The following is a 72,089-nucleotide window of genomic DNA, read 5'->3' as shown; positions in this document are numbered from 1 at the left end:
CAACGGGCTGATAATGTAAGGTATTATACAAAATGGGTTAATAAATACGGATTTGATGGTAAATTAAACAAGATCTCATTAGTTAAACTTTTAAAACAGCTTAAATCTGACGCAGAAGGTCAGGCAAAAAAGCAACGACGATTAGGCATTCCTCAAGCACACAGGTGGATTGAGGAAGTAAACCGAAGGGAACAGAAAGCTAAAAATACAAAAACGTTATTTTTAGATAAAGAGGATAATAATACAGTAATAGCAACGGCCCCTCCCCCTCCGCCCCCTCCAATGCCTTTTTTAGGATATGAAGCAGGAGAACAAGCTGGTCCACCTCCACGTTATCCTGAAGTTACAAGAGTACTAAAACCATTTGTTAGAGATCCTATTGAAACTAGGTCCCGGACACGTAAAACACTAGGGGACACAGATTTATATCAAATAGGGAAAAATACACTAGAAGAAAGTGAGGAAGAAATCTGTCCACTAATCGAGGTACCAAATCCTCAGGCAGGACAGGAAGGGCAGGACCCAACTCTTCTAGTGTATAGACCATGGACACCGGAAGATATTCGCAAGGCTACAGAGGGAATCCCTCATCCAAAAGTTAATTACACAAAGTTTTACAAGATTTACAAGGTATGAGATTAAGTTACCACTTAAATGGGGAAGAAGTAGAAAAGGTAGTCAGACAGATTGTGGGTCCAGACTGGCACATGATTTGTGGTACCTGGAATCCTCGTAATGCAGAGCTTAAACCACTCCCACATAGTGACGCAGAATTAGACAACAGAGTGAAAGGTCTTACAGACCGAATTTCTGACAAATGGAAACCTAGGGCAGATTGGACTTGCATTAATCAATGCATACAGCAAGAGAATGAAACTGTAGATGGGTACTATGGTAGATTATTGGAATGTTTCAATAACCATAGTGGTATGGCTATTCCTGAAAATCAGACACATGATACTTCGTATGAACAGCAACTGAAAAATGCATTTTTGAAAGGTTGCATTGCACCTATCAGTAGCTTTATTACAAAGCATATGATAGATCATCGAACAAGTAGGCTACAAGCCTTACTTGAATATGCCAGACATGCTGAAAGACACTTTAATAGTAAAAAGAAAAAGAAGACACAGGTCTTCACAGCTGAAGACGGAGCAGAAGTCTTTGTAGTACAGTCAGGTAAGAAGGGTAAGAAAAATACCCAGGGAAATAGACAATCTGACAAAAGGTCAGAGGATTTTGAAGAAAGGAAAAAGAAAGGTGAGTGCTTTAAGTGCGGGAAGAAAGGACATTTAGCAAGGGATTGCAGGCTAAATAAAAAGGTGACTACAGAAAATAAAGATGATGAGGACTGACTATATGATAGTGATGAAAATCAAAAATCATCAGGGAAGAAAAACAAACAAAGGGCAAACGTGAATGTAGTGGAAGGGACAGAGGAAGTGCAGGTAGATGTAGAGAATGAAGAAAGTGAAATTTTAGATTTAGCATTACTGAGCTTAGAGCTCTATTTGGCAGACACAAAACCGGAAGTTACACTTCTGGTGGAAGGAAGGGAAGTGAAATTCCTGTGTGACTCAGGAGCATCACGAACTTTGATACACCCTTCAAAGTTACCAGAATATTCTGAATCACCTGACTATATATTAGTGAAAGCAGCAAATGGACAGCTATATAGGGAACCACTCTCCCATGATATAGCAATAACTGACCCTGTTTCAGGCATGACTCAGAAAAGTAAAATTGTAGTTTCTGCAAAATGTCCAGTAAACCTACTGGGAAGAGATCTTATGCAGATATTTGGCATAGCGGTAGTTCCCACTATGCAGGGTATGAAAGCACAAAGACAAATGAATACTTTTGTGGTGCAACCGGAGGGTGAAACCTTTTACTGGTACAGCCAGGACCTAGTTATGACTGGTCCAGGGGCAGTAACCGGAGAACTGATGAATGTAGCCATCAGTAAGGCCCCCTCCCTTGACACTGATCAACAGCATTTGTTACATTGTACTCTATACTACTGTAGCATGCCAGGACCTGATAAAGAATATGAGCAAGAATTGTTCAAAAATCCTGCTAACAGATTAGTATTATGAAACTTGTATTGGGATACTGAGGGAAACAGTGTGGTAAGCTGTTCACTACCTCAGGAATTCATGACACTGTACAGATCTAATAGACTACCACATGTCAGCTTGACAAAGAAGAAGGATGTAAAATGGGCAGACTTAGGAGAAAAAGTAACAAGGTGGGAAAAACAAACTGATTTAGAATTATCAGAACAGGGGATACAAAAACAGAAATTGAATTGGCTAACACAGACACATCCAGCTGTACACTCACAAACTAGTGAAGACAGCTGATTAGCATTCTTATTAGAAGAAGAAGAAAAAGCCTTGTGTGATATACCAAACACTCTTTGGTCAACAGGTAAATCAGATGTAGGACTTATTCAAACAGCAGGACCAGTAACTATTACACCAAAATCAGCATTTAGACCACAAAAAAGACAATACCCCTTGAGGAAAGATGCAGAGCAAGGAATCAAACCTATAATAGCAGCATTACTCAAGGAAGGCGTACTGGTAGAATCTCTTGATTCACCATGTAACACACCTCTATTTCCTGTTAAAAAAGCAAACGGGGAATGGCGGATGGTACAAGATTTACAAGCCGTAAACAATGCAATAATACCCAGGGCACCTACGGTGCCAGACCCACACCTTGTTGAATGACTTGAAACCACAACAAAAATACTTTACTGTGGTAGATATAAGCAATGCTTTCTTTTCAATACCTATACATCCAGATAGCCAGTATTGGTTTGCATTTACATTTCAGGGTAAAAGATATACCTATACTCGGCTACCGCAGGGATATTGTGAAAGTCCAACGATATTTGCACAAGAAATGGCAAGCAACCTGGCGGGGTTTACTCCACCAGGAGGTAGTCAGATTCTACTTTATGTAGATGACATCTTGCTAGCAGCCCCTACCCAACACCAATGCAGGGAAGATACAATAGCATTATTGAAATTTTTAGCAGCACAAGGACACAAAGTAAACAAAAGTAAGTTACAACTTTGGAGAAAACAAGTTAGATACCTGGGATATGTGATATCCAATGAAGGTAGAATATTAGATGAAGACAGAAAAACAGCAATTTTACAGGCACCCAAACCAGCAACCAAGAAGGAAATGATGTCCTTCTTGGGGACGACTAATTTTTGTCGAAGCTGGATATCAAACTATGCTTTAGAAACTGCTCCACTGGCTGATTTAATATATAAAGCACCAATGGCAGCACAAGAGGTATTACAATGGACACCTGAAGCAGAAACAGCTTTCTGCAGACTAAAACAACTGATAGCTTCATCACAAGTTTTAGGACTTCCAAATTATCACAAAAGATTTTTTCAGACCGTAGATTGTAAGCAGGGATATATGACGTCAGTTTTGACGCAACAGCATGGGGATAAGCAACGCCCCATAGCTTACTATTCATCACAGTTAGATCCAGTGGCACGATCATTGCCTCACTGTGTGCAAGCAGTAGTCGCAGCTGCAATGGCAGTACAGGCTTCGCCTCAGTAGTGTTGTTCCACCCTCTCACATTGAGAGTGCCTCATGCAGTCGCGATAATTTTACTACAAGAAAAAATAGCATATCTATCTCCTGCTAGACATCTTTCATGTATGACCATACTGCTGAGCCAACCTCATATGGTAATTGAACGTTGTACAACATTAAATCCATCAACGTTACTTCCAACTCCTGTGGATGGCACACGCACAGTTGCCTGCAGGAAATTGAGCAAATAACTTTGCCCAGACAGGACCTCACTGATATGCCCTTAGATGATGCTGAGGTGACATTTTATGTGGACGGTTCATGCAGAAAGGGTCCTACAGGGAAAAATCTAGTAGGATATGCAGTAACCACAGATACAGAGATTTTAGAAGCCCAACCCTTACAGCATAACCTGTCTGCTCAAGCAGCAGAACTGATAGCCTTGACACGGGCTTGTACTCTAGCGAAGATAAAAAGTGAACATATATACTGACAGTCAGTATGCTTTTTTCTACAGTGCATGTTTTGCACAACAATGGAAAAATAGGGAATGATAACATCTACTGGCAAACCGATTAATCATGCAACTTGTTTTGAACTTGTTAGATTCCATTCAGTTACCTACTAAGGTAGCTATTTGCAAATGTTTAGCTCATACAAAACAACAGGATGCAATTTCAAAGGAAATGCAAAAGCTGATGCAGCTGCAAAGCAAGCAGCCTCAGACTCAAAAATTTTACTTTTAACCGAGAAATTACAACCCTCTGAGATTTTAAATTTAAAAATGTTAAAAACAATGCAGACATTAACTACAAAAGCTGAGAAACAAAAATGGGAGAAACAAGGTGCAATCCTCGAAAATGGACTGTATATCTCCAAAGAAAAAAAAACAATATTGCCGTCTAATTTATTTAAATATGCAGCTTTGTTGAGCCATGGGCAGTGCCATGTCTCAACAGGGGGGATGGTACAGTTAGTAAATCGAATATTCCAAACATATAGATTCACAAATTACACACAAAAATTTTGTGCAGCATGCCATGTCTGTAATAAACATCATGCACAAGGAGCATTCAAACCCAAGCAAGGGAGTTTTCCTGTACCACCATATCCGTTCCATACTATCTGTATGGATTTCATAGAACTGAACAAATGTGAAGGGAAAAAATACTGTTTAGTAATTATAGACATGTTTTCCAAATGGGTAGAAGCTTTTCCAACTAAAAATCCGGATGCAGCGACAGTGGCAAAGGCCCTAATAAAAGAAATAATTCCCAGATTTGGCATACCGAAAAAGATCTATAGTGATAATGGGACACATTTTGTGAATCAGACGATTCACCAACTTGGGAGATACTTTGGGATCTCCTTAAAAAATCATTGTGCCTACCACCCACAGTCTGCAGGACTGGTGGAAAGGTACAATGGAATTCTGAAAAATAAGTTAAGGAAGTTGGTGGGGGAAACACAGAAGAATTGGATTTGCTGTTTGCCTTTGGCACTGCTGAGCATGAGAACAGTTCCAAATGTAAAGGGTTTAACCCCCTTTGAAGTGATATTTGGAAGGGCATACTATGTGCCACAATGGAAGGCTCTCATGCCTGCAGAATTAGAGGCTGATAGCTCATTAGCTAGTTATGTTAGGAAAATGTTAACTAATAAAACTGTTTTGCAGTTGAACTCTTTTTCAGATAAAAGACAGACCAGACCGTTGGAAGCAGTGCTGACTCCTGGGTCCTGGGTTTGGCTGAAGGTCACGAAGAGAAAGAACTGGGCGAGTCCAAAGTGGGAAGGACCATACCAGGTACTATTGGCGACGCCTACTGCAGTCAAAGTTGCGGAGAGGTCGTCCTGGGTCCACCTGACGACTGTAAACTGGTAAAGAATTTTCAGCTTGATAAACATTTTGTGACTGACACACAATTAAGGCAGGATGACCAAGAGCAAAATGAGTAAAAACACAGACCAACCTCGAAGATATTGTTTAATCATCTTGCTAACTATGCATCTATTGACTATGATTGTGTTGACTTTCCTTTTGTTGTGGTTCTTCCTACATATAACCACACAGGTGAAAGTAGAAACGTGATGAACTATCTATAGACTGGCATCCAAACTTTAACACATACCTAGCTATGAAGCGTGTATATGTAGAGACTATGAACGTTTCAAATTGCTGGGTTTGTACTGCCATACCAACAGCATATGGAGGATTGTTGATGTCCGCTGTCCCCTTGGGGATAAATGAGACTTGGGAAAATTTACTTTTTGATACAGGTTCTGTAAGATCACAGGACAAAATTGCATTGTATTTGCCTATTACACAGAGGGGAATTGTATGTTTTTATAAGAATAACACACTCCAAGTGGGTTGGAGTAACTGTAACGTAACTATATCTTATAAATGCTATATTAAAGCCAAAGATAAAGGCACTGTTTGTAGTACAAATTATGATTCATATTTGAGCTTAATGAAAACAACATTAAGTGAAGTGCAGAAAAATCCTGTCTTGCATAAACAATTATCTGTTATAGACAAAAAAATGTTTCATTCAGAGCTAACCCGCATCAGTACCAAAGTAGAAAACTGTTATTTTATTTGTGGGAAAAAAGCATACAAATGGCTACCTGAGAATTGGTCCGGCAGTTGTTTTTTGGGTTATCTGGTTCCAGCTATAAGGCATACTGCAGAATTACCTCTAGGTAAGATACGAAATGTAAGAGATGTAGCCCGAAAACCTGAAGATCCTATCGGAAAACCTGTAAATCCAGTGGGAAAAATCGAGGCTGGTTGGAAGAACCATCATTCCGTGAAAAATAAAGAAAAATTGACTCATATGGACTTCAGTGACAGTGTTATATCCTGGGCTGGGATACTTCCAGCATACGGAGCAGTCAAATCGATCTGGGAGTTGAGAAAACTGTCGAAGCTTCTCGAAGTAATGAGTAACGCAACTTTTTCTGCTCTTGAACTAGTGACTGATGAACTGAATGCAATGAGAACTGTTGTACTACAAAATCGAATGGCTCTCGACTTCACCCTGGCGGCGAGAGGTGGTACTTGCGCGCTTATCAAAGAAGAATGCTGTGCATATATACCAGACAATCGACATGAAATTAACGACCACCTAGAGGTAATACAGCAGGTATCGGCCATGACTGAACCAGGCCCAAACCCACTGACAAACTTTTTCCAGAGTCTATTTGGTGGGTGGGGTTCTATCCTAATGAATATTTTGATTGCTATTTGTGTTGGTCTGCTCCTATTGGGAGCATGTGTCTGTTGCGGGATTCCCTGTATGAAAAGATTAGTCAAAGATTTTGTTGATATATCTGTAACTAAAACTTTGTACCAAGACATTGAATTGAAACTATTAATTCCAGATGAAACTTGTTCCGAAATATAAACTAAATGACTTGCCTAGTTAAAAATCCTTAAAGGAAAAAGGCTAGGAGACGATATAACATTGTTTATGTTTCTGAATAGAATAAAAGGTATTAAAAGGAGGGAAATGTTAGAAAAATATGTATTTAAACATGTATAAAGTGCTAGTTTAAAAGCAAGTAGTATATAATGCATTTTATTCTATTTACAATATGGCAATAAGAATGATTTTACATGTAGTTGCTTGAAGCTTGGAACTGCAGTGTGTTTGAACTCTGACCCTGGCAGTAGCTAGCCCAGCAAGCTTATGTTTCTCACTAATGATTATCTGCTGGGTCAGCAAAATTGAATGTATAAAGCATTAAATATTCTTATTCCTTCCTCTGAGATAATTGACCTTGTGAATGTATCAGAGATAAGACACAGCTGCTACAAGGGAAAATTGCAAGAAGAACAGAGAAGAGTATTGCCAGAATGAACCAACCATTGTATTCGAGCTTGCCTGAATCCTTGAAAGAAGCAACATTTACAGAAAGACATTATAATGAACCAGGTGCTTTGCAAGGCTGTATTATTCTCATGGGAAAACTTTTAAAATGTATAACATCAGCTTTTTCTTATGAATAGAATATTGTAGACCATAGTGATGTAGGTGCCCTGTGACTAATCACGTCAGTAAGGTGGGCACAGCTCAAATGTAAGACTATATAAAATTGTGTACTTCCTGCATCATGTCAGACAAAACTCTGTACTTGTATGGTTTTTTGCCTCCTGGTGTACACTAGTAAACTTTTGCATCTGAGCCTCCTGTGTTGTTATCATTTGTTTTTATCTAACAAGTCCATAAACGTATAAAGAGAGGGAAGGAGATGACATTTTCTCATTAGTAATTTAGTAGATAGGTAAAGAGATACAGGTATTAATAGGGAGAATAAAAGTATGTGAGAAATTAGTTGCGCCTATCAGCTAACAGTATGTCAGTTTGGACATGGTAGAAGGGTGGTAGGGCAGAAAGTTGAATCAAGTGTTTTACATACTTATTGCATATTCCATTAAGATTTTTGTGTCAGAAGCTCAGAAGACTGTGTCACATTTTTTAAATCTGTGAAATGTAATTCTTTCTTTGGCGGGGGGGGGGGGGGGGGGTTGGCTGTAGCCTGTAGCCTGTAGATAATTTAATGCAGCAGCATACAACTGTAACATTATCTAGTTTATTTGGGAGGGGGGGCTGTATCCTGTACATACAACTTAACATCATCTAGCTTATTTGGGGAGGGGGTTGGCTGTAGCCTGTACATACAACTTAACATTATCTAGTTTATTTGGGGAGGGGGTTGGTTGTAGCCTGTACATACAACTTAACATTATGTAGTTTATTTGGGGAGGGGGTTGGCTGTAGCCCATACATACAACTGTAACATTATCCAGTTTATTTGGGGAGGGGGTTGGCTGTAGCCCGTACATACAACTTAACATTTTCTAGTTTATTTGGGGAGGGGGTTGGCTGTAGCCTGTACATACAACTTAACATTATCTAGTTTATTTGGGGGGGTGGCTGTAGCCTGTACATACAACTTAACATTATCTGGTTTATTTGGGGGGGGGCTGTAGCCCGTACATACAACTTAACATTATCTAGTTTATTGGGGGGGGGGGTGGCTGTAGCCCGTACATACAACTTAACATTATCTAGTTTATTTGGGGAGGGGGTGGGCTGTAGCCCGTACATATAACTTAACATTATCTAGTTTATTTGGGGAGGGGGTTGGCTGTAGCTCGTGCATACAACTGTAACATTATCTAGTTTATTTCTAAAATTTCATCCCCTGTTTCTTTAGATTCTTCAGCAAAAAGGGGTTATTATGAATGTTCCGAGATCCAACTTCTAAAACAGATGTTTGGAATATTATAAATCATCAAAATAAATATAATTTATGTAAGCAGCTGTATAACTGTATTGTGGATAGAGTGCCTAATGTTTACAGCTCCTGTACTATGAAGGTCAGTACTTCTCATTCTGCCCGTACAGCAGTGTTACTGATTAGGCTGCATTTGACGACAGTGTGTGTCAGTACTCGTACCTCTCAAGCAGTACAATTTTGGTAGAGCACTGATTGCATTTAATAGCTTCTTCATTGTCAAAAGAGTTTGTTGTCATTTGTTTGAAGTTAGGAATATACTTCAGTGAGTCACTGTGCATTCTACGCAAACATATAAGCAAGTTGCCAATACTAGACCATTTACCCTTTAGTGATGGCCTAAATTACTAGTTACTTTTCTGGGACAGGATGCCTTATAAATAAATCATTGCGACTGAGTGAGGATGATCCAAATCTCACAGTTTGTAGTGATGCTATGAGGATGGTGTCTACACTGTCTACACCATATGTTGCTTGTGCTTCAAGCAGTAATGTTGCAGATGAGCCAGATGGTGCTATGGAAGTGGAATCCTTACAAAGTATTGCTTCTGCTTCATGTAGTAATGCCATTCATGAGACTGCTGGACTTTGGACCAGAAAAATGACTACTGCAGTAAGTACAGCTGGCTGTCGTTTCGCAATAAGAAACTTGGATGTAAAATATGCCATAGTGTGGGGGTCTTGGTGTAGAGACTAAGAAGAGTCTCAAAATTGCAAAGGAATGGACCAATGAGTTGATAACGTCCTTTGGTGAAAGTCAACAGCAACAGTTAACATCCCTCTAAAAAAATATTCAACCACAAGGAATCTGTGAATCACAAAGCTACCACAAAGCTTCTTGAAGAAGCAGACAAACAGATTCTAGAGCATATGGTTTTGAAGGCCCAGGCAAAATAAAAAACTGTCATGATGAACATTTTTTGTACTACCTATAAAGTGGTGAAAGAAAACCAAAGCTTTCATAATTTTGAGTCTAAAATTCATTTACAACAACTAAATGGAGTTGATATGGGATGCATTCTTCATTCTAGTAATGCATGCATCAACATCGTTAATCACATAAGCGATGAAATGAGAAAAATTCTTACAAAATAGATTGTCACATCCAGTAGCAAAATATCATTAATTATTGATGAGTCAACGATGTTGAACAACAAATCGACGCTCATTGTTTATGTTCGTACCTGTCTTGCTGACAGCATAATGAACTCAGCAGTAAATTTATTTTTGCACTTAATTGAACTGGAAAACACAACAGAGAAAGGGATTTTTAATTCTTTGCTTGAGTGCCTTAAATCTTATGGTTTAATAGAGGATTACTTGAAATGTAACGGTTTGTGTTGCATGTGATGGTGCAGCCATTATGCTAGGATGAAAAAGTGGTGTTAAGAAGCTAATGACAAGAAAATTTTCATCAGTTATCTTTTGGCACTCTGTGAATCACAGACTGGAATACTCTGTCGGGGATGTAATCAAACAAGTTTTGGGCATTAACAGATTTAAGGCATTCCTTGATAAACTGTATGTGCTATACCATTCCTCAACAAAAATAGCAGAGAATCACAGATGTGTGCAAAACAGCTGGACACTCATATGCTAAAAATTGGTCAAATTCTTAGCACATGATGGGTGGCATCAAGTTACCGTACGGTGGCTGCAGTTTGGGAAAAGTACAAAGTTCTGGTTAAACATTTTGAGGAAGCCAAACAATGTCCAACGGAGTGGTGTATGTATGAGGGTTTGCAAAGAAAAATCACTTCAACAGAGTTTGTGCTAGATCTTGGCTTAATGTGCCTTCAAGAACTGTTAGAATTAAGCTTGGAATTGCAAGATCACAACATTGATTTGTACAAAGCAAATGAAAAGATACAAATGCTCGTTCAATTTTTTAAAGAAGCAAACAAATCAGGTCACTATTACGAGATGGTTGCAATGGCTGTGCAAAATCTCCAGTTCAGCGGCATGTTACTTCACAGCAAGGAATGCAAAAATGATCCTCCAATTGATCCAACTGTGTTTTGCACAAAACTTCATGAATTAATGTTGAGAAGGCTACTTGACTGTGACAATGCCACATTTGCACAACAGGCACACATATTTGATCAAAAGCAATGGCCCAAGGATGTACATAATCATGTAACTTTTGGTGGAAAGGAAATTAGGGGCATCTGTAGAAAACTACAGTTATCAGAAAAAAGACACAATTTGTGGATTCCATCAGTACCTCATTGAAAAGCAGTCCGAAAAACTGCAGCCACTATTGCATGGTCTTAGTTGTATTACAGTTTCATCAAGTGAGTGTGAACGTGGGTTTTCACAAATGAATCCAATTGTTACTCCAATGAGAGCCTCATTACTTACAAGAACTGTTTCCACACTTCCCTTCATACTACTGGTTGGCCTCCAATCATATGCTTCGATCCTGCAAGATATGTTAATTTGTGGCTGTTATGAGGACGAAGATCGGCCATTGACACTCAAAGGAAAGAATGAATTAGGGAGACTTGATTTGATGAAAATATGCAAAAAGTTTGGAATTTTCTTTAAAACTCCATCAGCTTAAGGACTGATTGTTTTATGGGACTACATACCTTTTTTGTAGGATGTACAGGTCATTATTAACTTGCAGTTGATATTCTTCAGTTTTGGAAATTTTATAAAGCACAATATCATGCAGTACTTATCTGCGACATGATGTCTTTAGTAATCGAAAATTAAGTTAGAGCAAGCAGTACTGGATGCATACTGCTTTAAATTTTCTATGTGACTGGGGCTCTTCACATTTCAGATCATTCACTAATCATACTGTATGTTACATATCTCCACCTTTTCATCTGAGATTGTCATCATTTGTGCCATTAATTATACGTCTGTCTCAATGTGAATTATTGTGACTCATTCCTGACAAATATGTGTGCTTTCCACTCCTTAAACTCATTCTGCCCTCTGTTCTCCACTTTCCAGACAACTATAGAATGAATACAGACAGCAGGGACTTATGTACAAGCAGAAGTAATAATTTTCCTGTACTCTAAAGTCTTGAGCACGTGCATTTTTAGTATGAAAAATAGGACATGCATCTTAAATTTCTTTGATCAAGAATTCTGGAGAAAACAAGTAATGAGGGGGCAAAAGCTGAATATCAGGGACAATTTCTTAAATATTATTATAATTTACAAAAATGATTACAACATTGAAGATTATGATCTGGTCTCCAATCATAACCTCTTTATAATATTTTTCAGATATGGAAGTCAAGGAATTCACCTTAAGAGTAAAGCTTGAGAAGTGAATCCTGGCATAAAATTCACATGATGATGACAGTATAACACTAAATATCTGTGATGGGACCACAACCATGTAAAGGGGGGATCCCGACCCTCATCCTTCAGTTTCAGTCTGTGAGTTGGCCACAAATATCCCTGTGTTGGCTTTGTTGAGACACTGCCCAGAAATGATATCAAAGCTTTTCAGTAATCCAGGCATCTAGCTATCTCAGTGAGATCCTTTCTTGGGTTCTGCATAAGGACTAAACAATCATTCATAAGTACAGCCCTTACTATCCCACACATGGATTGCCCATAAATAGACCTAGTCTGCTGAAAGAACCTATTTAGGGGTTATACAGTCAAAAAAAAAAAAGAATGAGAAAATTGACAACCCTGGCAAGTGCCCTTGCACAAACTAAAGGGACTAGATAATAAACCACTACTTAAACATATACTTGAGGAGGGGGGCTGCACTGCAAGATAATCACAGATTAGGAAGCTATCTTCAAAGAACTATCTCTAACCAAGTTGAAAACCTTCTCAAAGTCAACTATAACCACCAGAGCACGCTTAACTATCCCTTGCAGTCTTGACGTAAAGGAGCACTATCCTTAAGAGATCCTCAGTTTTCCAAATTAGTACAAACCCAGCTTGTGTGGGAAAGATACATTTTGACAGAGGAGATTTAATCTGCTGTGCTTGGACTTTAACATATACATAAAGTTCCACATTAATAAAAGAAACCAGGCAATTGTTTGCAACCAGTGACCACTAAGGAATCTTTCCTGGTTTAGAGATAACCACTATTATGCTAGATGTGCAAGAGAAGGTTAATCATCTTGCAAGTTTGGAAAGATCTAAAATATTCAACAACCCACAGAAAATTTGATACAAGGCTTTTATACAGTTCTACATTTACCCCATCCTGGTCACAGGCTTTACAACAAGGCATACCATCTATCACCTTGCACACCTCCCCTTGAGAAATTGTAGAGAGAATTCTACTCCACTTTTTCAATGACAGTTTAAGAGGGTTCACTTTGTCAAAGAATTCACTCATCTTACTCTCCCAATCATCAAGCAAAGGACTACTAAGTAAAGTTGCTCATAGAAGTGATGGGACTCTACATTAATTCATATTTTCCCAGTGAGCATAACCTGCTTGCCAGTCACCTTGACCCCTGCTATGGATATTTGTCGCCTGCAAGCCTTGACCTTTTGTCCAGAAACTTGCCAGGCCTTTTACCATCAGGCCAGGGCCTCATTTCAGTTATTTCTAAATGCAGCTGTAGGATTTTTGCAACACAGTAAATGTACACTTGACAATTTGTCAATTTTAAGTTTTAACCCATTATGTGATATATATTGAATATTGAGATATTTCATTTGGAACTCCATGAATAAAGGATATAACAGGAGCTCTTCAAAACAACATAACTGGGACAGGTGGACCCATCAGCACAATGATAATGCAGGACTGCAGGTAAAATTTAAGATTACTGTCCACTATCTCTATCTATCATGCTTAATAATTTGCTATGAGAAGTGACTTCAATTGTTCCATTATTAAGAGAGAAAATTTTATTTATTGATTTTTTCATGAAGAGGATTTGCAGAAAAAACAAAGTATTTGGGAGGGGGTTGGGATGGGGCATGGCAGATGTGGGACTGGGCAGGGTGGGGGTTGACCCAAATGATGTAACATATGGATACTACCACCTTTCTGCTTACAAAAAAAGCACCGACAGCCCATAGGTCTCAAATACCACTGCTTAATCTTGACAGGGGGTTTCAGCTGGCCACAATCCCTTCTGTTTCCTCTTGCATGCCCTTTTTCTAGGTTCAGAAGATGATGTACCTGACTCCTCCTAGGGCTGTCCCTGTGGAGTCGTAGCTGGTTTGGGGTTTATTGGACAATACTGCCCGGATAACACGTGATGAGAGGGCAAACCCAAAGAGAGGGTGTCATAGGATGGCTCCATGGACAGAAGACCCTGTGCATCCACCTTATGAGGAGAAGTGATTCTCCCCAACACTCAGAATGCCCCTCTAACCTCAGCAGGATCTGAAGAACCCCACCCCCTACCCCCAGGTCAAGTCCAACTCCCTAAAAAGAGAAAGACCCAATGCGCAGGAAGGAATCCATGGATCTGACTGTGTGAAAGGCACCAAGAAGGGGATCAGAGCTGAGGTCTCAAAGGCTGATGACTCTGAAACAGTAAGAGGAGCTGTCTGCCTGATCCCTTGTCTCCAAGACTCCAGTATCTGATCTGGCTGGAATCTAGACAGTAGCACTGAATCCAACTCGTTGGAAGCCAATGAAAGCTGAATCAAGGACTCTCAGGTCACAGGGCCTGAGTGACCAATCAGATCCAGGATAAATGGAGCTGAGACACAGTAAGACAGCATGGATTGGGGTGAAATGTACTGATCCAATCAGCTTTGTATCTGATAAAGTCACAGTGGCCCCAATCTCAATTTGGGTTTTGTGAAACTTCTACAATCCACATCAACTTCATTGGCCTCTCTTATACAACCAAAACAATCTGGTAGACAGACATGACAAAGGTCTAGACAGAAATACTTGTCTACTTTCTTTGCTAAATCATAAATGGTAATGGACATCAAAGGCTCTGGATATGGTGGAGGAGTGTACATAAGAGCACAGGCTGTATGCTCCTCAAGTTTTGGGGTCTTCAGAGTTGAAACTTTGGTCATTTTTTTGACTCCATATCCTCTGTTTTTGAAGATCTGTCTGATGACTTCTTCTGTTTGGACGGCTCCACTTCCTGGGTAAGGAGACCCTTAAGAATAAGCTTGTTCTGCCTGTAGGACAAGGGCATGGGCCTTAAGGGAGAGCAGATGCACAAGAAACATTTAAATGAGCTACACCTAAAAAACACTACACACACGGGGATCTTGTGGGGAAATCTTATGCCTGCATTTTGTAGCTGGTTATTTAATCTATAATCACTGTAGCACACATTGACATAAAAAAATTATCTAAGGATAATCATGGATCCAAAAATACAAATGTAACAGCTACCATCTCTCTCTCTCTCTCTCTAGATATATATATATGTGTGTGTGTGTATGTGCACGTGTGCATGTATAATCTAAATATGTAAATCCCTATATATCTCTCTATATCAAAAATAAGGCAGGATCAAGATGACAAAAGGCTGAAAGGGAAGGACAAGGAAAAACTTCAAATGTTTCTCTCCCAAATTGGATGAGAAAAAATCAGAAATAAGCTAAAAAGACTAGCCAACAACTAACAACAGTCCTAGGACCCAGAAAATGACTGATACCATGGTGGATGGAACACTTATCTGCCAGATCTTTGTTGCTTCCCAAAGAGGTGGCAAATGAGGTCTAAGTATATTCAGGAAGGAACAGAGTATTATGGGAGAAATGTTTAGGAAGGGCATGAGGTTGGAGCACTAAATCAGCCAGATCAGATCCAAGGTCAGATTGTATGGCCTGAATAAATAGGATCTTGCATTTATTTTTCTAGGATTGTGTAGCATAGAGTCGGCATCAGGATTTATTTGTGTGTCATATTCTGCTGTTACTCCCCTTAAGCCTATGAAAATTGAATAATCAAGAAGGATGCCATTGATGTCGCTATGCAGCAGATAGGAATTGTCTCTGCAGCTTTCTGAAAGTTTAAATGCTCTTTTGGTATCAAACTATGAACTTATTTTACCAGATTTAGCTTTTTGAAAAACAGATGAACTACTGAAAGTGCTGGACAGTGAGTGGTTGAGTCTGCTGAAGGTTACATCCCCTGTGGAAGTGGATGATGGTAGACCAAGCATCTCATTCCACAATCACCCCTTAGGCATGCACTCCAGGAGAAGCCTAGCCCAAATTCCCAATTGTCCCAAAGCACTGTCTGGTTAAGAGACATGCCCACGGTCACACAGTAGGCAGATGAAGGCTGAGGGGCTCAAACTTTGTATTACATGAAATAACCTCTTACTGGCTCATAGTTTTAATTTACTATGCTAACTGCCAGACTGAAATCTGCTGAAATTACTGGATAGGAATCAAACCCAGACTGTGGCAGTAAGAGTGCCAAATCTTAACCACTAGTTGGCTAGTGGGACTATGGGCATCAGTACCATAACACAGGCCATAAAAATAAAACCTCAATCCCCAGAAGGATGATGGCCATAGCCAGCCTGAGGCATAGGCCAACTAGGTGGCCACTTAGGGCGCCGCTCTAGCAGGGGTGCTTTTCCAGTATTTATTTGGTGTAGGTAGACCAGGATGGGGGCATCGGATGGTGTGCTGAGGTGCCGTGGAGCCCTTTTGCCTAGGGCACCAGTTGACCTAAGGCCACTCCTGATGACAGCATCTTACTTCCAGCATGTACACCCCTAATGGAATGAATGTATCTCAGGATCTTCCCTTTTGGGAAGTGAATGGATCGATAGAATAGCTGAGGGAAGTTTCAGTGATTGTATAGATAACAGTGCAAAAACAGTGATCATAGGACTTGTCTACTTTCAGTTATGGTATTTCTCTTCTTTATAGTACATTTGCCTCTTGGCTTTCCTTTTCAGATCCGTCAGTATTAGAACACATCCTTTCTTTCTTTTTTTCTTCATTTTAACTGCCGACTTTTTCACGCATGGCTTGTTTTACACACTTCATTTCCTCAAATAATTGATATAGTTCTGTACTAATCTTTTTACTTCCTGGGTTTAGGATTGCCTCTTCTGAATGGATATTTTAGAACTACAGAGTTAAGGCTCATATACATAATACAAGCAGAATGTTATAAATCAAAGTGGAAAGAGATGATTATGAAGTAGGGAAGAGTTCAAGAAATAAGAATAGAGTTGGATTTTGGATACAGATCCTTAAGGAGAATAATAAACACCATAAAGAATATTATAAACATAAAGTTGCAGAAAATATTCTAAGAACTAAGCTAACATATGAATGGCAAAAAGAGACTTTGCAAATAGGGATAACTGTAAGTAGGTTTTCTGCAGAGGGGCTGGAATTTACTGGGGAAAACCATCAAAAGAACTGATATACTGGGAGCAAGTAACTATAGACTGAAAAGTAATAGATTCAGATGAGGCCAAGAAGAAGAAGTTTGGACCACAGTTAAGAGACTGCCTTTCCTATCAGGGATTGATATCAGTGTACAGGCAAATAGAAAGGGGTAGAGAAGCACTAAGTAAAAGTCCTCTTCTGGTAGATGTTTCAGTCAAAGTTAGAAATGAAGTTGCTGTTATAAAGGGACTAATTGGTAGGGCATGATAATGATAGAACCAATCAGAGGAGGTTAGAAAAGTTTGGGAAGAGATACTGGAAAAGCAATTTACAAGGGAACATTGGGAGGAAATATGTACGGCTCATAAATATGCAACAAGGTCCAGAAGGTTTTCAATGTTTGCTTCAACATCTTTGCATAGGTATGTCAATACCCCAAGCAGACTTCAGAGAATTTTTTCTCATGATGCTAGTAAATGTTGGAAGTGTAATGGAGAAGAAAGAGGTAAGTGGGACTGCAATGAGTTGGCAGATTTTAAAAAATTACCTACAGAATACAATATCCGAAAAATTGGGGCAGCAAACGTCTGCAACTATGGAAGTGATTCTTTTGACTGAAATACAGGCTCTGAATTGTCTCAACATAGTAAGGCATTATTAATTTTAATTCTATCAGCTGCCAAAAAAGCAATTACTAGAAAATGGAAATTAAAATCTTAAAAAAAATGTATTTGAAGTACTGAATATTGTAAAAGAGATAAAAGAACTAGAAGTGGGTTATTTAGAAAAGGGAAGGAGCAAACTACTTAGAATTAAACAGAATATGTGGGAATACATGCAGAATAATGTTCAAGAGAAGGAGGAGTGAGGTTTAAGGGAAGGTAGGAAAGGAGTGATTTATGTAATGTTGGACTGAAAGACAGTTTTTATAAATAAATGAAACTTGTAATGAATAATATATGTAAAAGGAAAATGTATTTATTTTCTTTTCTGTTAATGTATGTGCCTATGTCTTAAGTGGTATTTCAACAAGGGTATTTAAAAATAGTTTTATTTCCTGGGCATACATCCCCAGCTTTTAATAGTCACATCTGTTTCGTTTAATAGCTTGTTCATTATTTTATTTCTTATACTACAAACTATTTTGTCTGTTATTACCAAATCATGCAACTCAACAAAATCAGTCTTTAACTCGACTCTTCGGTTAAGTTAGATAAATATATCCTTACAGGACAATAACTGAATGTGATAGGATCAGAGAGATGAGCAGAGATCGTGTCCTATCAAAGCTGGAAGCAAATGGTAAATTGGGTGCTTGGATATCAGCCAGAATTCAAAGCAAAGATTTATCAAGTCGAATAGGCCATTTATGATGTATAACACATAAATGTGAGTTGCATTGCCAGTAATATCAAAATTATATGCCAAAATGTCAGCCACGAGCCTGTGCACAGAATAACTGTGTTCTAACTATGAATGAAACACAAGTCACTGTGCTCTATGAACAGAACATGACATAAATGCATAAAGACAATGCTAACATGGTTGCTCTTATTTAGGATTGAATGGAAGTGATTCTACCATTTTGTCCACCAAGCCACTAGCTGTGGAAAAAAGAGAAAGCATACTTACTTTGCATAGGTTGCTAAAATCCCTAACAAACCACCCAGACATTATTATCTGGACTGAGATGAGTTCCAAATACGCTGTGAATTTCTGCTTAGGAATTTTAGCATAGACCTGCACTGCACAGACTTAGTATTACTTGGCATTTTTACATGTTCATTTAGAAATACAATCCTAAAATTCTGAGTAACAAGGATGTCGTGTACATTTTGATTACCATCTTGTTTATAGACTTTGGATCCATTCACTGCAACCCCTCCCCCAGTCTTAAGCTTTTCATCTGTTTTTTTTTTCTGTCTGTGACATAACTTAGAAAATTAAGAGTGAGAAGCCCCTACTGACTCTTCATGTAAGGGAGTAAATGACTATCAGGTATGAACTTCGGCTAATGTGCTAACAGCCTGATTATTCAGCTGATGCCATACATAGCCAAACTTTATTTATCAAGTTGAATAGGCCATTTATGATGTATAACACATAAATGTGAGTTGCATTGCCAGTAATATCAAAATTATATGCCAGAATGTCAGCCACGAGGCTGTGCACAGAAGCACTGTTTTCTAACTATGAGTGAAACACATACATTTAAAATAACCCCAGGAGACCAAAGCATTCCGTTTCATCAAAATCCATGTTGTACCCCTGGGTATACTTAAAACATCTGGAAATAATCCGGTCTCCAAATAATCGAAATACACCTCTTATACAAATGCACTCTACCTTTTCTCAAAGAAGGAAAGGCAGACATGACTATTCAGACATAATGAAATTAAAGAATATTAGTTTACTGCAGCTGTTCCAATTTCACACTGAAGACATTTATTTCTACAACTCTCATAAGCACCCCTTTTTCCTTCTGCTTTCCTATCTTTCAGTTAACAATAACAGAACCATGTGCTTCCTGGTATCATGTATTAGGTCTAAAGTTCCTAGTCTGGTTACTCAATCATTTCTGGAGTTCCTTCTTCTTTTTGCTTCAGTTATAGCTAAGCTACTGATGTCATAATTGTGTCTGTTGCTATAAACTCAGAAAAGAAACAAGGATCATATATTTAACTTAAGGCAGCCAAGTGACTGTAAAATCTGTGAACTACTAAATAATATCCATAGTCATTTTCTTGGTCAAAGTATCAAAGAAGGGTAATTGATGGTAATTTCCCACCTTCCTATTAAAAAGAGAGGAATTCAAGGAATGGAGAGTGGAATTTATTCAAGACATTTATTTGGAAGGGATAGCTAGTGAGTGGGATAAAATTAACATGGAGTTAAAAAAATAGGGTAGGAATAAAACAGGAAGAGATATGTTTAAGAAGTAAGAGGAATTATTTAGAAGGACCGATAACGGTTAAAGGTTTGCAGAATAAGTAGAATCTTACACAACAAGAAGATAAACAACTGTATAGTACTAAAAAGAAAATAGGAGAGTATTTCGGTAATATGCATGAGTTTAGAAAGATTGCTGTTAAGCAACTACTTTTTATAACAATTCCAAAGCAGAAAAACTTTTAGCAAAATTACTTATGCAACAGAAAGTAGAAAAGGTTGTAGCCAAACTTTGGTAGCTTATGACAAGAAAATAAGTAAAGATCCTATAGCAGAATTAGAGATATTTTAGAAATATTATGAAACTTTATGTAAAGTAAAAGAATGTGGGAACCAAGAAAGAGTATAATTGGAAATAGTTATGGAAGACTTAATTATGCCAAGGTTAGAAGACAATCAGGCTCAACATCTACAAGTTACGACAGGTGGAGGTGTCATAAAAATGGTGATGATTAATAAATCAGCAGGGAAGTCTCCAGGAACAGATGGTATTCCTGTGAATGTTAGGTGGGAAAAACTGATAAAGTTTTGGAAGACTTTGTTTAATATTATTTTAAAAGGAGGGGAAGTACCAGCTTCTTGGAAAAAAGCTGTGATGGCAACCCATCAGACGCAGCTTGTAGACCCATTTCAATTTTAAACCATGATTATAAAGTGTTTATGTCTATACTAGCTAAAGGAATGCAAAGATGTAGCCAAAATTGATAGATATGAATCAATCTGATATTTGGAGGGGAGGCAAACATTTGATAACATTAGCAGAACAAGGATGTTCTAGAGGGAAGCAGAATGTAAGAAAATATTCCTGTTGTTGGGGGTCTTCATACACAGAAATAATTTGACAGAGTAAGCCAGGATTTTATGAGTAGGGCAATAGATGCATTTCCATTCTGTGATACAATAATAAAAGCAAAAATGAAAACTCCAGCAAAACTAGAAATTCCACTGAGTGACCTCCCAAACCTCTTGTATCAGAGGCACATGGGATATATGCAAATGAACCTTATGAATACCAGGTGTTTCAGCTCAATGGCAATTCTGAATACCCATGACTTGTTTCGTCGTTTTAATGGACAATTTCAGGCCAATAAAGCCACACCCCACTAGCTGTGGATATGCATATTTCGGCCTTGTTATGACCTCATCAGCACAGCACAGTATTTGCAGGTGGCATTGCTTTGTACTTGCTAAATCCAGAAAAGGACATTTCAGTTTTGTGGACCCTTTTGAGACAGTTTGTCTTTTCATGATATAAAATTAATGAAGATAAAACAAAGGCTATAGCTGTACATTATATACCCATGCAAGGACTGGTTCAGTAATACCTATATTTATGAGGATAACATAAGATGAAGTATTTATAAGTATTGATCAGTTACGGCAGCTAAGGATATGTAGGAAGAGACTAAACAAAAATAATACAAAAAAACGAGAAACTGGAAGCTCTTGTTTATGGATATGGATAGTAACATGCAAGCAGTAAAATGTTTTAGTCCCATTCATTTTATATAAAGGTCAGACATATTTTTACTTAACATACAAGAAGTTGAGGACAATAATTAATACGGAGGTAAAGGAATTTATCTGGGAGGAGAGAGGGCAAGAGTTAAGTGGGATAAGCTGATCCTCCCAACAGAACAAGGTGCTGCATTTTTTTGAAGTTTATGTGCTTTGTAGCATCCAAAAGTCCCCATTCACCTTGGACTAGAACTCCCCTACACACCATTCCCCATGCAAAATCTGACAGTATGTCTGGACAGATTGAACTTGGATCAGCTGGGAAAAGAGCAGGTTGTGACTGAGAGGCATCTGATCCCTCCACCAGTGTGACTCTCATTTCACAAAATCCAGCACTGGTAACTGGAACTCCAAGGAAGCAGATGCTGGTTCCAACAACTTTTTGAGTACCATGGAATCTTTTCTATGTGCAGTCTAGCCAGTGGTGTCATAAAGATCATTGCTGGCATGAGATTTTTGAGAAACTCTCTTGCAGAGGCGACTTTTTGATGACAGAAATACCTTAAAATGTTCTGAACAGCCAGTACTTTGTGTTCTGGTAGAAAGGCCATACTTTTTTCTGTGTTCATCATACATCCCAGAAAAAACGTTATTTGAGAGGGTGTGAGACAGGACTTTTGTATGTTCAGCTTGAACTTTAGAGCAATTAGAGTATAATGATGGGCACCTCTCAGATGTTAAGTCACCATGAAGCAGTTGTCCAGTTGAAGGGGTAGGACTGTTTGCAGGGTGAGCATTTTGAATTTGGGTATTTTCAGAAAGTAATTAGGTATGACAAATATAACACTGGTATCCACGATAGCTCCTTTTTGGGTACTAAAGAGAGTCTGGTGCAAAATAATTTTCCTTTTTGAGGTGCAGAAGCTAGTTCTGCAACCCTGCTTGTATCTTCTAAAGGAGTATTGGATAGAACAGATGTGTCTGTTCTGGTGGATGCTGGGATTTCCCTGAAGGGAGGATGATTTTCTATCCACTGCTAAGAGTATTCTCACTGAATTATTCTTGCACCTAGCTATCTCAGACTATTTATGGCCATGCTGCTAGGTTGACTGAAAGCCTGGGGAAGGGGAAAGGGGAGGAGTGACAGCAGGAATGGACAGGATGGCATTGTCATTATTTAGAAGGGGAATTATCTTTTTTGGGAAAGGACCCCCTTTTATTTGGTTTGGAAGAATTATCCTCCTGCTGTTTTCTCTTGGCTCCCTGACTCTTGTTAGGCTGAGATTTTTGTTTGTTTTGCCCTTTGAAGTTGGAAGCCTTCTTAGTGGAAATCTTGGGAAAATTAAATATTCTAGATATTCCATTCATCAATTTACCCCTATCATCCCATTGTTTGGGAATCGGGGTAGCAGCAGGACCAAACACAAATTCTGAACTTAAAGATGCATTCAGAATCACATATTTTAAATCCTCAGAAAATGCCTGGTTATGTAACCAAGCACACTTTTGCTATACAACAGAAACAGCTGCATTTCTAGAAATGTTGTCAGCACCTTACAAGACACTCCTCAAAGTACATTCCAAAACCTGAGTCACATTAGAAAAAATCTCATTCATATAACATTTCTGTTCAGCAGGGAAAGAAACAGCAAAAGTCACCTAAACTGAAAACACATTACAAAATAAATTTCCACATGGAATCCTGATATTTTAAAATTCTAAAGACTAAATTACTAGACCGAGCCAACTATTTTCCTTAAGGCTCTAACAACTTGCCAATTATCCAGCAGTGTAGGGTTAGAAGATGGTAAGGCTCTCTTGTTAGAGGTGGCAGATGGAGAAACCACAGATGGGTGACAGTGGAGCAAAGAAAGCTGCAAGATCAGAGTACCCCTTGTATTGCCTCAAAACCTTTTTAGGAACTGGTTCACTAATCAAAGGGGTTTTGCATGCAGTTTTATAGATATCTTCTAAGGCCGATAACAGATGAGGAATCGCCTAAACATTTGTAATCTAATCCTCAGTAAGATCATAATTTTTGCCAATCTCTAGCAAAGTTCCAGATTGTTTCCAGACAAATACATCTCTAAATCTAGCTAGCATCTGTGGAAAGTGAACACTTGCTTAGGATTTGAAACTGTTCACCTTCTGAAGAAACAGACTGGACAGACTTAAGAGTGTTCACTAATGTCTGCATCAGACCCCCCATCAAAATATGAGGTGCTAGACTGATCTCTAGAGAAGGTAGCCCAATAGTCATTCTGAATAGGAGAATAGTCTCTGAGACTAACTGATAGTAAAACACTCTTAGCTAATGAAACCACATCAGCTATCAGCCCTACACAAGGTAATAACCTGATTGTCTGTCATGTGGTGAAGTCTCTGTTTCTTCTTACTATGAACTACACTAGAGGAGACGCCATCTGGGGACAGACTATTATGACTGGCAAAGGGTCTTTTACCCCAGGCAACTCCTGTAGCTAAAGGGTTTGGTTCTCCCACACCTGTGCCAGGCACTGGAACAGCCCCAGAAAATGTATCTGACCTATGTACCATAGAGGGTTGAGGGCTCACACCAGAGGGTGTCAGGAAAAAAGTAAGGGGTCTGTGGGCCAGCTTAAGGTAACAACAGATTCACAAACCATAGGATCAGGCATGTTTTGGGGGAGTTCTTTATTTTAGGTGCAACTGGATTTGATGGGGTGGCAGTCATATCAATATTTATCAAGTCAGGGTAAAAATACCAACCAGAATAATATATTAACACATTTATGGCTGGTAATAACAGAAAATATAAACTATGTCCCCACACAGCAACTAGGACTAAATTGCCTAAAATGTAGCAGAAACAGATTAAGTTATGCTAAGGCTTGCTCTATAACCTGCACAGTATAGTAAACAGCAGCACGCAGTGTACCAAGTAAAATTCACTTGTCCAACAGTAACAAAAATATCAAATATGTGTACTTAAATCAAATAAAAACAGTTTAAAACAGCATAAATGAACATTTATTTGGAGATTCCCTTGTCAGAAATGGAAAAAAAAAAATCCCCACAGAAAATTCAGATAAGGTAATTTACAGTAAAGTTGCAATTTAACAATAAAAGCAGCAATAATAATATTAAATCAGTAGTAAATATCTGGTAAATGAAGAAAAAGTGAAAGAAAATGCAATATTTTTCTGTTAGAACTTCCAAATGAAGCAGATAAACAACAGAAACAATAGGCTTAGTGTTCAGCTGACACTACAAAACTTCATTTTCCTAGTACAAGTTATACAACACTTTAAAAAAGCCACAGAACTGCTTAAAAGCAGTATTAAGCATACAGACAACACAGATGTATGTAAGAGTCCTAATAGAAATTAACAAATAGCATGATATTAAAATAAAAAAGTCAACACACGTAAATATATAAAATAGAAAGAAATCAAAAGTAAAGAGGAAGGGAAGTCCTCAAAGGGATCTTATCAGAATCTGGAAGCTGTACTCCACCAATACAGGCTGAGGCAATGTACTATCACAGAGAGTCAGAGGAGGGGGTTCTGAGCCCTGGAAAGCTGCCTGTGTAGATTTGTGTGCAGTGTGAATGACGAACATATATTATAGTATCTGTCTGATCTTCCCTGCCACCAAAGTAGTAGAAACAGGTACACTAATATTTAAACACACATAAACAGAAATGCTTTCAACTATTCCTATGCAGGAAAGAGAACATCGATTTTGCCTTCTTTCAAGCTGTATCATGAAAGGAGAAAAAAGGCACTTTTGTTATACTGAAAAAAATCACACTTGATTTGTTCATGTTTTATTCGCCAGTCTTTTATAAATTACTAAACATTTACTAAATTACAAACTCGGTCAGTGGTGATGTTTATGGAATGAAAACCCCTTGTATACAAGCCAAAGTAAAATGTCAAATTTTAAGAATTATCTTGATAACTGGATGGGTGAAAAAGTTTCTGCAGTAAATCAGAATTATGCGTTTTAATTTGGCTATTGCCCAAAGCAGTCACAACATGAAATATTAACTATGAACTGAATCTAAGCAGAATCTCATTTCTCTCAGTTACTCGGCACCTTAAATAAATGAAATCTACTTTTTTTTTTACATATTATTTTAAATAATGCTTTGTATATTACCCATTTGTAACTGCTCGGAATGTGTTTTCTACTTTGACCAATTACTAGTCTACAGGTTTACTCAACAAAATTATTGAAGTCAGATCTACCCACCATTTAGGCTTCTGAAGCCAACAATGCTCAGATGTGGTTATTACTGTAGTCATTTTCTCTCAAATACTTTTTAAGAAGTATGTTTCAGTATTATTTGCTACCACAAAGTACAAGCTTAAACAAATCATTCTAATTATGCTTTTTGGATGTAAAGTCATGTGATGTGTGCTACATTTACCTTTCACATCAGGAAAATTTTCTTTTCATTGTATATGGTGCTTATTTTATCTTGGTCTTTCATGAAAAATTAGGCTATGGGCAGAGCAACCTTCACTGGTAACAAATACTAAATAATGCAAGGATGAAGTATATTACTGTTATTATTGGTAAATATTAAGAATTAATAAATTGTCATACTTACTTGTAGTTGGCGTTGTTGTAGCTTGTTGAAAAAAATGGAAAAATTACATTAGACAGTTGATTTTAAATTGTTTCTCTGCAGTGGGATAATTTTGAAATAAAATATATGTAACTGACTCATAACTGTGGGACAAAAGTTCTACGTTAAAAGTAGCAGATAACCTTTTCATGCCCTTGTATATATACACTCTGTTACTTCTACATGCAGATCTCAGACACAGAAAAACTTCTTTGTGAAATTAATTAAGCAGGTTTAATGTAAATGGACTCAGGAAAAATATAATGATAAGCAGTCATGTTCATATCAATGCTAAACTTATTTGCAAATGAACTCATTATTTAAACGTCTTAAATATGCACAGTGATTAATAATGAAGACATTAAATACATGCTGAATTTTATTTGTTGGGAAATGTATGTCTGTATTTATTTATTATTTCATTCACTTATTTCTTGACCAAGGTAGAAAACTAATCCAGACTGACCATTTTCAGGTTTTAGGAAGTTGAGATAAAAAGCATACTAAATATAGTAGACTTTACGATTCTGTTAGAAACACACAGTTCACTCACTTATTCTATTTTCAAACTTAAATGCAAGGAGAATGGATAAGATGAGGGGGTAGAGGGCAGGAAAGCATAGTGATAAGAAAGCAAAGAAAGAAATGTGGAATACTGGATGGAACAGGAAAGAAAGTTGTAGATCTTTTTTTTAAAGAAGTGAAAATAAGATGGAAGGAAAGGAGAAGAAAGTGGGTAGTGAAGGAAAAGATGTTTGAGTAATTATGGTAAGCATAATGAGATGAAACATCACACAGCAGGATTAAGAACTTCTACCTTAATTCTGAATTATTAAAACTTCATTAAAACCAAAATGTAAATACATCTGAAGAAGGCTTTTGTGCACAGAGCTGTAAATGTTTCTGCACAGGCAAACTTACTTGTTGTTGTTGAAGTTGTAGTAGGAAGTACTGTGGCTATATAACAAAAAGAAAATCAAAATACATTATTAATTTCTTAATGAAATATAATTGAACTTTTCTGTGTTAAAGAATGTTATTGTATAAGACCATGGGCATAGATTCTTCTCATGTTCTGCTCTGCTCAGATGACATAACTTCAGAACCCTGCATACATTTTGCCATAACATCAAGGTGGAATTATTTTTCAAAACATTGTAGCTATTTAACTAGAAAGTGCTTTAAGTTTCACTTCAGATACATCACAAACTCCTATTCCTCAGCAGCTAACATATATTTGTGGGAAATTTGAATATAACGTAGCAGATAATTAAATGTTATCCATGTTACTTCTGCTGCATAAATACAGAGGTCCTAAATTACCTATAAACCTGCAGCCACTGTACAAATATTTATCACAAACATCATCTTTCATGCTTAACCATTATCAGTGCCCACACATTCCAATGATCATGCTGAATGTTTATCATCTTAGTTCCTGCTTTGTTAAAAATGACATGCCCTGTTTCTATATCATGTATAAAAAGAGTAGTCCCAAAAATCATGAAGCCTTGTCAGCTACAGCTATCTCTCTTCTGACCTCATTCTGAAATTTCAGGTATCAGTACCTGTAAAAGAAAGCACGTTTGGATGTTGACAGACCTATCCTTGACCCGATGCTTCTACTGGGTAAACTGCAGACATATCCTTGCTCAAAGCTGCAGTGAGTTAGGCCTTCTGCCCTTGCTCTGCTGTTTTCCAAAAAACTTGTGAGAGACAAGAGATAAGTGCTTATTTTTAACAGTTTTCTGCACTTCTGATTAACTAAAACAATATTTGCTGCATATCTGTTTGTTTAAATTGTGCAACTGAATTTTACTGCATTTTTTAGATTGTCTGCTAATAGAATTCCTCTTATAACTGTAATTACTGTTAATCTTTGCTGCACTTGAAAAACAGTAGCACAGACTAGGTTCAGGGTCTGCTAAATATAGTACTGTCTGTGAACTTTGCAGCTTGTAAAACAGTTAATCTTTTGTCTGGAGAGGCCTAGCTGTACCTCGTGGGAGTAGGATACAGTTTTGGTGTGATCTAGCTAGAGTTGAACCAGTTTGTGCTTGTTTGCTCAAAGCTACAGTGAGTTAGGCCTTTTGCCCTTGTCCTGCTTTTTTCCAAAAATCTGCTGTGAGATTACAAAAGATAAGTGCTTATTTTCAACTGTTTTCTGCACATCTGATTAACTAAAACAATATTTGCTGTATATCTGTTTAAACTGTGCAACTGTATTTTAGACTTAGTGAACTGAATCCTTGCCTTTGTTCTGATCTCTGTATCCTTTTTATTTTTCCCACCCACCCAGCTGTTGTAGCTTTAAAGCTTGGTGACTTTTGAGGTGCCTGACTCTACTTAAATTTGATATTGGACACTCCTCCCAATCTCATCGCATTAGCTCATTCTACTGAGTACAATGAGATCATTTGTGAAGGCCCACCCCCTTAGCTTTTTAACCTTGAATTATCTTCTGTCTCCTCCCTTTCTACTAAAATACACTTTATTCAGCTGCTCCTACTGTATTTGTGCCTCTTCCTACTTTATTTTGCTGCTTGTACTTAAAAGTGTTCAACTGCATTTATTCTTCTGCATTCATTACTGTTTGTCAGTAGCCTGATTAAATTGAGGACAGTATTTTACTGAACTGCTGTTTGTTTAAACTGATTTTTTGCTCTTGTGATTGTGATCTTTTGCAATTTGGATTTCTGGTGCTGCTTCATTTTGTAGCATAGGCTGGATTCAGACTTACCAAATCTAGACTGTTTGGTATCACTTGAGCACTAAAACCTGCTCTTCACTGAGATAGTGAAAGATCTGAGGCACCCCCTGCTCCTAACTAACTTTAAGTCCCTGTTTTTGCTCTTGTAAAGCACTTTTAATTGTATTTGCATTCAGCTGTCTGTTTGAATTGTCTGAACTGTTTTTTGCCACATTTTACTGTAAACTGTAATAGTTCAGGTGTAGCCTAGCCCAGTTCCAGGTCTGCTGTTTCTGGGTCTGGTCTGTTTTTTAATGTCTGAGCATCAAATTCAAGTCATTATTGTTGGAGAGGCCCTTCTTCACCCTTGCCAGAAGAGAGTGCTGTCTTGGCCCCATCTAATCAAGGGTGACTGGACTAGACCTCAGAGAGAGCATCCTTATTGGCTAGTTTGAATAAAAAGGGTCATTTCTTGTTTTGTTTAAGCCCTGCATTTGTTCTTGTTGCATGTAGTGCATCATCATGCATTGCTGCATAGTGGTGGTTACTGTTGGTGGTTCTAGATGCAAACGTTTTGCTTTTCACATTTTTCCTAACATTTTGCTTGTGGTCCTCCAGAGGTTTTCTGTGGCCCTACTCTACTATTAGGTGGAACACTAAGGCTAGCCTCAGAGGTACCAACACACCTCTCACACACTAGCCATTCCAAAGTGTGACCTCCTTTCCAGACCATATAATGTTAGCTAACACTATGGATGGACAATTTCCCACAGTTTCTCTAGCTGGCTTGGCTGACATGGGAATTCTGAGTCAGTGTAACAACTGCCTCTTGTTCACCGACAACCCTCTACTCCTAGTCTACACAAACTCAATATGTGAGAGATATAACTATATTAACAACATTGAATCTATGCTCTCTTGCACACCAGTCAGTACATATGACAATGACCAGGTTGTCAGCATGCACACCTCACCTGCTACTCCACCAAAACCCACATCACACAAACCTACACATGCAGAGGTGCTCACCAGAAACATACATAAACACCAGAAACTTCCCAAACACAAGCACAAGCATGCTACACATAATACTTCCTGTGCAGAACACAATACACATAATAGCTCTCGCACTAGTGTCTCACCTGTCAAGCCCTTAAGGCAAAACACAAAACAAAACATATTAGTCATAGGCGATTCATGAGACACACAGATCTTCCCCTCACTATTCTGGATAAGGAGAAGGTCACGGTCAGCTGTCTGTCAGGTGCCAGGATCCGCCATATCACACATGCACTCAAGTCTCTCAAAAACAGGTACTGTTATGACTCTGTCATAGTTAATGTTGGTGTGAATGACTTGAGATGTACCTCTCTGGACTATATGAAGAGAGACATGTCTGAGCTCTCAGTCTGTGTGTCTCAGGCAGGTATGTCCCTAGCCTTAAGCAGCATTTTACCTTCACCTATGATGATGTCTCAGTACAAAGAGAAAATGATTGACTTCAATAACTGGCTTAGTTTCTGGTGTCATTCTAAGGGGATACAGTATATGTCGGCCTGGGATGACATGATTGACAGACCTTGATGCTTTGTCAGAGATGGTCTTCATCTGTCACCCCTGGGATTTTGGCTACTGGCTAAGGCTCTTACCACCTCTATATTGCTTTTTTTAGGCAGTGTCTCAAGCATACCTCTCAATCTCTTACAGAAAGAAATCTGGGCAAAGCCATAAATAAAAGAGGGACAAAGGCCCAAAAATAGGGACAGTTTTTAAATCTGGATTTAAAAAAAAAATAGAATGACAGGATTTGCATTAACATGAATTTTTGAAGGGTAGGAAGTCTGAAACCCAAATGCATGTCATTATTTTCTAACTTCATTCTTTAAGGATTTTGCCAGAAAACCACAATTTTATAAAATAAATGAACAAAAAATATGATGCAGAAATCTGGACATTCTGCGAAAATCTGTACAGTTGGGAGGTATGGTCTCAAGGACAAAATTTCTGACGTAAAAACTGTATCTAAAAATAATCTCAAGGTTATGCTGCTGAATGCTAGGAATCTTAACATGAAACTGCACTCAGTGGAAGCAGTCCTCACCTTGGAAGACTTAGACATTTGTGCAGTCATGGATACCTGGTTCAAGGCTGTGGAGAGCATCTCAACCATGTGGGGCTACATTATTTCCACATGTTCAGACCACAAACTGAAGGCATGAAAACTAACGGAGGTGGTGTATCAATATTCATTAAAGATAAATACACTTCCATATTGGTTAAACAGTATGATTCACTGGAGATATTTCAGGTGCAATTACCTGTTGGTATGACACCTATTAAGGCCATTGCCATCTACTGGACTCCATCCATGAATCAGGACACCAACTCGGCCTATTTGGATCTACTTGAGTCTATCAAGTTACATCCAAACACCCTGGTTTTGGGCAACTTTAACTATCAATCCACTGACTGGGTAAATTACTCATACTCTAACTCACTTGCCCAAAGGTTCGACTTCATTAACACCGATGCACTAGACCAGCTGGTTGACACCCCCACAAGGGGTGCCAACATCCTTGATCTGGTGCTTACCAATATGGGGGACCACTGTAGCACCCCCACTGTGAGGTCTTCCCTAGTGAGATCTGACCACAAATCAGTCTCATTCGAAGTAACTATCACATCTGACCTCTTCCCCAGCAGCAATGGAACTAAAAAACTTCTCCAAAGCAGATTATAATTTCTTTTGGGATGGTGCAAATAGCTTTACTACTGCCTCAGATGGAACTGGCAACTTTGCTGAGTTCTGCACCAATGCTTTATGGAAACACCTGTATAACTGCATTTTATATATAAAAAAATTGCACTTTATGCATCTGCTTGTACTGTATTTGTGTTTCTTCCTACGTTATTACTAGGGGCATTGACTACAACTCTGATCTGAGATATATAACAATAAACATCCTTTTCTGTGCATTTAAAGTGTTTTTTTTTATTGTATCTGCTTTATTTTTTGAAAAAAAAAAACAAAAAACAAAAATACTTGTTTCCTGCCTTTCTAAGCTAGTATAAGTGCTGAATTCAGGGCTGTGTTACGCATCTCTGTGTTTGCCCATACCTTACTTGGATAGAAGGAATATTCTCTGTTCACCTGTGAGAGAGGGGAGCTTTGAGCAGCCTATCTGTCCCTGGAGGAGTGGTTTCAGCCCAGAAATTAGTAGTTTATTGGCCATTTTGGGCTAATTTCTATCTCTTTCATTTCCCTGCTATAAAAAATGCATTTGCCCAGTTTTGTGCACTGGGCAGCGCCGGTTAGCTAGGGTATAACTATTCCCGGCTCCACAAAGTCTCTTCAATTTTTCCCTTAGAACTAGACAAACTTTCAACTTAAGCACTCAAGCCATTCATTTCTCAGCCCGGCACTTGCTCAAAACTCATAGCAAGCACTTATAAACCCTAGCACTAGACCCTCCTATACTGTACAGAAGGACAAGGCTCTCTATTCAACCTTACCAGCCATTCAGTAAAACAGTTCACTGTACCTATCCAGGCATGTCCAAAGGGCAGTTTCAGGCATACTCTCAAGTCCAACTGGTGAAGCTGGGCATTTTGATGCAATGTTACAACTGCCTCATGTACACAGACAACCCTCTCCTCCTACCACCAAACACTAATACATGCAAGAGATGCAATTATACAGCCAAACAGGAGGCTAAGCTCTCTCAACCCAAGACTGGATCAGACAGTCAAGAGGAGAAGGGAAATACTTGCATGACACCACCAGTCTCACCTAGACCCATTAAACCAGCACCGGCAAAAAACACATAAATACACGAAAATATACTCGGAGGCTCTAAATAAAAATCTGCAAAAGCCCCATAAGTTTGACCAGCCTGGTCTGTAAGGCTATGGAAAGAATCATCATGGAACTCATAAATGGCGACATTGGGGATCTGCAGACCCTTGATCCCACACAGTTCGGTTTTGTAAAAGGCAGATCCTGCCTCTTAAACCTGGTTGACTTCTTTGAGACAGTCACTAGTGCCATCGATGAGGGCAAGGCTGTCCACACTGCCTATTTGGACTTGGCTAAGGCCTTTGACACGATACCACACTCTGGCATCATTGACAAGCTCAGCAGCCTAAATGTAAATCCATATGTCACAAGATGGGTAGCAAACTGGCTAAAAACAGAACCCATAAGGTTAAAATTGCTGGAGCCATGTCAGACTCAAAACCAGTCACAAGTGGTGTCCCACAGGGTCAGTCTTGGGTCCACTCCTATTCGGCATTTACTTCTCAGATGTGAAAGCAAATATGGAAGGATTATGGCTGACAAAGTTTGCAGATGACTGCAAACTGGGTGCCATAGTTGATTCACCTGCCGACACACACATCCTACAGAAAGGCCTCACTGAAGCGGACAACTGGTGCGGAATCATGGCCTCAAACTTAACGCCAAAAATGTATAGTCATCCCCTTTGGGAAAAACAAAGTACCCACAAATTATCACGTAGACAATAACCCACTGAATACGGAAGAAGTAATCAGAGACCTGGGGACTCAAGTCGATAGTGACCTCTCCTTTGACAACCATGTTGCCAAAGTGGTCAGAAAGACATTCTACCTTGCCCATCTCATCATGAAGGGATTCTCATCCAGATCAAAGGAGGTCATTGTACCTCTATATTCCTCCCTTGTCAGGCCCATGATTGAATATAATGCTCCATTTGGGATGTATCTCACCCGGCACATGCAACAACTGGAAAGACCCCAGAAGTACCTCACCAAGAGGATCATAGGTTTCAAACATGTGCCTTATCCAGCTAGATTAAAGAAACTCCAGCTCTATTCAGTAGCATACCGCCTGCTCAGAGGTGATTTGTGCCTAACATACAGGGCCATGTCCAACCAGAAATTGATGGACATGCTCCATCTCAAAAAATCCAAATCCACCAGAACCACACGAGCTAAAGATTTCAACCTCTGCACAAATATGAATAGGACATGCTGGAGGGATAGATTCATAACACAGAGGTTACCCATACTCTGGAACAAAATCCCAGTTCATGTGAGACAGAGCCCTTCATTGGCACTGTTCAAGAAAAATCTCGATGCATGGATGGGAGATCGCAAGTTTACCCCGGGTGTCACCTCAGTGTCACTACTAGACAGAGGTATAGTTTACTAAATAATGGGGTCCCACATGTGTCACTACTAGAGAGGCGCAACTATATAGTATGGGGTGGCGTAAAGCCACATCACTGTTGGCTAGGCTTATAAATGCCCCCGGGCAGATAGCCTAGTACACTACTATGAAACTATGAAACTATGAAACAGAGACCTCCAAAGCAGACATCCAAGCAACCTCCACCCCCAACACAAACCATGAAACACATACTTCACAAAACAACTGTGCCACGCAATCACAGCCCTTAAGGCAAAATAAAATACTCAACATACTAGTAATAGGTGACTCGATAGTCAGGCACACTGACATCCCACTCACTAGGCTGAATAAGGAGAAGGTTACTCTTAGATGCCTGTCAGGTGCCAGAATCCAACACATAACACAAGCACTTAGGTCACTCCAGAACAAGTACAAATACAACTTTGTCATTGTCCATGTTGGTGTGAATGACCTGAGCCGTACCTCCCTGGACTACATAAAAAGAGACATGGAAGAGCTCTTTGATCACAAAGCCCAAGCCGGTATGACCCTGAGTAGCATCCTGCCCTCACCAAGAATGATACCACGGTATGAAGAAAAAATTATCAATTTCAGCAATTGGCTATGTTTCTGGTGTCATTCAAAGGGGATCCAGTGTCTGTCCGCCTGGGATGACATGCTTGACAAGCCACGCTGCTTCACTACAGACAGCTTGTACCTGTCACCCTTAGGCTTTTGAATACTGGCCAAGGCTCTTGCCACCCCCATAGTGCCTTTTTTAGGCAAGGTTCAAAAGACAAACCCACCACCGTAAATAGCACAAGTAACAAAAAATAAGGGTAATGCTACTCAATGCCAGAAGTCTAAACCTCAAAATGCACGCACTCGGGGCACTCCTCAGTATGGAGAAAATCAATTTATGTGCAGTAACAGAAACCTGGTTTATGGCTCCAGAGAGCACCCCAGCACCACCAGGCTACAACTCATACCATACATTTCAGCCACAGAACCCAGCCTGAAAAACAAAAGGCGAGGGTGTATCCATATTCATCAAGGATACCCACACCTCCAGGTTAGTGGCACAGCACGATGCTTCAGAGATCATCCATGTGCAACTAACAATGGGCAAAACTGCAATTCAAATTGTAGCTTGCTACAGATCACCCACCATGTCCCAGGACCCCCATTCTGCATTTCTAGAAACACTGGAAAACATAAAGATCCTACCAAACACCCTAATATTGGGTGATTTCAATTACCCAAACATTAACTGGGAGAACTACTCAAGTACTAACTACCTTGCCCAACATGTCCTAAAATTTATAAACTCAAATACCCTGGATCAACTGGTCAGCACCCCCACCAGAGGTGACAACATATTGGACCTGGTCATCACCAACACGGGCGAACGGTGTTCCACACTGGAGGTCAACCTCTCGCTGGTTAGATCTGACCATAAACAAATCACTTTGGATACCCAAATTCCACCCCCACCCCCAGGCAAGGAAAGCGCAGTGAAAAACTTTTCAAAAGCAAACTTCATGTTACTTAAGACTGAGGTGGAAAGTTTCAAAGCCCCCATGCTAAAGGATAACGCTGTCCAACCTGCAAAATTCTTTACTAATGCATTCTACGGGCACCTACAAGACTGCATGGATCATGCTATCCCAAGCAAAACCAAGGCTCACTCCTCCAAGAAAAGGAAACCAGTCTGGTGGACTCCTGCCATAAACAAGCTATACAACAGAAGGAAACTAGTACAGAAAATAGTAAAATCCCAAGAAGGGAAGACATCCCTGATCAGTATCAGCAAGAAACTACGATCCCTAATAAAATCATCCAAGGCTAGCTTCGAAAGAAAAATTGCCAAGGACTCCAAAGATAACCACAAGGCATTCTTTACCTATGTCAAGAATCTAAGTGGCAATGCTCAGATCTGCTCAGAGTTAATGCAGAATGGCACAAAATACACTGAACCGACCGATATCACCAACATCCTGGCAGACAGGTTCAGTGCAAACTTCACCCCCCTCTCACCCCCAAAGGGCCCATAACCATACCAGAAGAATGTAGAGCCCCTGAAATCACAGACACTCAGGTTAAAACAGCCCTCTCCAAAGCCAAAAACACAGCATCAATGGGACCGGATAGTGTCTCAGGCTGGGTCCTACACGAGCCCAAAGATGAACTAACTCCTCACCTAAACATACTGTTCAAACTCAGCCTCTCCACAGGCTACATACCCATAGAGTGGCACACAGCAATGGTTATTTTGCTCCACAAAAGTGGAGCCACAGTAGACCCCGGGAACTATCACCCTATAAGCCCGACTAGCTTGGTCTGTAAGGCTATGGAGCGCATCATCATGGAACTCATTAACAGAGACATTGGGAACCTCCAAACACTGGACACTACCCAGTTCAGCTTTGTTAAGGGCAGATCATGCCTCCTAAACCTGGTGGACTTCTTTGAGACAGTTACCAAGGCTATAAATGAGGGAAAGGTGGTACACACAGCCTACCTAGACCTCACAAAGGCCTTCAACACCATTCCCCATTCTGGTATTATATACAAGCTCACCAGCCTAAACATAAACCCCTACATCACAAGATGGGTTGCCAACTGGCTCATGGACAGAACCCACATGTTGAGAGTTGCGGGAGCTAGGTCTGACTCTAAACTGGTTACAAGTGGCATTCCCCAGGGCTTAGTCCTAGGACCCTTCCTGTTCGGCATATACTTCTCAGAGGTAAAGCAAGCACAGGAGGACTATGGTTGACCAAGTTCGCAGATGACTGCAAACTAGGGGCTGTAACTGATGCTCCGGCTGACACAGACATCCTCCAAAAGGGTCTCACTGAGACGGATACCTGGTCTCAAAATCATGGCCTCAAGCTAAATGTCAAAAAGTGCATAATCATCCCCTTTGGAAAAAACAAAGTACCCACAAACTACCACATAGGTGGTAGTCCCTTAAATTCAGAAAACGTAGTAAGGGATCTGGGGACCCAAGTAGAAAGTAATCTCTCCTTTGATAATCACATTGCCAAAGTGGTTAGAAAATCCTTCAATGTGGCCCACCTAATCACAAAAGGGTTTGCATCCAGATCAAAAGAGGTCATTGTGTCCCTCTACTCATTACTCATCAGACCCATCATAGAGTACAACACCCCATTTGGTATGTACCTTACAAGACACCTGCAACAGCTGGAAAGACCAAAGAAGTACCTCAACAAGAGGATCACTGACCTCAAACAGATGCCCTATGCAGCTCGACTGAAGAAACTCCAGCTGTACTTGTTTGCATACCGCCTACTCAGAGGTGATCTCTGCCTGACATACAAGGCCATGTCCAACCCAGAATTGATGGACATGCTCCACCTAAAGAAAACCTTATCCCCTCGAGCCACACACTCTAGGGATCTAAACCTCACCACAACAATAAACAGGATGTGCTGGAGGGATAGATTCCTGTCCCAGAGACTTCCCATGCTTTGGAACAAGATTCCAATCTATATTAGGCAGAGCTCCTCGCTAACACTCCTTAAGAGAAACCTTGACGAGTGGATGGGAAACAGAAAGTTTACCCCAGGGATCACTTCAGTGGCTCTGCTGGACAGAGGCACATGGAACTAATCTAAGGGGGCAGCAAAAGCCAACACATTCTGGCTAGGCTTATAAATGCCTTCGGGCAGATAGCCTAGTACCTACCTATAAACCTATGAGTCAGCCACACCTGATAGGACTAAAATAAGCTCCTCAAAGATGAGCAAACCTGCTTGGTGGACAACTGCCATTAAGATTAATTAGCTTTACAATAAGAGGTAGAAATTGCTGTCTAAGAGTAAGAGGGAGTGAGCCCTAAACTGGAAACACTTCCTCCCTCAGCTTAAACAAGCAAATAAGACTTCTTTAGAAGTTCTCCAAAGCAAACTACAAATGCAATTTAGCTTCCTCAATTAAGGACATCCATTATGCATTCTTTAGTTACACCCTGGCAACTATAGACCTATTAGCCTGACTATCCTTATATGCAAGGCCATGGAGCGAATCATCATGAACCTTATCAACAAAGATATAGGTAGTCTCCAAACACTTGACCCTACTCAGTTTGGATTTGTTAAAGGGAGATCATGCCTGTTAAACCTGGTGGACCTCTTTGAGACGGTCACCAAGGCCCTGAATGAGGGAAAGTCTGTGCATATAGCCTCCCTAGATTTAGCCAAGGCTTTTGACACTATTCCCAGAAAGGCATCATTGACAAACTCACCAAGCTAGGTATCAACCCATATATCATTAGATGGGTCACTAAATGGCTCACTGATAAAACCCATATAGTCAAAAAAGGGTAATCCACCTCCAACAGCAGACCTGTAACCAGTGGTGTTCCACAGGGATCAGTGCTGGGACCACTACTGTTTGGAGTCCGTTTCTCTGAAGTACAAGCTAAAACTAAAGGTCTGTGGCTGACAAAGTTTGCTGATGACTGCAAACTGGGAGTAGTCATAGAATCTCCAAATTATGTCAACATCCTACAAGAGGTTCTTACACAAACAAATGATTGGTGCCAAAGTCATGGCCTTAAACTCATTGCAAAAAATGTATTATCATCTGTATTTTGGTAAGTGCGATGTTCTTGCTAACTATCACATCAATATCAACACCATAAGTACAGACTCAGTGGTGAGATACCTGGGCACACAAAGCTAGACTTTCCACTGTGTGATACCTTAAACCTCTTGTATCAGAGGCAACATGGGATATATGCAAATTACCCTTTAAGGATATCAGGTGTTTCAGCTAAATGGCAATTCTGAATGTCCATGACTTTTTCTTTTACTTTTAAGTCTATTTATGGGCAATTTCAGGCCAATAAAAGAATAAACTACATGCACTTTATTGATATCTTTGGATGGACTACATTACATTGTGTAAAGACCACTAGCATCACAATATAAGACCAGCTATGGCTAGGCTTATAAATGCCCTTGGGCAGATAGCCTAGTACTTACCTATGAACCTATAATCTAAGGGGGTGGTGAAAGCCAACACATTCTGGCTAGGCTTATAAATGCCCTTGGGCAGATAGCCTAGTACTTACCTATGAACCTATGAACCTAAGAACAGTATGCATGATGAGGACATAGGAAATGTTAACTTCTTGACGTGTTAATATGGATATTCTCTGCAGAAGTAAAAGTACTCTGAATAATCTGACATGAACGAAAACTGTTACTAAATGCAAGTGTTGCTGTTGGCAGACAACTTTGCATTTTAGTGATTTATTCAGAAATGCAGTGCTGCCTTTGAAGAATAAATGGCTAATATTGCATTAAAAGACTGATATACTTATCAGATATGCATCAGAGTATGGCTGGCACAAACAAAACAGCCACACAGCAATAAACATTTAAATACATGCAGAAATCTTTCACAATCCAATCTTGTAGAGAAGACTGCATCACAGCAATATTCAACAATGACTCTATAGTTGGTGCTAAAGATCAAACAGTGAACATCAGCAAGTTCCTTCACAGTTGTGAAGGCTATAAAGAAGGTACTCCAAAAATATATCACTACACTGTAAAATGTTTACGCTATATTGCACAATGCAGGCCTGTGAATGAACTAATTTATTCCTCATTGTAATGAATAAATCAAATAATTAAAAACCCTAAATATGATGTATCGGCACTGATTCATAGATATTCTAAGGCCACTAAGTCTTTCGAATATTCATGCCTTGCCAGTACTTTTCCTCACACTGCATTTCCTTTCTCTAGAAAGGCTATACCAGTCAGTCCCAGAGTAAATCTCTGGCTACCCATCCAGTTGTCGTTGCTTGACAGAGATTTGTGAGATGATGGTTTATAAATTTGTCTGTCCATAATATCATATTCATCTGTCGTTGAAGATTTAAAACCTTGGTTCTATTATAGGTGGAGATATTGGACTTGCAAAGATATATGAAGTTAGGACAACTGGGGCAATAATGGTACTGACAAGTGAGACAGAGCTCTCTACTCAAACGTTGATAAGACATTGAATAATGGGCTGGGGCTTCCACCCTCTCCTGGTAGCTTAATGACTTTAGGTCTGTGATTGTTTTGGTTAGGAACCTTTGGGGTCTTTCTTATTTTTTGACATGTTAACGAGATACATTCCAAAGTGGGACTACTTCATTAAACATCACGACTTCCTCTCTGTCAGTCCAACCCTCCTACCTTAAACACCAAGCATTTCATCAAAAATTTCAAACATGAGTCCAGCAGCAAAAATGTAGTCAATGAGGGTAGGCTGTGGCCCCCACCCAAAACAATACTTAAACTACTAAAGTAATCACAACCTTTCCAGAAGAGGAAAGTGTACATTTGCTTTTGTGTTGTTGATTGAATGGTTGACTGTTCATGCTGTTCCCTTTGTGCTGCTGTAGAATAATTAACAGCTTTAACCTGATGGAAGGTACATACCTAAATGGCAAAAGGAAGCACAACTCTTCATATTTCTAAGAACACTTTTAAAAAGATATCCCCACTGTGGGACCATTTCTGAAACTGCTTGCTGTATCTGCACAGGATACTGAGCAGTCATTTTACACTTAGCTTGATTACCACTGTTATGCACCAAGATAATATCAAGTAGCCTATGTTTTTTTACCGATGGAGGAAAAACTTCTTGTCTCATGAGCACTGAAAATTAAGATTTAACTTGCAATATCTTCGATATCACTTGCAACCTTGTATCACAAATCCATCTCCATGGTTCGCTGTTCAAAATTCAGTGGAGTGAAAAATTCCTTCTTTTTGCATTTTTGCAGTCAAAATGACTCCATTTCATTGACTTTCTTCTGAAACGTATGTAAACAATTCAAATGGAAGTGCCACTGAAAAATCAATATTGTGGTAAAGTAAGCTGAAAGCTAAAGATACTGTCAAAATAAAGCTGCTTGCAATAACAGCACAGGCTTTGCTTACCACTACAATTTAACCAGTACAGCCATGCAAAATAAGGTTTACTATGAAAAGGGTGATCGGACTTCATTTGAGTTTAATAAGACCGATTTGACATTAGGAAATAATGAAAAAAAAATGTTGAAATTCGCAGCAGTGAATGCACACTAGCATTCGCTGTTGTGAATTTCAACATTTTGAATGCAGATTGCACTATAGTGGAGCATTGAGAAATGTACCCTTTCCCTCACTGTAGTGTGATCTTAGAGTTTGTATATATAAGAAACAGGGGGTGCAGAAGGTGCATCCCCCCACCTTGAGGGGTGCTGGGGGGCTTCCCCCCTGCAAAAATGTTCATTGCTGTAGAAAGGAATTGTGATATTTTCGATAAAGTCGACATTTCTGAGATGCTGGCTTTTGCAAAATACCTCGTTTGGTCTTTTTTTTTTGATGATTTGATTTCCGATATTCCGTTTCAGAAATCTGACAACTCGCCCAATGTCAGTGAGAGATTTTGATAGTAAACCGCAAAATAAGATGCGCCCAGATTTGCATTTTACAGGATCTGACTAAACTCTTATGATAATGCCACACTATTAATAAGGCAGATGAAAGGGTCATTACCTCTCCTCAGTCCTCACAGATGCAAAACATTGATGAAAACTACTCCAATATGTCATGGTCGGAAAATAAATTAAAATGCAGTTAACCGTCCAATAAACTGCAGATAGAGTGCAACAGTGCTACAAGTACAGATCTCAGTTCTACAATTCTCACTTGGTGCCTGCTTAACACAATCCAAGTCTACCTACTGTGCTTACAATCTGTGTGTTACATTTGGTATTGATAACTTTTACACTGAGCAAAACAGTTGGTAAACTACTAAAACTTTTTATTATATATTTTTAATGTAATAAAAGCATAAGTGTGTAAATTCAACCAAATTGCATAAGTGTGTAAAAGCTACAATTTGCATTTATTATACTTGGGTAGAGGAATCTTTATACAATTAGTTATAGAAGAGGAAAGTGCCAGTAAACAAATTATTTTAAATACAAATATTTAAAACAGACCAATCAAGCAGTATATTGGGTGGCCTACCATAGGCCCCTAGGAGCTGTGAGCTTCCGGCTTCCAGAATCATCCCTATTATAATTTATCATTGTACATGATTATGAGCTCATTAAATGGTTTGATAGTCTTAAAGACATTGCAGCCCATTGCGTCATCTCCACAATCACTTCCAGATAATGGAAATCTGGTCAGGATGATGAACAAAGATCCCTGTTCCTACCCTGTTCTTTCCTGACTTCTCATCACTCTGTAAATCAGGTTTCTTTGTAGGCCTTGATTAAAGCAAATGCTCCATTTGAAGATATAATCTATAACCATTAGGGCATAAAGGTATTGCTTAAGCAGTGCAGAGTGGCAGGAGTCTGTGGCTTTAGATTAACATCAGACTCCTCAACCTACAGAAGCAGTTCCTCCTTAAGAAACAGGATTTGGTGGTGAAAGAAACAATGAACAACTAGCCAGGGTAATCATGCAAAGCATATTTATTGACTAGAGGAACATAAAAGGAATAGCAGCCTTGATTATATTATTGCTGTGTACATTATCACAGCCTTGCTCGATGCAGACAATACAAACATGAAATTTACACAGAAAAGCGATTATTTCTTAGGCAGCAATACCAATTATTTTGGCTATTATCTCTGTTAGACAAGACCAAACGTTTTCACTAATAAGCCTAAGGGATCAGGCAGTTTACACTCATTTTTGGTTTCACAACTCTTGTCATTAGGCTCTACAGTAAGTGGACTAGTTAGAAATTCTAACAATTTTCTACTTATTGCTGCAGTTTGCAGTATCACTTTTGTACAACAAGATTTCTCAAATATTGATAATGGGGAAGGAGGATGTGGAGTCCAAGCAGTAGCCTGCAACAAGTACGGAATCTCTAGTCTTAGCAATATTTCATGTGTCAGCAGTGATGTAGAACTTTTCTCAACTCAAAATTCCACAACTTCTAGCACATTCCAATAACACTGTTCCAGATTTATCAAATGGTAACATGCAACAAGAAATGAAAAGGAGGCTATGAAACAAATAAATTTGGCACTACATTATTAGCTTACCTAGGCAGTGTGGCATCATGCAGACATGCAGTCTGGCCTATATTGGGGTTCTAACTTTATCACTCGTACTATTTTATACTCAAAAGCTTGGCATTGTAGTAGCCCACTCATTCCCCTCACCTTGCCCAATGTAAAATTCCTCAGTACTCCGTAGTGCATGCTTTCTTTTCCATTAGTATTAGTCTATGTTCACTCTTAATTCTAGAATACTGGGAGGTAACGAATGCACAGAGATAACTATCATTCTTAGCTGTTCAGAATTTTTTTTTAAGTGAAACTTCTTATAAGACAGTGAGAGCACTTGGAATGAAATGGAAAAGTGAAATGGAAGTACAGAAGTCAAATTCCACCCACTAAGGACAGAGTTTGACTTTCGTACTTTACTTCAGCTATCCTGTCGCCGAATCATCCATGACTCGGCCAGTGAAGGATACTTACTAGAGACACACACACACACACACACACACACACACACACACACACACACACACACACACACACACACACACACACACACACACATATCTTGTCTGTGTAAAACTGCTATAAGCATTGCAAATTAATAAGCTCAGCCAAACAGAAAAAACAAGCTATGGTTACCTTATATCCTTAAAAGCTCTGTAGGTGACACTTATCAGAAGACAGATTTTAAACAATTAAATATGACAAAAAGTGGCATCTATTTTGAAGTAGCCACTGACTGTACTACCATACCTACTATATGGAATATACAGTGCAGCTTTACATACTTCCTGGAAAAATGAAGTGCGGCCTGAGGAAGGGTACTGGCAAAGTGAGAATGGTCATGAGATTCAGTGACCTTACAACATACATGAATCTAAAGACATGGAGGTGGTCGGGGGGAGTTGCCACCCTGCAAAAGCACTCGCTCTCTACTTGTATTACTTTTGAAGTCTACATCAAAAGGATATAGTGTGTGTCCAGTATATTTAATATGTAAGTCAGGTTGCATCAATGATTCAAGATAGCCCCATCATGAAACAGTGTTAAGTTTAAACACAGTCAAGTCAATGACAAGTGCATTAATCAGCAAAAAAAAAAAAGAAAATTGTAAATTTGTTAAAAAACGTAAATGACACAGCATGTCATTATTTGGCCTATCTCTGGGTTATTTCGTACACAAAATAAAGGGGCTAAACCTACCAGGGGAATGTAAGTCTAGGCTTACGTTGGCCTAGTAAATACACATAAATTTATAAAAAGAAAACTAGAGATAAGAAGACTATTCACATGTAGGAAAAAAAAAAGGACTTTTAATAAAAAGACAATAGCAGACAGGAAAGGTAGTAGTAGAAAGGTGAAAATGAGGGATAAAAAAAAAAAATATGCGTGGGCACCATGTGAATTAGAAGTGAAACTTCTGTAATGAAGTGCGAAAGTATACTTATTTGGAAAACCATGTGTGTGTTCTTGAAAAGCCTGCAATGCTAGTAGGACAGCTCTTATTTCTAAGACATTGATGTGCAAATTGGCCTCTTCCAGGGACTACGGACCTTGGACTGGCTTTTCCAAGAAATATCCCTTCACATATTGGGAGGTGTTTGTGGTGACTGTGGCTACTGGCTGAGGAGAATGAAAGGATGACATTGAGACAATTTTTCTCAATGAAGCCACCAAAGAAGATATTCTTGCAAACTTTGGAAATCTTGACTGGGGTGCTTAGAGGATGCTGAAGAACAAACCAGTGTACTAAAAGAGTCCACTGTAGAATGCGCATATGATACCTGGCTAACAGAATTAGAGTTTTTGCTGCTGCCATCAATCCTAATACTTGGAGAACTAGTCTTGCTGTCAGATGAGAAAGGGAGATCACCTTCATGATCTGATAACAGAGAGAATGAACTCTTGTTAGAGGAAACAAAGTTATCTGGTTGGCCATGTCAAGAAAAGCACTTATGAGCACCAAGCTCTGAGGAGGGATAAGTTGTGATTTGGTGTAATTGACTATGATGCCCAATTAACAACATAACTGGAGGAAGTAATCTATTGCTTGAATCAACAGATGCCCAGAAAGGGCAGTTGGGAGCCTGTCATCTAGATATGGAAACACGTGGAATCCCAGCAGTCTCAGGTGAGCTGCAACCAACACCATACATTTAGCGAACACCCTGGGGGCTGTGGTGAGGCCAAAGGGCATTTTGCTGAACTGGCAATGGCTGGCTCCCAGCCAGAAGAGCAGATATCTCCTGGAGCTCCTGTTTATTTTGATATAATACATATCTTGAAGATCTTTCGAGAACATCTAGTCATCATTTTGTAAAATAAGGTAAAGTAGACCGAATTGTGACCATCTGGAACTCTGAGTATTTTACATTCTGGTTGAGTTTGATGAGATCTGGAACTGGTCTAAGTCCCCTGTCTTCTTTGGCACTAAAAAGAATCTTGGGTAAGTTCAGGATGCTTGTCGGTCTGGGGGGACTTTTTGGATGACTCTTTCTTCTAGCAGCTTTTCTATTTCAAAGGCTGCAGCCTCTATCTGATTGGGTAGAATATTTGGGATCTTTTTTGTTTTTCTTGGAAGAATTTGGAAAAAAATGGTATGAAATAACATGTGGATATGATTTTTTGCACCCAAGTGCCTTTAATTTATTTATTTATTGACATTTGTTGACCGGGAAAGTCCATTGGATCAAAGACCCATTTTCAGTGGAGGCCCGTGTGGAAAAACCCACATAACATAGCAAATAAAAAATTTTTTACAGAGACAGATTATACAGATAGAAGTTCAAACTACTAAAATCAGTAGACAATGTTAATGCATATCACATTGATACATATCAATTTAAAGGTTAAATAAAAATAATGGTGAAAAGTCAGATACAATGCAAAGATATCTGTTTCAATAAATGGTGAAAAGTCAAATATAGTACAAAGATAGTCAGTCTGTTTCACATATTATTACATGGTTAACTAGATAAATGGTGAAAAGTCAAATACAATGTATTTCACATATGTTTCACATATGATTACAAGACAATAAAGTGTAAGTGTTGACACAAAGGTGAAAAAAGACCGTGGCTAAGACGAATTGGAGGTGTGTGTATCTATAGAGTTAGCAGTATTGAGTGGGGGTTCATGATAACCTGTTGCATAGCAACAGAAGGGAAAAGCAGTGATGGAGATTAGGACTGGGGTTATCATTAAATTAAGGTGGCTTTGGATGATTTAAACAGGTGCAGATGCGATTGTTAAGATAATGAGACTTTAGTTTAGCTTTGAAGGTATTTAAGGAGTCTAGTTGAGTGATGAGGGGAGGTAGGTTGTTGCAGAGATTGGTAATCTTATAAGAATATAGGCTCTGTCTGGCTCTCTTGTTAGTTTTGGACATATACAAGAGCTGCTTATGAGAGGAATGTAGGTTACGTGCTGGGACATAGGTTTGTAGGATAGGTTGGAGTGATGGGTAGTTATAAGGTTTATAAATGAATTTATGGGCAAGAGAGTTGTGTGTGGTGTGAGTAGTGAGGGAATTTGAGCCAGTTTAATTCTGAGATGGCGTGGCAATGATGTGCTCAGCTGAGCATTCCTGAAGCAAATTCTGCTATTTTGTATTAGCAAGAGTCTAATATGGAGATTTGTGAAAATGGGACTCCCTTAAAGTAGGGATGGAATTAGTAGTGTGTTTGCAAGCTTTATTTTGGTAGGTTTGTGACGGTAGAGTTTACCAAGTTTGAAATGTTTTTTTTTTTTTAATTGTGTTCAGAATATCGTATTCAAAGGTAAGTTTGTCATCAATTGTTATTCCTAGTAGTTGTGCTGTTTTGACCTGTTCTATTATTGTGTTGTTATGAGAGAGAATTTTGAAGTCAGAGCACAGTGCTTTTGAGGAAAATAACAGGAGCTTAGATTTTTGGGGGTTCAATAATAGTTGGTCATCAGTTAACCATGCATCAACAGATATGAAGATGGTTTGTGTAATCCTCTGTAGGTCAGATAATTTACCTGAGGTGGAGATTATGGTGGTGTCGTCGGCATACTGGACAAGCGTACTTTGTAGGCATGCTTTGTGGAGATCATGTATGAATATATTAAGAAGAGGTGGTCCTAGAATTGAATGTTGGGGAACTCCTGTATTATTGTCAAGGTGGTCTGAGAGTTTAGTTTGCCATTTAACAGCATTTTTCCTATTTTGTAAATAGCTTGAAAACCAAGTTAGTGTATTAGGGGAGCAGCCTATTGTTTCTAGTTTTTGCAATAATCTGGTGTGTGATACTGTATCAAAAGCCTTGGATAGCTCTAATAGGATCACAGAAGTAAAAGAGCCTGCATCCAAGACTTTAAAAACAGAATCTGCAAATGATAGTAGGGCTGTAGTGGTGCTGTGTGCTGGGTGAAATCCATACTGGATGTGGGTAAGTAGGTTGTGGTTTAGGAGGTACTTTAGAAATTGGGCATGTATAAATTTCTCTAGGATTTTAGATAATGGGGAGAGAATAGAAATAGGTCGGTTTTTTGAGAGATCAAAGGTGTTTCCACCTTTGTGTAGTGGGGTGATAATGGATTTTTTTCGATAGTTGGGGGACATATGACTCTGTGATGGAACGATTTATTAGTATACTAACTGGATAGGCAATTGCTGTGGGTCTGAGTTGTAGTAATTCTGGAGGTAGATTATTAGCAGAGAGATAGCACGGTCTTAGTTTTTTTAGGAGGTTAAGTACTAGTGAGGTTTGCATGCATTGCATAGAAAAGGATGGAGTAGAGGGAGCACTGTTAAGTCTGTCAGATTTTGGGGAGAAGTGCTGATGTTTTCTTGGATGGGGATTGCGGGGACTTGGGAAGTGTTATTGAGGTCAGCACCCGTCTTCTGCAGCTACAAAAAAAAAAAAAAAAAAAAAAAAAAAAACAATCACCTAAAGGTAATGTCTGTAAGAAATAGTACAGCTTGTAACTTTAGGATATCAGATACACATTTCAAAAAGGTATTGTTCAGATTAACAATTAAGTTGAAGAAAGAATAAAACTGTGGATGCCCAGGCTTCTGGGTTCACAGATAAGTGCCCCTGACTGCCTCCAGAGTGTAGCAATCAGGTAACTCTTCAGGAGTGCTAGTAAGGTCTGTCAGAGAAGGTATCTCTTGGAGTAGGATCTCTAAGGAGTAAAGATCGCAATGGCAGACAGGGTCTTTTTGTTTTGCTCACTTTTGTAGAGTGTTTCCTTATCTTTGGGGCTGAACAAAGATGATCCATCAAAAGGAACGCAAGCACATCTAGGCATGCCTCCTGACCACAGTGTCTGAACCCTCAGCCCTACAGATACCCTCAGCTACTTCAGAGATCAACCTCATGAATGCACTGGAGAGGCACTGTAGGTGGTCAGTTGTGAAGAACATTTCTACTGGTCCTCCACAGACATGGACCATGAAAGAGATTTGGAAAGCTCCTTGATAAAGTCCCTTTGTAGTCTGGTGAAATGTGTCATATAGTTCAGCGATGAAAGGGCAGAGGTCACAGAGGCATAAATGAGCTTGCCAAATCTGTCCAAGGCAGTGGACTCTCTATTAGGGAATGGATAGATGAGATCTATTATGCAAGCTCTCTCTTAGTGGCTTCCACCACCACCATGGCATCTATAGGGACTACCTTGCTCCAGTAGGCCCTATCTTTAGGAGGAGCTAAAAACTTGTCTAGCCTCTTAGGTATAGGTTCCATTGTATCAGCTTCCTTCCATGTTCAGTGTGGAATATGCTCGATCAACTCATCAGCCAGAGGGATCACCCAAGATGTAGCTGGGCCAGCCCTGAAAGCTTCCAGAAACACCAACTCCTATTGAGAAGGGGTATTGGAGAACTATTCACCTCTCTATTTAAGAAGTTCTAGGATCTCTCCAAAGGAGATATCATCAAGTGGAGATCTGGGGGACAATATCATCAGATGGAGATCTGGGGGACCCTTCCCCTTCACTGAAGTCTGTGTCTTTCATAACAGATTCTTGAGGTGAATCTAGGTACCTCCTTTTGCACACTCTCTTCATAGGGACCTCAGCAGTGCGACAGTCTGCTGAAGTATCTGAAAACATGGGGAGTCCTGCATGAGGACTGGCTGAAGGCTTGTACAGGGTGGCTGTCCTGGTGGAATAGGCATAAGAGGATCAGAGCTCAAAGTCAGTGGAGGGAGAGTTGGATCTGAAGAGGGTAAGATGTCCTCTCTCTGTGTATAGAGAAGGCCATCTCCACAATCTCAAAGGCTGAAGGTCCAGGAGAAACAGCAGATGGTCACAGAAGCAAGGGTAGTTTTGACAGCTTCAGAGTTGATCCCATCTCACCGGAGCTAGTACTGACACTTTGGCTAGTCATTCAACTCAGGGGGATAGTCCGAGTCAGAGAATGAGCAGTCTTCAGAACTGACAAAGACATCCTCAAAGATCGTAAATCCAAGGGCTACAAAATCACTTGCTGGATTGTAGACCGAGATGCAACATGATGTTGAGAGGAGGGCAGGCTCACAGTTTGATGGGAGACAGAGCTGGAATCACCCCATCTGGATTTGATCCTTGAGAAACCTCCTCGTCATTCTATCCACCTCTGCCTCATACAAGCTTCTAGAAAACCTAAGGATGAAGTAGTTGAAGGTGGTCTGGAAGATTTTCTAGATGTCTCCTGTAAGAAAGGTGAATGGAGCTGAGGAGATATGAGATCCAGGGTGAAAAGTGAAGATTGGATGTGAGGAGACTTGGATCTCGATGTAGAAATATCCAAAGAAGGAATCAGATTCAATGCCTTGGAAACTTTAGCTGGAGGTTCAGGAATCAGAGCTAAATGGAGAGAACAATTGGGGGTCTGTTTCTTGGACTTCTTTTCTTTTGGAGACAAGTCAGGCTTCCCGTTGTCAGACATAGTAGATGGGGTTTGATCACCAGCTAAGGCAGTAACAGAAGTAGAATGTAGGAAGCCTTTCAAAGCAGTTTATTCCTGCTATCACTTAAAGCACAGGAGATGAACCCTGAACAAATGGAACAGTCACCATCTGGTTGGCCAGTGCTCAAACAATACACACACTCTTTGTGGGCATCCAAGTTAGGGATCTTAAGCTCACAGGGGATGCACTTTCCAGTCATATCAACACGAAAACATAAAAGTAAGGTAGAGACTTTTTTTCTAGGTAAGGGAGAAAAAATACCAACAATGGTATTAAAATTAAACTGGGCAGAGAGAATCTGAGCGAAAGAAAACCAGCAATGATATGTGAGATAGTACCCTGACAAAGCTAAAAAGGCCTGTCAAGAAAGGCAGATAAGTAAAGAGCAACAGTTAGAAAGTTAAGTAAGTTTTGAGTAAAGGTAAAGGAAGGAAGAGGAAAGCAATACAAAATTCCTCATGAAAAAGGAAACAATAATATCTGGTTAACCTTTGCAGCTAGAGAGAAGAAATCCACTTCCAGACAATGTGGCAATAAACAAGACCTGAGGTATACCAGGAGAGTGGGGCATTATGGGTAAAAGGAGGAGCTCAAGAGATGGAGCCATGAGTGTGGTAGAAGCGGCCAAGTCAGAAACGATGATGGATCTGAGATCCATAAATTGGGGAATGAATAAAAATGACAGCATCAGATCAGTTCAGCTATCACCACAGTCATCAACATCATCAATTTTCTAATCACCTTCTATGCCATGATAAAACAGTCTACAAAACTCTCTCATCCAGATTTTTCATACTACTTTGTTAAAATCAGGTTCTCCAATTGCAAATATTTAAAAGCATCCCTGGCCACAACTGTTTTCAACTCCTTGAGACCACAAGAACTGAATGCACTGCAATATGTTGAAATCAGTCGCGCTTTCCAAATTTTAATATTTAGTAATGGTGATATGTTAGAAAGAATTGTTATTAGGCAAGACATCTGAATCTGATATATGATTCTTAACAGTGTTCTGGAATTTGTATGATTTGGACATGTGCATGCAGATGCGCTTGTTCCTTTTTAATGAGGAAATAAAAGTAATATTTTAAATTAAACTCTGTTGGCATCTGTAGTGCTTTTTTCAATAACTCTGTCCTGAAATTAACAGTCAGACAGTGAGTTTGGTGCTTTTCAGGGTTGCAGCCACTCCAACCCCTTAAAAGAGGATTTTATTCCTTTGGAATAGACACCTAAATATACTGATTTTGACACCGTTGTAGCTCTTCAGAAGGAAAACTACTATACCTACAGTGGTATCAGATCAGAAACTTCATCCTAATGACAGAGTTTTTCCAATTACTGGTTTGGGATTAAAGCTGTTTTTGGATAAGTGAATTTTGACTAATTGCTTCCCCTTGAAGCTAAAAATATAAGCTATGCTACCTAATATTCAACTTCTTCTTCTTTCAGCGTTTCCCGGTTAGGGGTCGCCACAGTGGATCACCTGTCTGCTCATGATTGGCAGGGGAGTTTTATGGTGTCAAGTTGCCAGCCCGACACCTAGCCTTCCACAGAAGACACACATGTGCACTCACGCCTAGGGCCAATTTAGAGTGTCCAATCCACCTACAGCATGTCTTTGGTATGTGGGAGGAAACTGGAGCACCCGGAGGAAACCCATGCAACCACAGGGAGGACATGTAGACTCCACACAGAAGGCACCCCATTCAAGGATCGAACCGGAGAACCTCTTGTTGTGAGGCGGCAACGCTAACCTCTGCACCACCACGGCCGCCCACTACCTAATATTCAACTACATAGCACAAATTAGAAATTTAGTTTTATCATTAATTTGCTGTGATCTTGCATACTATGGTGAATGCATTTTTGGTACAAAACAGTTATACAGTTAATTTATAGGAATGTCCCCTGGAATAGATGGCATTCTTGTGGAAGTTTGGAAGCTAGGAGGAGGGAAAGTGTTAAAGAGCTGGAAGGTTTTGTTTAACAGTATTTTAAAAGGAGGAGAAGCACCAATATCATGGAAGAAAGGGGTAGTGGCTGTAATACATAAAGATGGTAAAGACCCATCAGATCCAACTTCATATAGGCCAGCTTTGTTTCTAAACTATGATTATAAAGTGTTTATTAATATAATGGCTAAAAGAATGGCAAGGGTGATGCCACAATTGATAGATATGGACCAATGTGGCTTTGTGAGGGGAGACAAACATTTGACAACATTAATAGAACAATGATGATCCAGAGGGAAGCAGAATGTAAGAAAATACACCTGCTGTTGGTTGGTCTTGATGCAGAAAAAGCATTTGATAGAGTAAGCTGGGATTTTATGAGTAGGGCAATGGAGCATTTGCATTGCCTGACAAAATTATAAGGTAGATTAGGAGGATATATGAGGGATTGGAGGCAAAAATTAAAGTGTGTGTGTGGAAATCATCTCTGATAAGTTCTGTTTGAGCAGAGGAACCAGTTAGGCGTGTCCTCTTTCCTTTTTTATTTGTGTTATATTTAGAATCACTGGCAAAGAAAATAAGGAACTCAAGGGTATAATTGATACAGTAGTCAAGAAAAGTTGGCTTTATTTGCAGATGATGTTATTTTATACCTGACAAAATCAGAAAAGGACATTTTAGTGTTGTAGAATGTTCTGAGACAGTTTCATCACTTTTGTCGATAGAAAATGAATGAAGATAAAGCAAAGGCAATAGCTGTAAAGAATGTACCCACATACAAACTGTTTCAGCAATGCCCATATTTAGGGGGACATAATAAAATGAAGTACTTAAGAGTATGGATTAAAAATAATTCTGTTATGGCAGCTAATGATACGTGGGAAGAGACTAAACAAAAGGTAATAAAAAGATGAGAAACTGGAAGCTCTGTTTTATTGCCTGATACACTAGTAATAGGTGACTCTATAGTCAGACACACTGATGTCCCGCTGACCAGGCTGAACAAGGAGAAGGTGACTGTGAGCTGTCTATCGGGAGCTAGGATCCGCCACATAACACACGCACTCAAGTCACTCCAAAGCAAGTACAAATATGACTCCGTCATTGTCCATGCTGGTGTGAATGACCTGAGACGCACCTCCCTGGACTACATGAAAAGAGACATAGAGGAGCTCTCCGATTATGTAGCCCAGGCTGGTATGACCCTGACCCTGAGCAGCATCTTGCCCTCACCAAGAATGATACCACAATACAAAGACAAGATGATCAGCTTTAACAATTGGCTCAAGTACTGGTGTCATTCTAAGGGGGTCCAATGTCTGTCTGCCTGGGATGACATGTTGGACAAGCCACGCTGCTTCGCAAGGGATGGCTTACACCTGTCATCACTGGGCTTCCGGATATTGGCTAAGGCTCTTGCCACCCCCATAGTGCCTTTTTTGGGCAAGGCTCAAAAGACAAAACCACCTCCTTAGAAAACAAAAATGGAAAAAAACTAAGGGTAATGCTGCTCAACGCCAGAAGTCTAAATCTCAAGATGCAGGCACTTGATGCACTCCTCAGCATGGAGAACATCGACGTCTGTGCAGTAACTGAAACCTGGTTCAAGGCTCCTGAGAGCACCCCAGCGCTACCAGGCTATACCTCGTATCATGCTTTTCGGCCCCAAAACCGGGTGAACCACAAAGGAGGGAGTGTCCATATTCATCAAGGACACCCACACCTCCAGGTTAGTAGCAACACATGAAGCATCAGAGACCATACAGGTGCAACTAACCATAGGCAAAACTGCTATACAACTGGTAGCATGTTACAGGCCACCCTCCCAATCTCAAGAACCCCACTCAGCCTTCCTGAAGACATTGGAGGATATGAATGTATCACAAAATACCATCATACTGGGAGACTTCAACTACCCAAACACAGATTGGGTACATTATTCTAGCCCTAATACCTAGCCCAAAGGTTCCTGGAATTCATAAATTCAAATGCACTGGAACAACTAGTCACCTCTCCCACTAGGAGATAATATAATAGACCTGATCATCACAAACATGGGGACAAAATGCTCCACACCGGAGTATACCCCTCACTAGTGAGATCTGACCACAAACTAATCACCCTGGATATACATATCCCACCTCCACCCCCAGCACAAAAGACCACAGTGAAAAACTTCTCAAAAGCAGACTTCACTCTTCTTAAGACTCAGATGGTATCCTTTAAGCCCACTGTGCCAGTGGATACCACATCCCACAATGCCAAATCCTTCACAAATGCTTTCTATGGACATCTCCAAGAATGCATGGATCATGCAATCCCAAACAAATCCAAGTCCCTCTCCACCAAAGGTAAGCGTCCAGTCTGGTGGACCTCAGCCATAAACAAATTGTATAACAAAAGAAGGAAGCAAAATCCCATGAAGGGAAGACATCTCTGATCAACATTAGCAGAAAACTACGTTCTCTCATAAAAACATCCAAGGCCAACTTTGAGAGAAAAATCGCTAAGGACACTAAAGATAACCACAAAGCCTTCTTCAGCTATGTTAGAAACCTGGGCGGAAACCCTCAGATATGCTCAGAGTTGGTTCACAACAACAAAAAATACACTGAACCCACAGATATTGCCAACATTCTGGCTGACAGGTTCAGTGCAAATTTCTCCCTTCCTTCACCCCCAAAAGAAGAAATATTTATCCCAGCTGAATGTAATCTCCCTGTCATCTCAGATGTCCAAGTGAGAACTGCCCTAAACAAAGCAAAAAACACAGCATCAATGGGACCTGACGGTATCCCAGGTTGCGTGTTACGTGAACTCCAAGAGGAGCTAAACCCACACATAAAAATGCTATTTTAACCTTAGCCTTACTTCGGGATATGTACCTGAACACTGGCGTACAGCAACAGTGGTCCCACTCCACAATGGGGGTGCCTCTACAGACCCTGGAAACTACCGCCCCATAAGCTTAACCAGCCTGGTCTGCAAAGCTATGGAAAGAATCATTATGGAACTCATGAATGAGCTATGTAATGTTTGACTGATAATGACTGGATAAATTATAAGTAATGTAATGTCTTCAACTGAAAATATGTCAATGTGGTTTGTTTTCACAGCACTAAAGAAAATCATGTCAGGGAAAGCAGCAGGCTCAGACGAGGTCACAGCAGATATGATAAAGATGCTGGGTGACAGGGAAGAAATGGGTCCTGAGGGTACTTATAGCAGTGCGGAAAGAAAGGCGTATCCCAGATGACTGGAGAATAAGTATACTTGTGCCAGTCTACAAGAACAAATGGGACATCCACAACCATGAGCAGTACAGAGGTATCAAACTCCTGTCACAGTGCATGAAAGTTCTGGAGAGGGTCATTGATAAATGGATATGCAGAGTAGTAGAAAGCAAGATGGAAGATGAGCAGTTCAGATTCAGATCAGGATGCAACACAACTGACCCAATGTTTGCAATGAGACAGACAGTTGAGAAGACGCTAGGGATGTGGAAAGAGTCCAACTGGACATTCCTAGACTTGGAGAAAGCATATGACAAGATCCCAGGAATGCTGATTTGGGGAGTACTATGGTAGGTCAAAGTCCCAGAAACATTGGTAGAATTAGTGCAGGCTATGTACAAGATCCCAATGACTCAAGTTGAACAGTGTTCAGTCTCACAGAAGGGTTACCAGTGGTATTTGGTGTGCACCAGGGTTGAGCTGAGTCCACTGTTGTTCATACTGGTGATGGACTACATTAGCAAAGAGGTCAGAGGGGAAAGATCAACAAAGTTGCTGTATGCAGATGATGTGGCATTACAGACAGATTCTGAGTAAGAACTTCAGCAAAGGATAGGGGAATGGAATGCAAAACTAAAGACACATGGGGTGAAGCTAAGTACAGATAAGACAGTGGTAATGGCAGCAAATTGGAAAAATCAGAAGCTGAGAATTGAGATTGAAGGGAAGATGGTGGAACAGGTAAACAGCTTCAAGTATCTGGGAGGGGTGGTTAAGGAGAAGGGAATTCTGAATGAAAAGGTCAAAGCTAGAATCAGAGGGTACTGGCATAAGAGTGTCAGGTGTAGTCTATGACAGAAAGATGCCAAAGAAGCTGAAGAGTCAGGTGTACAAAACAGTGGTGTGACCAGTACTATTCTATGGCACAGAAACCTGGGCAGTAAAAGCAGAGCAGATGAGAAAGATAGAAGTGATGGAAATGAAGTGCCTGTGAAGGGTTGTAGAATGTACACTGAGGGACAGAAGAAGAATTGAGGACATAATAGCAGGAGCCGGTGTAGCTCCATTTGTAGAAAAGATCAAAGAGAAGAGATGGTTGTGGCACATATGTAGAAAAGCAGAAGACAATCTGGTGAGGAAGATTTAGAACAGACAGGAAGAAGGTAAGAGTAAATGAGGCCATCCAATAAAGAGGTGGATGGACTGTATGAGAGAAGATCTGTGACAGTCATGTATGAGTGTGGCATTGAATTCAGAGAGATGGTGACAGTTGACATGACATCCTATCCCATGTAGAAAAATGGGAAAAAGGGGGTTGATTATGATGATGGTTTGCTTTCATTTATGTAACTGTATGATTGCCTATCTCATAAGTGATAATTTAATAAAGATGTTTTTTGTTTAAAAGTTAAGCAAATATGGTGGGACTGTAATGTCAACTCTTATAATTAATGCTTTATAATTAAATAAAACCAAGCTAATTTATATTTGTAAAAGCAGTTCATTACTTCCAGTTGTTGAAGCATGTAAGATTACTTTATAATATAATATAGTTCAAATTTATTTAGTCTTACCTGATGAAGAAAGAAATGTTGATATTTCAGGCAGACTTGTAACTGTAATAAAAGAGATACATTTAACTGACTACATGCACTGCAATATACAGATTTATGCACCTAGCAGACTGGAAGATGATTTGTTTTGGAAGAGAAGCTAAATCATGTGTTTTTCATTTTTATATCAGAATACTCGCCCAATATTAATTTCCTGATGTGAGTTTTCCCATTTATGATATGGCAGACTACAAGTGTGTGAGTAATATAAAATCGGAATAACCTACTGTTAAACAAATTGTTGTGATCCTAAAATGATTTCCCAGAAGCATATTTATTCCACCTTAATTTCAATATGCATAAGTAAATTCTGAAACCTAAAATAATATGTTTTATATCTCTAAACAGCCAGAGCATCTCATACAAGCAAAATGACAAATTTTCAAGTTGTTGCTGGGATCAGTATAAAGCAGCCATTAAAAAATGAGACAGGTTCAAGTCTATCATTCAAGATATAGTTTGAGGGTTTACTGTGTGTCCAGGAAGCAAATATGGCAATAATTTACTGTGTCTATTAACCGGTGTAACTGTACATCACAAATGTGTTTTCTTTTTGCCCTGTGTTGAGTGAGAAACTGAAGTACACCAAGTCAAGAAATGTGCATCCATATTAACATGTATTTTGACAAATTGCATTTAGTTTCATTTTACATGCAGAAACAATTTACCATTTTAAAACCTTAAACATTAGAAATGAAAGCTCACAATGATGAACATAAAAGGATCAATATATTAGTGACTGATGCCTTAATGTCTGATCACTAATGTGCACATGCAGGGTTTTGCAGTTAAAGATGAATTTTAATCTTTTGGAACTTTAATTTATTAAATGCTTTTATTTCACTAACAGCAGTACCACAAAAATAGCTTCTGATCATGCACATTTATATGATATCATGGTGATATGTTACAGGAATGGAAAACATAACTTCCAGTTTATCATCAAATAAAGATGTTTCATGCCCAGATATTAGTTCTTAAGATAATATCCTTAATTTCAATTATTTTCTAATTCTTTGAAATAAAGGTTCCATTTGATTTGCATTATTGGGCTAGTGATAGTGGGCAAACTTATTTTCTCTTGAGATAGACATGTAATCTGAAATACATACTCCATTTTGATGCCTTTGTAATACCATATATGGAAAATGTTCAGAATGCATTTATTTGTATGCTGATATTTTATTAATATACTATGATTACCACCCACCAATGCAGTGAATCTTGGTTATGTAACCAGTACTGTGAACAATAATATACTTGACTTGCTCCACTTCATTTCTTCAAAAAGGCATCTTAGCTACTGCTAAACAAATAGAAAATAGGCAAATAATGAGAAAAAAAAGAAGCAGAGAAGCAATGGGGAAGAAGGAGATGTGATTATGTTTAGTTTCACAGAGCTAGATGTTTGCTAATAGTGACTCCTCAGAAGAATTTGTGGGATCTCATTCATTCATCTAATTCAAGTTTGACTTTTGACAGTTTTACACAGTCTATTCTGTAGCAGAAGTTTATTCTGCAAGTGTGGAAAATGCTGGGAGAGGAATATATCCCTGAATTAGGACTTGTAGATATTAGATATTTTGTCATAGAACCATTTTTTTTTTGTAAATGGCAATGGCATTAACTAAGAAATTATTTTTGAAAAAAAGGAGGTCACAGAAAGCAGAGTTTGGCATTGGTTAGAAGGCAACACACAGATCACCTTGCATGAGTATTTAAACCACAGAAAATAAGGACAAGGCTTTTAATAAGTAAATAAAGAATATGCCTGAATAAGAGAAGTTATTTAAGTCTTGGATTCTTTTGGTTAAAAATGGAGTAGCCTATGGATAGTGTCATGCCAAGGACACATCACCTGGCCAGCTTGCCAAAGCTCTAACTCCCCTCTGTATCACCCACTCTGGCTGCTGATAGGCTTCACCCTTTTTGGAGAGAAGTATATCAACAATCAGAGTGAATTAAATTTTTAGGATTTTACTGCCCCAAGAAAGGGAAGACAATTCATCCTGAGCCAACAACCAGCAATCAGTAATCACCATAAAAGTTATACAAACAACAGCAACAATAACATCTTTAACAAAGGAGGTTGTGTCCCACCTCAACCTACCTACAGAGGAGGCTGGTGGGTGGATGTGGCTACTGCAGTAGTGAAGAAATTTGAAAATTAAATGTTACTGATAAGTAGGATTTACACAAATGCAATATGTTCTTCATTCTCACTACTGCCGCAGCCATGAGTAGATTGCAAAAGCTTACCCTACCTGGAAGAAAGAAGGATAAAGGTTCAGGAACCCCTGGAGAATGGACTCAGTAAAGCCTGTCTTGGACCTAGAAAAGAAATCCAGTTTGTAGTGCTTTGTGAAGGTATGAATAGAGGACCAAGTTTCTGCCTTTAGAATACTTCTAGAGTCTATCCCTTTCCAGTATACCAGTGAAGGGAACAAAGCCCTGGCAGAATGTACCTTAACTTTTCTTGGAATAGTTATACCATTGTGGGAATAGCAAAAAATAACTAAAGACAAACATCTGGATAGAGTCTGTTTAGACATGAGTTGGTCTTTCTTAATCCCAGCATAGGAAACAGACAGTTGGTGTAGCCTTCCTAAAGGACCTGGTTCTGGCAGGGTTAGCACCTGAGCTGCCTGTGCACATCCAATGCATGTAGAATCTGCTCTCCTTTGTTTTTTGGCTCTGGGAAGAAAACTGGGAGATTGATGGCTTAATTCAAGGTAAACTCAGAATCAATTCTAGGCATGAATGAAGGATTAGTATAACCATTTTCCTGTGGAAAAACAAACAGGGTTGACCCATCATGACAGCCTGAAACTCAGATACTGATCTTGTAGGTATATTAGCAACAAGCAAAACAGTTCTCCAAGTAATGATTACAAGTCAGCCTGAAAGGTGGGTTCAAAGGGAGTTAAGGTCAGTTTTAATAGAAAATAATTTAGATTTCAATATGGAGGATTTGCTTGTGAGGGGGTCTCATGTGCAGTACTCCTTTCAGAAACTGTCTGACCACAAACATAGAAGAAAAGAAGAGGATCCATAGGCAGACAAGCTGAGATGACTGCAAGATGCACCTTAATGTCATCTTTAAGTAGCTCACACAACTATTTGAGAACCATAGGTACTACCTCCCTTCCAGGACCTCAATGATTGGCAAGGCACCAACTATAAAATATCTTCCATTTGCCAACATAAGACTTCCAGTTGCAGGTTTTCTTGCCTCTTTCAGTACCTGCTGCACATTCTCATGAAGAAGGGGCCTAAAAGTTACTAAACCTGAATCATCCAGACCATCTCTTGTAGTTGATTGATGCTGGGGTGTATCAAGCAACCGTTGTGCTTTGTGAGTTGATTAAGTCTGTGAGAAAGCTTTTGGCAATTGCCTTTGACCAGTTCCATGAGATGGGAGACCAAACGTATTCCAGGCCTAAAGGAAGTCACCAGAATAATTTTTGTTAATTCTTTCTGACTCTTAAAGGTGCCTTAAAAATCAATGAAAATGGTGGAAAAGCATGCAAAACATTCCTGACCAGGGGAATGACAAAGCATCTCTTCACAATGCTTGCCTGCAAGGACATCTCAAACAGAATTTTTCTAGTTGTCTGCTTTGTAAGGAGGTGGACAGATCTACCTGAGATGTCCACCAAGTCTGGATCAAGTCCTGGAACTCTCCAATATAGAATTTCCACTTGTAAGGGCCTGCCTAGGATCTGCTGAGTCTGTCTGATACAATGTTTTGCTCTGACTGAATGTAGGAAGCCTGAAGAGAAACAGAATGCTGAAGAGCCAACTCCCAATCCATCACTGAAAACTAGCAAAGATGATATAACCTCGTATCTCCTTTGTTTGTTGAGATACCACATCACCGAGGTGTTGTCTGTAACCACCTGCAAAAGGCCCAGAGCCCATAGATGGTGTACAGATTTCAATGCATGAATCACTACTAGCATTTTCTTGATGTTTATATGATTTGGTCACATAGGCCTTGCACTCTTACTCCCATGGAAACTGCAACCCAAGCGTGATCTATCGAGTTAGACTGGACAGACTGAGCTGGGGCTGGAAGAGAGAAAGGAAGTCCTGGAATAACAGACATTTTATCCCACCACTGCAATTCTTGCCTTACAAACTCCAACAACGGACGCTGAAAATCCAAGGTGTGTACATATTGGGTTTTCATGTGTGATCTGACAACTGGTATCATGAGGATCATGGATGTCATGAGGCAAAGAATTCTGAAAAATTCTCTTGCAGTAGCTTTCATATGTTGAGAAAAACTCATAAAAAAATCTGTGGGCAAGTTATTACCTTTTCTTTTGGAAGGAAGGCCTTTCCTTGAGTATAGCTATCAGACTCCCCAAAATGAAAATTTTGTGTGAAGGTGTGAGACAAGACTTTTGTAAGCTCAAGTGAAATCCCAGATGCAATAGGAGGTTCGACACTTTTGCTAAGGACTCCAAACATCTGGGAGAAGACTCTGCAAAAACAAGTAAGCTATCTAAATAAGGAAAAATGTGGATGCCCTGCGATCTTCAGTGAGCCACCACTGAGGCTAGATAGCTTGTGAACACGTGAGGTGCAGCAGGAAGCCCAAGGGGTAATGCAAAGTGCTAAAAATTTTAGAACTTTCCTGAAACTGTGAGTAATGGGTATGTGGTGGTAAGAATCTTTGAGATCCGATGTTACCATAAGACAATAGTCTGGCAGCAGTGCAAACACTGATTGTATGGTCGACATCTTGAATTCTGGAAATTTCACATAATGGTTGAGAAAATATTGATCTAAAATAGGTCTCTACATATGCTCCTTCTTCAGTACTAAAAATATCCTGGAATAAAAACCTTTGCCCGTGTGATTTGCAGGTACTGATTCTATGACCCCTGCTTTTAGGGTCTATATTATAAGATCGATGTTTGAAAACATTGAACAACATATGGTCAACACCATATGGTCGATCTCTTCAAACATTGACCTTATAAAAAGACAAAAAAAAAAAAAAAAGAAAAAAGTACCCTAATGGGTTTAAGCGGGGGGGGGGGGCAAGACCCCCTGCACCCCCCCACCCCCTTCTACTTAAATATACCAACTCCGAGACCGCACTACATTGCAGTAAATAAGAAGTTATGTCTTACCATAATGATCCATGTGAATTGTTCATCTCGCCTTTGTTCTTACACACGGGTTCGGAGCCGATCCTCGGCTCCGAGTCGGCCGCATCACTAGCTCGCATCTTTGAGAAAGCTCGAGGCACAGTAATATCCCATGATCCTCCGGTGCTAACCCTCAGATCTAGTTTGCTATACCAGAAGAATCCCTCTTAGAAACATGTCTAAAAACCCTACTGCCAGGTAGAGGATAAAAGATGCCATTACTGATGTTAATAACATGTCAACCATACCTAGAAAAGGCTGAAAAGGAATCTAATCAAAAAACCATTCTCCCAGACCGTAGGACGGGGGATGGAGGGGGGGAATGTAAGAACAAAGGCGAGATGAACAATTCACATGGATCGTTATGGTAAGACATAACTTCTTAATGTGAAATTGTTCAATCTCGCCGTTTGTTCTTACACACGGGTAGCGTCCCTAGCTCCTTTTTTCCCAGGTGACTCAAGGGAGAACATTCCTGAGTACAGTGGAACCAAACGTCGCCCTGTCCCTGGAGTTCTTGTCTAGCTTGTAGTGGGCGATAAAGGTATGTGGTTTTGCCCAAGTTGCCGCTGCACAAATGGTATCTAAAGGCAAACGAGCGGTATGGGCTGAAGAAGTAGCAACCGCCCTTGTAGAATGAGCTCTGGGTTTGAAAGGAAGCTGTTGTTTGGATTCAGCATATACGAATTTTATGCAATCTGAGAGCCATTTGGATAAGGTAACCTTCGTTACTGCCTGTCCTTTTCTTTGGTCCGCATATGATACAAATAGTTGATCCGACTTTCTGTACTCTTTTGTTCTATGTAAGTAAAATCTTAGTTGTCTGTGAACGTCTAACTTATGCAATGTGTATTCCAGCTTATTGGAATGATTTTTAAAGAAGGTAGGCAGTTCAATAGATTGGTTGATATTCTGAATTGAACAAATCTTCGGAAGAAAGATGGATTAGTGCGCCAAAGGTTACTCTATCGGATGAAAAATCATGCGGGGTCGGATAGATAAAGCCTGTAACTCTGAAACTCTTCTGGCTGAAGTGATGGCAACCAGAAAGAGTGTTTTCCACGAAAGCAATTTTAACGGAGTTGTGGTTGCTGGTTCAAAGGGCAACATGAGTTGTGACAGCATGAGATTAAGATTCCAAGGTGCTATTGGATTACGAAAAGGAGGACGGAGATGAAAAGTACCTTTCATGAAGGCTTTACAAAGCCTGTGAGACATAAGAGAACCATCCTTACGGCCAGTATGAAAATTGGATATAGCGGCCAGTTGAACCCTTATAGTGGATGTTGATGCTCCTTCTTGAAAAGAGAGGAAAGGAAATCTAGTATCTGGAGTACTGGGGCCCCGAATGGATCTATACCTTGTTTGGAGGCCCAGTGCACAAAGCGGTTCCATTTGCTAATGTACAATTTTCTTGTAGATGGTTTGTGAGAAGATACAATAATTTGTTGTACTGCAGGAGATAGTAACTCCGACCTGGCTAAGATGGGAAGTGGAGCAGCCAAGCTGTCAGTTTGAGGGACTTGAGGAGGTGTGAGGAACTCCCGGCAGTGTGTCAACAGATCTGGCTCGGGTCCAGAATCCATGGTTCCTCCACTTGATGGGATTGAAGTAAGGAAACCAGATTTGTCGAGGCCAGAATGGTGCTATCAGTATTATGGTCCTGTCCAGACATTTGGCTTTCTGCAAAAACCTGGGAATTAGCGGAACAGGAGGAAAGGCATAAAGGAGACCCGGGGGCCAATCGTATACCAGTCGTCCCTGGGACACCCCTGGGGTAACAGGGCAAAATAGCTTCTGCATTTGGCATTCAAAGGGGATGCAAACAGGTCGCAGCAAGGCTGGCCCCATCTGCGGAAGATCTCTTCCGCTACTTGGCGTTGAGGACCACTCGTGAGGGAACAGGATGGCTCTGCTCAACCTGTCCGCGATTACGTTGGAAATCCCTGGGATGTGCGTTGCTATCAGAAAGCGTCCGGTGGACTTTGCCCATTGCCAAATTCTGAGGGCCTCTCTGCATAACGGGTAAGATCCCCCTTGCTTGTTTATGTACCAGACCACTGACATGCTGTCTGTCTGAACTGTCACTGTTCCCCGAGGTAAGGACTCGTGAAAGTGTTGCAATGCTAGAAACACTGCCCACATCTCTAGAACATTGATGTGCAGATTGTACTCCAAGTTGGACCATTGACCTTGGACTGTTTGTCCCTGAAAGAATCCCCCCCACCCTATCAGGGAAGCGTCCGTGGTTAGAGTTGCTATCGGACTGGGTAATACAAAGGGTCGTCCTAGTGTTAGCTCTTGACTGTGTATCCACCACAAGAGATCCTTCTTGCAATAATTCGTGATCCAGATTTCGTGAGACAGTGGAAGTTGTAGATACGACCATTGGGCGAATAGCATCTATTGAAGGATCCTCGTGCATTCTGCCTAAGGGAACTACCAGAAGGGATGCTGACATCAAGTCTAGCACTCTTAATACTTGTCGTGCTGAGACTCTGTTGTTCTGAAGAAGGAGCGAAATTTGGTGCCTGAGGTCTGACACCCTTGATGGGGGGAGAGTAACTTGAGCCAGGGAACTGTTTAGCTGTGCTCCTATAAATAAGATACGCTGTGACGGCGATAAGACAGATTTTCCAAAATTCACCGTTATGCCTAGTGAAGAGCAAAGATTGATGGCGTAGTCCCTGGCTTGTAGCAGATGACACTTGGTGGTGGCGGAAAGGAGCCAGTTATCTAGATAAGGAAACACCCGGAATCCCTTTCGTCTCAAGTGAGACGCTACTACTGCCATGCATTTGGTGAACACCCTGGGGGCTGAGGTGAGACCAAAGGGCAGAGCGCGAAACTGGAAATGACTGGCTCCCAGCCGCAGCAAATGATCTCTGGAGCCCTGGCCATTTTGATATGGTAGTATCGTCTTTGAGATCTATAGAGCACATCCAGTCGCCCTTTGCAGAAAAGGGAGGATTGACTGAAGCGTGACCATCCGAACTTTTCCTTTTTACAAAGGTATTTAACTTGCTGAGGTCTAGAATTGGCCTCCAGTCCCTGTTTTCTTTGGAACTAAAAGAACCTTGAGTAAGTTCGGATCCTATTTGGTCCGCTGGGACTGGTTGAATGACTCTGTTTTCGAGCAACCTTTTTATTTCTATGGTTGCTTGATCTTGCAGACTGGTTTGGTGGTATTGTTATGAAGGGGATGTTGTAGCCTCTGGTAACTATGCTTTTTACCCAGTAATCTGATGTAAGATTTAGCCAGGCCTCTGGGTATAAAGCCAAGCGACCCCCGACTGCCTCCAGAGCAGGACAGTCGGGCCTGCACTCAGGAGTGCTGGAAGGGTTTTCCAGAGAACGTCTCTCTGTCACCCTGATTTTGCGGACCCCCTCTGCCGGCTGGGCGGCGTCTTCCATTCTTCCCCTCCTCTGCCTCTGGAGGCGTCACTTTGGGTGTGTTGAAAAGATCCCCGAGTCTTTCGGAACCACATCTTTCCTCCTCGTTGCCCTTTAGGGTAGGGTCTAGATGGAACGGAAAAACGGACCCCTACGGCAGACAGAGTCTTCCCTTCTTGTTCACACCTTGTGAGAGTCTCCTTTACTTTGGGCCCAAACAGGAAGGCACCATCAAAGGGGGCATTGGCAAAAGAAGACTTAAAGGTTTCCGCAAAGGAGCATAAGCGCAACCAGTATTGTCTTCTCAGTGCAATCGCTGAAGCTGCCGCTCTACTCGATCCTTCGGCTGCGTATGAAATCAGCCTCATGGACGAGTTGACTATGGAATTTAGGGTGTTAAGTTGCGCTGTCACTTTCTCGGCGACAGCAGCATCTGTGTGTCCCTGAAGAGTATCTCCTAATTCCTTAATGAGATCTCTTTGTAAACGCGTAAAATGCGTAAGGTAGTTGAGCGATCGGATGGAAAAAGTCACCGAACTAAATATGCGCTTCCCATATCTGTCCATTGTCCTAGAATCCTCATTAGGAGGATGGACAGAGGAAGATGATTCAGACATCTCTTTCTTAGTGGCTGCCACCACCACCATAGTGTCTACGGGAACTCCTTTAGTAAGGTAGGCTTTATCTTGGGGGGCTGTCATGTATTTGTTGGGTTTACGCGGGACTGGTTCCACTGTATCAGGTGTTTCCCAAGCCCTCCGAGCTACTAGGTCCATAAGATCGTCAAAGGGAGGAGTCACCCAGGAGGTAGAAGGTTGAGTCCCAAATGCCTTCAGTAAAACCGATTCATCCGCAGAAGGGGTAAGGGTTTGCCAGTCCCCTCTTTGCTTCAGGATTTCCAAAATGTCTGCGAAGGAGACATCCTCAGAGGTGAACCTTGGGGACCCTTCTGTTTCATCTAAATCAGTGTCAGATGTAAGAGATTCCTGAGGGGAATCTATGTGCCTCCTCTTGCACAGTCGTTTCCTCGGAACATCCTCAGTGGGAGCTTCTGGGGATGCATCTGAGGAACCAGAGTCTCCCTGTGGGGATTTCTGAGGCATTGGGTCTCGACGCTTGGTAGGTACCGAAGGTACAGAAGCAGAACGCAAACCTTTTGGGGAAGGAGATAAAGAAGCCGATGAAGTCAGTGTCTGATCTGACAAGACCTTCCTCATGATGTCAAAGGCACCGGTGCCCCGACCCGAAGACCCGACCCGATCCGAAGAAGGAGGTCGTTTCTCCAGAATCGGAACCACGGGCTCCAACACCGAGGACGGATCCGAACTGATCTGATCCAAGGCCCTTACTAATAATTTTTAAAGGTAACAGTCTACCTAACTAGTTTCACACAAAAATATCTATATATATATATATATATATATATATATATATATATATATATATACATATATATATATAAGCTATCAATTATAAAGATAATATTATAAGATTATAAGGTAATATATAACTATATTTATCAATAAAAATAGAAAAAGTTGTACTGGCCCGAGCCTCACGAAGTGATCTGCTGCTAGCGGCAAACTAGATCTGAGGGTTAGCACCAGAGGATCATGGGACATTACTGTGCCTCGAGCTTTCTCGAAGATGCGAGCTAGTGATGCGGCCGACTCGGAGCCAAGGATCGGCTCCGAACCCGTGTGTAAGAACAAACGGCGAGATTGAACAATTTCACATCAGAAATCTCCCCTTATGGAGATTTCCATTTACACGCTCGAGATTCTGAGCGTTTGATATTCTCGTGTCGACAATGTCAGATTCGACATTGTCAGCTTTTGAAAATATAATGTAGACCCTGCTTTTAGCATGTGCTGTAGCACTGCTGGAAACAGGTCTGTCTGGTTTGGTGGATGTCAGGGAATTCCCCTGAATGAGAAGGAGAGTCCACCCACTGCTAAGTGAATCCTTCCTGAATCACTTTCAACACCCATATGTCTGGAAATATCTGACCCCAGGCAAAGGGGTTGAGGGTCAGTTGATGTGGAAGAAGTAGAGAAACTGAAGCAGAAGGTGTGGTAAGGTGATCATATTCCCAGCAAAATCATTCAGTAGCTGGAGCTTGACTCTTTTTTCAGAAAATTACTTCTTTTATTAAGTTTAGAAGAGTTATATGAAAGTTATGTACTTACTGTAGCAATGGATACATGTTGTCTGATTTTCATCTGGTTCAACATATGGGTTGTTGGATCTTACAGGATCTAACCTCTGCACCAATTTTGAAGCTTCAATGCTACCAGGGCACTATCTGAGACAGACCAGACAGATCTATTTCCACCAGTGCTAGGGCCATTAGCTTAGTACACATCTATGAACCTATGAACCTAAGAATCTGTAATTCCTTGGACTCTACCCTAATACCTCAGATAAAGTTTGCCTCCTGCAGTACAAATGAGACCTAATTATGACCATATATTAGACGACAGAAACCAAGAATAGAGAAAGGGACATGGAAACAGCCAGACAAGACTGTTCACAGACAGGGTGCAGAGCAGCAACCACCTACCCATCTCAAATTTGGTATCGGGACAGGAGGGAAGGAGTTGGAATTGGATGAAAATCAGACAACATGGATTTATTGAATGGTAAGTACATAACTTTCATATGTAATGTCTGTTTTGTCCAATTCAGCATATAGGACAGATTCCCAAGCTGTCTTTCTGAGTGGTATCAAAGAAGGAGATTCCTGAGGATGGTGGAACCAAAGGAAGAATGTGATCTGGTTTGTATATCTGGTTTATAATGAGACACAAAGGTATAGACTGTGGACCAAATTGCTGCTGCATGAATGTCATCAATGGGAAGTCTCTTTGAAAAGGCCATTGTGGTGGCTATTATTGAATAAGCTTTTGGTTTGGATTGTAAAGACAGACCCTTCTTGTTATAGACAAAAGAAATGCAGTCTGATAACCATCATGAGAGTGTAACATTGGCAACAGCTCTACCAAGCCCCCCCCCCCCCAGGGTTTTTGATAGCCATAAATAGTTTATCAGATTTCCTGAATTGTTTTGTCTGATGAAGATAAAACCTGAGTTGAAGATGAGCATCTAGCATATGCAAGGTGTATTCACTTTTGTTTGAGAATCTGGGGAAAAATACAGACTGATTCGAGTTTGTCTTGGATGTCACCTTTGGAAGGGAAGATGCATCAGTTCTGAGAGAAACCCTGTCGTTATGGAAAATCAAATAGGGAAATTTGCATGAGAGTGTCTGTAATTTCAAAATCATTCTGGCTGACATGACCTACACTAGGAAAATTGTTTTCAATATTAGGTATTTAATGTCCACCATGCACACGGGTTCAAAGAGTGGTTGTGTCAGAGCTTGAAGCATGATGGTAATATCCCATGGGGGGACTGGGTCTCTAATGAGAGGAAGTAAAAGAAATGACTGTCTCAAAAAAGCTCTTGAGATATTCAAAGAAGCTATGGAAGTGTCATTGCAGACAATATGAAAGCTTGAAATAGCTGCCATTTGAACTTTGATAGTGGAATAACTAGAGCCACTGTGAAAAACTTCAGACAAGAGTTTCAAGATGGGTAGGATGGATGCAGAAGACAAGTTCAAACCACTGGACACAGCCAAAGTAGACAATTTGCTGTGGTAAATCTTTTTTATAGCAGGTTTCTGGGAAGCTGATATAATCTTAACAACCATACTGGGAAGCCTGGCATCCCTGGTGGTTAGTTTCTTGTTGGTCTGGTCCAAAGGAGGCAATACGGATGGGTGAGATAGAAGATCTGAATACTCATTCAGCATCCAAGGGGGATGTACTAGCAAAGACCACAGGAAGGGCAACCATGTTAGCTAGGGCCAGAAGTGGACAATGAGGATTACTTTGGCCTTCCACTGTCTGGCTTTCTGAATGAATTTGTTCATGAGTGGTAATAGTGGAAATGCATAAAGGAGGCCTGGAACCCACTATGGACCACAGCACCCCTCAGTGATTAATCCTGTGGAGCAATCAGGGCAAAGCAACTACTGTACTTGTTGCTGACGTAGAAGGCAAATCGGTCACAGCAAGGATGGCCCCAGAGATGAAAAATTAAAAGCTGCCATTGTTGGATTGAAGGACCACTCATGAGGAGTTAGGCAGTCTTGCTCAATTTGTCCACCAAACACTGGAGGACCCCAGGATGTGCGTTGCTATCAGAAAATAGTGTGAAGACATCATCCACTGCCAAGCTCTCGCGGCTTCTTGATACAGTGGGTAAGAACGGGTTCCTCCTTATTTCTTGATGTAGATATGACTGGCATGATGTCTGTCTGTATGGAAATCACATTCTTGGGGAGGGCATCCTGGAATCCCTGCAACACTAAGACCACCCTCCTCTCCAAGACATTGATGTGAAGATTGGCTTCTAAAATTGACTATGTGCCTTGGACCATCCTTCCCTCAAAATGCCCCCCTCAACCCAGGAGGGAGATATCTGTGGTCACTACTGCTACCGGCAGAGCTGTGTGAAAAGGTCGTACTGTGGTTACTGAAGAAGAGGTTATCCACCAAGTGATGTGTTGCCAGCAAATCTGTGTGAGCCAAATCTTTGCATTTAATGGGTGAGAGTTCTGTGATCATTGCACTGCTAGATTACATTAAGCACTCTCATGCTTTTAATTGTGTCTGTCCATGAAAATTGTGAGTCCCTACTAGGGTACACTACTAAATCATTGTACATAATCACTTTGTTTTATATTTTCTAATGTTATCTAACTTCTTGTGTAATGTATGCAAGTTTGTCTGTTTGGAGCTTTTCTCCCCAGGCCTCCGCTGAATGGACATGTATCCAGTCAGACTATCCCGGTAAACAAATGTAAAATAAAATAAATAAAATAAAATGTTATTAGGCCAGCAGAATCATTAGAAATGTGGATGCCATTAGACCTAGTAGACCAAGAATCAACCATTCTGGAGGACAGGGATGATGAATCACTTGCATAGCCATTAAATGTAAAGATGTAACCCTGTTGTGAGGAGGGCTGACAATCTGTAGAGATGTGTTGAAGTGGCATCCTATAAATTCTATCGCTTGGGTTGGTAACAACTGACACTTTGAAAGGTTTACTTTTATACCTAGGTCCAGTAACAATTGGAGCACAAGGTCCAAGTGATATAGTAGTATATGCTTGGAAGCAGCAGTTAGGAACTAATCATCAAGGTAGGGGAAGAACTAGATCCCTAGTAGATGCAAGTGCACCTCTACCATTGCTATTATTTTGGTAAACACACTGGGGGCTGTGGTGAGACTGAAAGGCATGGCCCTGAACTGGTAGTGAATGGCTCCCAGCTGGAAGTGGAGGAATCTCCTGGAGCACTTCTCTATCTTCACACAATAGTAAATGTCCTGGAGATCTACTGAGCACATCCTATCGTTCTTTCTCAGCAGAGGCAATGTGGACTGAACTGTGACCATCTGAAACTTTGTCTGTTTTACAAACTGATTCAGGTGACTGAGATCCGAAGTTGGTCTGAGGTCCTCCGTTTTTTTTTTTTGCCACTAAAAAGAACCTCGAGTAGACTCTGGATTCTATCTGGTCTTGGGGGACTTGTTAGAGAACTCTTTTCTCTAGCAGCTTGGAAATTTTTGCTACTGCTGCTGCTGGTTCCCATTGACTGGGTGGCATAAGCATCCTTCTTTTTCATAGGGAGAAGAGAAAATGGAAAATTATCTTTAGCACCACAAATCTTTTGTTATGCTTTGCCCAGGTTTGAAAGTGCAAGGATAAGTGCCCCCTGACTGCCTCCAGACTGCAGCAGTTGGGTAATCCATTGGTGACCCTGATAGGGCTTCTAGGTAAAAGAACTGTGGAAGCCCTGGTTATGCATTCTGCCTTCACTTATTGGGTGACATCCACTGGAATTTCCTCCACCTTTGCCACATGGAAGTCTATCACCAGGAGGGTCATGATAAAAATTGTGTGACTTATGAAACCACATCTTTTTTCCCAACCCTGTGATTCATAGTGAAGGATCTTTTGCAGGGTGGAAAAACAGATACCCACTGCAGAAAGACTCTTGCCATCCTGCTGGCTTCTGGTCAACGTTTATTTAGTTTTAGGTCTGAAAAGTATGGAGCCATTGTATGGGGCATTGACGAAGGATGTCTTAAACGCTGCCATGAAATCACAAAGACACATCTAGGCATGTCATTGTATAGTAAGATCTATGTCTACTCCTCTGGCTGAGCCATCAACTGCATTAGAAAGCATTTGCATGGCCATGTTAGAAGTTGATTGTAGAGTACTGAGCTGGGAGTCCACTTTCTTCTGAATATCCACAAGAAAATCTGGCCAACACCCCAGACTCCCTGTTATGGAGATGAACAGAGAAACTTTGCTCAGATAATTCTTATTTGGTGCTGCTGCAATGACCATAGCATCCACTGGTGGACCCTTGCTCCAATGCTTCCTGTCTTTTGGAGCAGCTAAAGTCCTGTTCAGCTTTTTTGGGTATTGGTTCCACCACATCAGGTTCCTTTCACGCCCATTGCACCATGAGGTCATTGATGGGATCAGTGTGTGGTACCACTCAAGATGATGCTGAGCTGGAACCAAAGGCTTCCAGAAACAAAGATTCATCTGAAGAGGAATCTTCAGTGGACCATCTCTTTCTTTGTTTCATGAGTTCAAGGATTTCATCAAAGGTGATGTCTCTGAGGGGGACTGGGAGACACT

The sequence above is a fragment of the Protopterus annectens genome, chromosome 17.part0 (assembly GCF_019279795.1).
Source record: "Protopterus annectens isolate FY-2018-M chromosome 17.part0, PAN1.0, whole genome shotgun sequence".
NCBI lineage: Eukaryota > Metazoa > Chordata > Ceratodontiformes > Protopteridae > Protopterus > Protopterus annectens.
Note: the sequence above shows the minus strand (reverse complement) of the source record.